Genomic DNA, 72,089 nt, shown 5'->3' on the forward strand with positions numbered 1-72,089 from the left:
TTATTGAACAATACAGAAGATACAGGTACTTCTGAGGGCCCGAACATAATTATAACATCCGTGGCCATGGGGTAAGCACTTTATATTTGAAATCTGATCGCTTATGTAGATGTACAGGCAATAAATTAATAAAGAGAAAACACCAGGTTGAAGTTCATCCATGACCATGACTGTCATGATAGGACAGTCATGTTTCAGGGCTAGGGGATGCTGCAAAACTAAAGTGCATGACCAAATCAGAACAGAATCCCACACAACGTGATTGCAGGCGGGGGCAAAGAGAAACAGGAGAACTTTTTTTAAAAAGCCTTTCTTCTTCAATTACTTTGATTTCGAGGTAAACTCTTATAAAGAGGTGTGAACATTTACACTTATTTCCATTACACTTTCTTCTACTGTCAACTTTGAAGGTCTACGTTGCGCAGCAGGCATCTGGCTACTATGTAACGTAATGGTATCCCTACAGTTAAGTGAAGGTCTATGAGCGTGTAGCCCGTTGCATCCTTCACTTTAAAACAATCCCTTCTTCAGTCAGTTCAGTCACAGTGTTGTTGGACTTGAGACGTAGACAGGCTACGTGGTGCGACCGCTTTATAGGATATCATGTGCTTTTCTCTGGCTCGGTTGCTGTTGTTGGCAGCGACCACCTGCAGTCTTCTAGGTGGTCTAGGTGGTGGCATCGGCGGCGCCCTGGGGTGCCAGCTGCCCCAGGACTGGAGACCCCAGACGGAAGCGTGTCGCGCGGAGCTGGCGGAGATCATCGTGTTCGCCCGGGTGCTGGCGCTGCACCAGGACTCGTACAGCGCCCTGCAGTACAACTACCTGCCCTGGCAGTACGACACCGACCTGTTCTTCTCCGCCGAGATCGAGCTGCTGTGCGACCAGGCGTGGGGCTCCATGCTGGAGGTGCCCGCCGGCTCCAGGTTCAACGTCACCGGCCTGGGGTACTTCCCCTGCTTCTCCTACAGCGTGCTGGAGAACAACTCCTATTACTTCTTTCTAAGGTAATTAATGGCTTTTATGAGCTTTGGACAATCCTGTAAAAAGTATCAATACCCATAATGTAGTTATTTACATGAGTAAAAGTACCAAAGTATTTGACATAACAATATACTTAAAGTACCAAAAGTAAAAGTACTCATTACGCAGAATACTCCTATTCACAAGTTTTCAAATGTATGAAATGTATAAAATAGAAATTGAAAAAATGAAAATAGCAGATCTACAAGCTCACATCGGGACGTGTTGTGAGCTTGTAGATCTGCTATTTTCAAATAGCTGACGTATCATATTGTACAGTACTGTAGCTACTTGAGTAGCCTACATGTAGTTGGTTATTTTCCACCACTGTATTTTTGAATAAAGTGCCCAAGTTTAAAACGTTATGCTATACCTGTGTAAAAGGTGTGAGGATAGGACTAGTCTAGGGCCGGCTATGTCAATTATGCTCTTGATTGATGCTCCCTAGTCCCCTAGGGTGGCTATACATGTTTTTGCAGGAAAGAAAGTAAGAAGGAAAAAAAAGAAGGAAGGATAGGATGCATTTGGGTGCATTTGATGGATGGATGGTCTTTGGGGGAAAAAAATGAAAATTATGATTTGTTTTCTTGGGAGATTATTGGAGATTCTCCTGAACTACTTTTGTGTGACACTCTTGAATGATGAAGTAGAAGTTGAATATGGAGGTACGTAGTTTCTGCCAGAGAGCAAACGATATTGGCCAGTGATGCTGCACAGCACAGCATGTGCATGCAGGAGAAAGAAAGAAAGAATAAAGTAAGAAAGGGGGGGGGGGGGGGAAAGCCCAATAACTACCTTGGTTGTGTATAAGATTGTAGAGTGATGCTGTATGTGCAACTGAATGAATTTTAAATAAAAGTGAGAGGTGGATTCAATTGTAGGAACTAAGTATTTGGTTCTAGAGCCAGGCAAGAGAAATGCACACATTAACTTCAAATCAAATATGTTTGAGCAATATTTGTTGTGTTCATATACTTCATAATTTTTGTGATGGACAGAAAGTGTTATTCAATCAGTACCGTAAGCCTCTGCGTTTCAACCAGCATGGTATACTGCATTTCAACCAGTAGCCTATATAAGGCTGCTGAACCAGACAGCAACAGAACAAAACTACACAGAAAAATACTCCCGAGACCCACTCTTTACATTAACACTAAAGATTTTACTGTGTTACAAAAATGTATATCATTGCTGTCGGGCGGGAACCTTGTATATCCAAAAATCATTCTGTTTTCAACGTTTAAAACATTTGAAACTATAGTGAAAATAGACAATCTACAAGCTCACAACACGTTGCATTGCGACGCATTGTGAGCTTGTAGATCTGCTATTTACACTACTTTTGTGTGACACTCTTGTCTGATGAAGTAGTAGGGCATTGATTTAGGGGGGGAAAATAAGTTGAAATATGGAGATACGTGGTTTCTGCCAGACAGCAAACGATGTTGGCCAGTGATGCAGCACAGCACAGCATGTCATACTTATCGTATTCCCCCTCCAAAACATGTTGATTTAATCATCTGTTTAGTAAAGTGGACATGTGCCTGCAGGTCAAGTCGTTGTTTCATGTTCCTCTATTCCTGTCAAACAGACATTTCAAAGCGGGGTCTTTCAAAGGCGTTCTGGACTTTTGAAGCTAAATGATGTGATAGCCCACATGGCTGTCTGCTGTGCTCTGCTCTGCACCAACAACACTGTCTCACTACCCAAAAGGCACATTGTGACTTCTTGACCAAAAGTCAAACAGTGACTTGAAGGGGAAAAGTCTCTTTCTTTGGTGTTTCGCCCAGGTGGACAGGGTTTTGAGGTTAGGTTTAGGCATAATTTCTGTGAGGTTAGGGTTAGGTTTAGGCATAGTTATAGTGAAGTTAAATGTTATGGTTTAGACGCAATCAAGGCGAGACACCAAAGAAAGAGGGAGTCCCGACTTGAAGGGGGTGCCCTTCCAGTCAAACAGTGCCTTCCCGGGCGGAATGGAGTTCTCAGACCCAAGACGGTCCGCCAAAAAAAAAAACAGTTAAAACGACGGAGGCGTGCCGTCCCAAGCGGACTTGAGCCGCGCTTTGGGCAATTGAGCCAACTTAGTCCGATTGAGCCGACTTTGGGCGCCGAGCTTTGCAAAGTCCGATTGAGCCAACTTTGCGCCGTTCGATAGGGACAGAATCTTAACTCATATTCCCTAAAGACCTTATTTGCCCCACCCCCTTTCAAGTCACCGTTTGTTTGGTCACAATATGCCTTTTGGGGCCAAGGACTGGAATAATATCACCAAGTTTAGATTAGTTTGATTGATTGATTGAATACTTTATTAACAGTCTGTTAACTCTCCGTCCGTTTCCGGTTCTCATTTTTTCCCCGCGGTCATTTACGGCCAGAATAGGGAAAGTCACGGTTTTTCACACGGTATAAAAAACGAACGGAGAGGTCCACGTCTACTCTCTTTGGTCTGGGTGACGATCAGTCATCGTAGTCGTGTATCACATCGTAATTTAGCCCGATCAACGATTGTCGAAAATGTCAACATCCGGTTATGACCGGATGTGACATGAGCCTGTTTGGGAGGGGGCGAGTGAGCCAGCGAGGTCATCAATGTGTCGATTTGTTGCTCTCTACTGGTAGAACTGTATTATGGGTTTAAAAACCCAATCAGATAATTTATTTGAATGAAAAATTACAAAATTAAAAATGTATAAAAAACGCAAATTGCTGGCACTGGGGGAGTACTTTATGAAAATACTCTTGGCAGTGAAAGAGTTAAGAGGATTTTAAACCCAAGAAAGCACTATGGCTTGTTTCCATTGGGGTCCTTTGTACTCAATTCATTGGAAAAAGTGAAAAAGCGAGCTGTTGTCGGACCCCTTAACTAATTGATATGCCACAGACCTGTGTGTGTGTGTGTGTGTGTGTGTGTGTGTGTGTGTGTGTGTGTGTGTGTGTGTGTGTGTGTGTGTGTGTGTGTGTGTGTGTGTGTGTGTGTGTGTGTGTGTGTGTGTGTGTGCACACGTGCGTGCGTGTCTGTGTCCGGAGCCAATCTGGGAGTGGGAACCTGTCTTGAGAGATTAGTCCGGAGCTAATCTAGCAAACTGCTGGACCGGTCAACTGGCCACAGATACACCCACCACTACATTTGTTTTTTTCACATAATTATGTTTTTAGATGTTTTGAAATATTGGAATGGAAGTCAATCAGGGGCTCTGATCCGGGGGCTGAAACCTTGGCAAAAGTTTGAGTCATAAATCCCAGATTATGTCATAGAAGACTGACAGCGTGGATGACTGATGATGTCACATTGGAGATTTACACTTCCCATGTGGATTCCAAGATCCAAATGATTTCGATTTTGTGATTTCTTCCCATGTTGTTTCCTCTCAAAGTTACATAAAAAGCCAGTGGCATATACTGTATTGTAACTTAACCCATTCAATCCGGGAACGCATCTGTGTCATTTTAAGATTTCTTTGGCTATTCAAAAATAGCAGATCTACAAGCTTGTAGGGTGGCACTTAGTGCTTGTAGATCTGCTATTTTCAACTACATTTTTAACTCAAATCTTTGCTTCTGGGGATTCTACAAATGTCTTCTAAATCCAACAGCTTTTTAGAAAAACTTATGTTTCTATATATATATATATCTATATGAGTGGTTCTCAAACTTTTTCATGTCAAGGACTGCCAAAATGATATGTATTTGGCCGTGGACCCCCATATCAAAATAGTTTGTCCCCCAGAAGCAAAGATTTGAGTCAAAAATGTTCCCTTTAAAAAATATATATTCAAATATTTGCAAAAAAAAAAAAAAAAAAAAAGAAGATATACAAGCTCGAGCTCGTATATCTGCTATTTTTGAATAGCCGAAGAAATCTAAAAATGACACACAGATGCATTCCCGGTCTTAATGGGTTAAGAGCCACACATTGAGATTGCGGAAGGTAAATTCACGCTACTAATCTCCCAGTCGTAAACTTAAAACAGATGAGTTGAGAATTTCAACGGTGTGCTGCAGACAGTGTTGCCATGTCTGCTTATTATAAGCGACTTTGGGCTTCTTTTTCTGCAAAGTTGCTTGTAAATAAGGCGTGCCGTCCCAAGCGGACTTGAGCCGCGCTTTGGGCAATTGAGCCAACTTAGTCCGATTGAGCCGACTTTGGGCGCCGAGCTTTGCAAAGTCCGATTGAGCCAACTTTGCGCCGTTCGATAGGGACAGAATCTTAACTCATATTCCCTAAAGACCTTATTTGCCCCACCCCCTTTCAAGTCACCGTTTGTTTGGTCACAATATGCCTTTTGGGGCCAAGGACTGGAATAATATCACCAAGTTTAGATTAGTTTGATTGATTGATTGAATACTTTATTAACAGTCTGTTAACTCTCCGTCCGTTTCCGGTTCTCATTTTTTCCCCGCGGTCATTTACGGCCAGAATAGGGAAAGTCACGGTTTTTCACACGGTATAAAAAACGAACGGAGAGGTCCACGTCTACTCTCTTTGGTCTGGGTGACAATCAGTCATCGTAGTCGTGTATCACATCGTAATTTAGCCCGATCAACGATTGTCGAAAATGTCAACATCCGGTTATGACCGGATGTGACATGAGCCTGTTTGGGAGGGGGCGAGTGAGCCAGCGAGGTCATCAATGTGTCGATTTGTTGCTCTCTACTGGTAGAACTGTATTATGGGTTTAAAAACCCAATCAGATAATTTATTTGAATGAAAAATTACAAAATTAAAAATGTATAAAAAACGCAAATTGCTGGCACTGGGGGAGTACTTTATGAAAATACTCTTGGCAGTGAAAGAGTTAAGAGGATTTTAAACCCAAGAAAGCACTATGGCTTGTTTCCATTGGGGTCCTTTGTACTCAATTCATTGGAAAAAGTGAAAAAGCGAGCTGTTGTCGGACCCCTTAACTAATTGATATGCCACAGACCTGTGTGTGTGTGTGTGTGTGTGTGTGTGTGTGTGTGTGTGTGTGTGTGTGTGTGTGTGTGTGTGTGTGTGTGTGTGTGTGTGTGTGTGTGTGTGTGTGTGTGTGTGTGTGTGTGTGTGCACACGTGCGTGCGTGTCTGTGTCCGGAGCCAATCTGGGAGTGGGAACCTGTCTTGAGAGATTAGTCCGGAGCTAATCTAGCAAACTGCTGGACCGGTCAACTGGCCACAGATACACCCACCACTACATTTGTTTTTTTCACATAATTATGTTTTTAGATGTTTTGAAATATTGGAATGGAAGTCAATCAGGGGCTCTGATCCGGGGGCTGAAACCTTGGCAAAAGTTTGAGTCATAAATCCCAGATTATGTCATAGAAGACTGACAGCGTGGATGACTGATGATGTCACATTGGAGATTTACACTTCCCATGTGGATTCCAAGATCCAAATGATTTCGATTTTGTGATTTCTTCCCATGTTGTTTCCTCTCAAAGTTACATAAAAAGCCAGTGGCATATACTGTATTGTAACTTAACCCATTCAATCCGGGAACGCATCTGTGTCATTTTAAGATTTCTTTGGCTATTCAAAAATAGCAGATCTACAAGCTTGTAGGGTGGCACTTAGTGCTTGTAGATCTGCTATTTTCAACTACATTTTTAACTCAAATCTTTGCTTCTGGGGATTCTACAAATGTCTTCTAAATCCAACAGCTTTTTAGAAAAACTTATGTTTCTATATATATATATATCTATATGAGTGGTTCTCAAACTTTTTCATGTCAAGGACTGCCAAAATGATATGTATTTGGCCGTGGACCCCCATATCAAAATAGTTTGTCCCCCAGAAGCAAAGATTTGAGTCAAAAATGTTCCCTTTAAAAAATATATATTCAAATATTTGCAAAAAAAAAAAAAAAAAAAAAGAAGATATACAAGCTCGAGCTCGTATATCTGCTATTTTTGAATAGCCGAAGAAATCTAAAAATGACACACAGATGCATTCCCGGTCTTAATGGGTTAAGAGCCACACATTGAGATTGCGGAAGGTAAATTCACGCTACTAATCTCCCAGTCGTAAACTTAAAACAGATGAGTTGAGAATTTCAACGGTGTGCTGCAGACAGTGTTGCCATGTCTGCTTATTATAAGCGACTTTGGGCTTCTTTTTCTGCAAAGTTGCTTGTAAATATCGGTAGTTGCGGGTTGCATTTATTTGGGCTTGTTTCTGAAGAGTAGTTGCTTATTTGGGCTGGTTTCCAGATTTGTATTATCATTATTTAAACCAGTGGTTCTCAAATATCATGGACCCCCAAATTAATATGTATTTGTCCCCTAAACCCTGTCTGAAAAGCTTTTGTGACAGGGAGCCCCGCTACACATTGTGAGCTTGTAGATCTGCTATTTTCAATAGACGATAGGTTTAAAGCAACTGCTATGCCCTATAGTCGCTTGTTTTTGGGCTTGTTTTCCCAGACCTGGTTGCTTATTTCTCTCTCACAATCTGGCAACGCCAGTGCGTTGCCATGGTGTTCTGGTGTGTTCTCTCTGCATCGCCGGCCCGTATCAGCAAAAAGCCCCTGGTGCTGAATAGTTCTCATCGCAGTCTCCAGTGGACTTTCCATTTCCTGTAATAAAAGGCCCAATAACATTGTCTCAGAGCCCAAAATAGTCTTCCCCAATCAATCATGAGTATGAGTTCCCAGGATGAAGAGCTTGGGGGAAGGAAAAAAGAGAAAATGCAACATGGGATCTCCCATAGGACGTTCTCTAAATGAGACAGAGTGTTCTGGCTGGCCGTACCATATGTCAGCCGATAAAACATTTCAACCCCATACTGTAGCACCTTCCTGGTCTGGACATGGACATAAACTCGCTGTACGGTTTCTGTAGTCTTAAAGAGATAGTTCACCCCCAAAGTGACTTCGATTACACACCGCATGGAGACTTGAATTCATGAAGATTTTTTTTGTTTTTGTCGCATTCCTAATCCAATAATCTGATGACCAGCGGCGGCTCAGCGGAGACATTAGCATCTTTCCGCAGGTCATCAAATTATTGGCTTAGGAATGGGACAAAAACTAACAAATCTTCATGAATTCAAGGCTCCTGGGGTGTGTAATTGATAGAAAATTAAAAAAAAAATTGGGTGAACTATCCCTTTAACAGCGTCACTAGGGAGTTGAGCTTCTGAAGAGAGATGAAGTTCATATTCTTAATAACTACTGATATTATTATAATATAGGGCATAGCAGAATCAAATGTTTTATGGTCATGATTCACCAGGAGTCTGGATGGCTTGATTTTCAGGCTTAAAATAATTAATATAAATATTTCCAGAAATCTCTATGGGAAAAATTGGGCGACACTCTTGTACGGGCATTAATTTACGTTAAAACAACAACAACTGTAAAAACATGTGGTGGATGCCAACCAAGCAAACTCCGTCTGGACCTGCAGGTCTTACTGAAGTCCCAGTCTGACATCTGACATCTTGTTGGAACAAAACCTCAATCACTTTCACTGAAAGATAAAACATGGATGCGTACACACACACACACACACACACACACACACACACACACACACACACACACACACACACACACACACACACACACACACACACACACACACACACACACACACACACACACACACACACACACACACACACACACACACACACACACACACACACACACACACACACACACACACACACACACACACACACACACACACGGTTTCTGATGGACAAGAACAGTCAAGTGTTTGATGTCCCTCAAGGGACAGAAGATTGAATCCAGATGCATGAGAGAAACATGCCGCTGCAAAATGTCCACGTTCTCACACTTCTTCACACACACAGCACAAGTGTTAACCATACATGAACCATACGGCGCGCCACACCTTGGCCTTGGCTCATTTCATGAATCCATAGAAAGCTTTAATATCTTACAAAAAGATGCTTGTGGTTTACATCTTATCATTGCATTTGTTCATTGATACATTTTAACTTTAGTCAAATCATATTTTAACATTTCCACAGTTCTCCACAAAAAAAATATATCAATATAAGATGAATTAACGTTCATAAATACACTGTACGGAATCACTTATTTTACACAGTTGGGTTGGCTACTGTCAACAAATGTTATCTTTGCCAGGAGAATGATAACCTAATCAAGAGTGTAATCAATGCCATAATCTGCAATAACTTTTTAAACTATCTAATTTATTCCAGTTTCTCATCTGTTTTTTAAACAGTATTATGATTCAGCCATGATTAAATTGTGTAAACTGCTATTTGTATCTATTACAGTATCTTTCAGTCAGTGTGACTTATTCTTCTGCAAACATGTTCTGCGTTGTAAACAACAAATCACTTTTTCAGAATTATGTCCAGCAGTTTGACTCATACACACACTTAAACCAAATTATCCAATAATCTCACTAGTTTTTGGAATAACTATGTAAGTCAACATGTCTAAATATAGAAGACGTTGTATGATATAAAACAGTGTGATTGCCCTTGGCTGCGATGTTTATTAGAGCCATTTGAACAGCAGCATGTGGCCTACATAAACAGCAGCGTTGCTTTGTTTTTAAGAGGGCCCTAGCCAAAGCCCTGAAGTATATATCTGCACTGCTCAGATATGAAGGGGAGCCCTAGCTGACATACAGTGGCATGCAGCTATCATAGCTGACAGACAGTGGGTGGAGGGGGAATATTTGGAGTAAGCAAGCACAAAGGCCATCTGCAGAAGAGGCCTTGCTTCGTCTAAATATAGTCGTAACAAATTTGTCTTCGTTCCAGCGGTGCAACTGTGCTATTTCACTTCTGTTGCCAACACATTCCTGGAAGATTGTTTGTGTAGGGAGCTAAATGGGTTATTTTTATGTTTGTATTAGTGCACTGGATTAGATAATTGGCATGTTCACATCATGTGTGATATAGATGTAGGAGGCACCGCATTGGCACTCTGATGGTGGGAGGGAGCGTCTCTGTGGGTGGGCCTCCAGCGGTTACAAAATGATGGTCCTCACCTGCTCAATTCAAGGCTGGTTTGACCGTGGGCAGTGGTGTAAAGTAAATAAGTATGTACTCAAGTACTGTACTTAAGTACACTTTTCAGGAATTTTTACTTTACTGGAGTGTTTCCAATTTTCAATACTTTTACTTCTACTCTCCCCTACATCTCAGAGGCAAATATTGTACTTTTACTCCACTGCAATTATTTGAAAACTTGATCTAGTTACTTTGTAGATTTTGATTATTATTACAAAGCCACTTCAGACCTAATAGCCTAAATATAGTATATACTTTGGCAATTTGAAAATAGCCGATCTATGAGCTCACAACGTGTTGCATCCCGAGTCACGACGCGTTGTGAGCTTGTAGATCTGCCATTTTCAAAAGATTTTTATACAATGGGACATTCTGCATAATGAGTACTTTTACTTTTGGTACTTTAAGTATATTTTTAATACCAAACTTCTACTTGTAACAGAGTATTTCTACATTGTGGTATTGATACTTTTACTCAAGTAAAACATTTGAGTACTTCTTCTACCACTGACCGTGGGGGTAAATATAGGGTGAGCTGGGAGGGATCATTTCTGTTGACCGCATTTTGGGGAATTGCTCATGTTTTCTTTATTCCTGCGCATATGTATGTTATTGGAACATTTGTAATATTTCTCGTGATATTGAAGTAAAGCATTAACACACTAGGTTTCTATCCCCTAGGCCTATTGCCGGCTGATCAGTTTATTGATTGCTATCAGCCACTATGGTTCGATATATTTCTTTTTAGCTCAGGAGGCACTAGTGATCTATCATACCATATAATGTACTGTTGGGTTCATTGTAATTTGTTGTTATACACAATAGTAGCTTTTAAGTGCCTAAAATGGTCCTGATGAAGACCATACTGTAGAAATGTGTGAGTTAAAGCTGTTTTTCTACAGCACTTCAAGTTTTGTTGAAACCCCCAGTAAATGGTCATGCATGGCACCAATGTGACACTCAGGATTCGAACCTGCGGGTCTCTTGCTTGATAAACCAATCATCTACCATTCAACCAAAGGGGAATCAAATCTCCCCTTGGCCAGGGGGGATATTAGAGGAACTCCTCCATGGTCAGAGGAGCTTATGAGCTCATGCCCTTCAGTATGAGCTCTGTTACATTCACCCCCCCCCCCATTGACCTTGGGCAGTGCTACTCCATTACATTCACATAAACATCATCTGCTTACCATATGGTTTAATATGCATATTTTGGCACTTAACTTGCAGAGACAAACTAAGTCAGCGCCACGTGTAATTCATCATTCCAACGTACCGTACAGCATTGTATATAAGAAATATTTCTATTAGCACTTTGATTTGTTTCTAATAGAGTGCCGAAGTCCTGACTCATTCACTCGTTCATCCCCTGGGTCACTCTCTATGTAATTTATCTATGGAGAATAACATTGGGTCATCTGGGAATCGTCTCGTATAAGAATTGTGGTCCAAAAATTAGGCCTGTCCCCGACTAAGGATTTCTATTGTCGAAACTGATTGGCCAAATGTTGCCTATAGTCGACTAATGCAACACCCAAATTATTTTTTCCATCTCTCAGTCGAATCATCCAAAAAAGATGTTATGCAATAGGAAGAACATTCCATTTGGGCTGTAGGGGTGCTTAATGTCTGATAAAGTATACTTGCTTGGTTTCTCCCAATAAATCATGATGTATATCCTATTTTTGGCAAACTATTAGTTAATTAATATAAAAAATTAGGCCAATCTCTCAGTTGAATAATTTGTTGAATAAAGAGATTGGCAGTCGACTCAGACTCCCCTCGACTGATTAGTCGACTATTCGAATAATCAAGGTCCGGCCTACCAAAAATAAACAAATATTTGTCCCTGCGATTTTGTCAGGGAGGTGGCTCTGTAACGTTTACGATAGTCAGTCACTCATATTTGATACAGTCTGTTTCTGGCGAAAATGAAATTAATTTGGCGGCGGTAACGTTAGCGTTTTCTCGCCGTCGGGTTGATGCTTCATATCCATATGAGTCAAACCGTCGTGCTCATTTGTTTATTTTTGGAACACAGTTCTTATATGACACGATATTATTAAGCACATCTATTGGAATTCAGAATGGGGAAGGAAAAAAATGTGACCCGGCTAGGATGCGTAAATTACGTCAGACTTCGGCGCGCTACTATAATCTGCCTGTTTATCTGTGTGTGTTTTTTTACACTTATTCATTCATGCCCTTTATCTACAGCTGTCAATGTCCAATCCAATCTGTAATCTTTCCTCCCATGTAGGATGGACGACAACTACAACATAATCCCTCACGGAGTGAACTTCCAGGACCCCATCTTCTCAGACACTCCAGAGAACCACCGCATGTTTTCCAGCCTCTTCCAGTTCTCCAACTGCACCCCTGGGACCACCGTCCACAGCTTCTCCCCGGAGTGGGAGGCTCAGGAGGACAGCAGGGTATGTACTGTGTAGACATGTCTATTCTAGGGCTGTGTTGCTGAGTAAGCTTTTTCATAGATTTCATAGATAGTTTGATTCATGCTAATGTGTATTTTCAGACAGTTCACCTTTTAAAGCCTCAATATTTAGTCAACGTGACTGCTGGCTCTGTACTTGGTCTGCTATTTGTCCCTCTACACCAACTCTCCGAAAATAGCAGATAGCAGACGCTTGTAGATCTGCTATTTTCGGCTATAATGTTCCCTATCACACAAAGATTTGGCGGACCCCCTGTAGTAACTCTGAGGACCCCCTAGGGGTCACGGACCCCCTGTCGATCCCGGGCACCCACCAACTCAGTGTATGAGTAGCATGGCTTGGGTGCGGCAAGTTGTGCGGTAAGTACTGAGAGCTGATGGAGAGTGTGGTCGCTCCACCTCAGCAAACCATCTCCCAGGCTATATGTGGAACTAGATGGGGGGAAACCCTGCCCGCAGGGCGGGGCTTCCCATCGCCACTGGGCGGGGCTTTCGCCGTATTGGACTTGAGAAGCCCCTTCGGTGGGGCTGTTGTCACATTCTTATACAGCCCGAAAACCCCAATCCAGCATGTGCCTCGCTAATCATTAGACTGCCTTTCCCAACCTCCTTGGATCGAATGGACATTTTTTTCCGCTATTTTTTTGACCATGACGGAGGCGCGCCGTCTCAAGCGAACTTGAGCCACGAGAGGCATCACCGAGTGAGCCGTGCCGAACGTTGCGAAGTTCGCTTGAGCCGACTCAACGCCGTCCGAGTTATGTACCGATAGGAACAGAATCGTAAATCATGTTTTGGGGTGAGCGTTTGACCCAACTGCCACTCAAAGTGACTACTGGCCAATCACAGCGTGTCTTTTCCGGGACTTTCCCAACTCCTGTGCACTCAAATAGCTTGCATCTCCCAGGGGTGTCTAGTTGTGCATTGAAACGGGGACAGACTCCCGCGTTCTCGGCTGATACCGACAATAAGCCTCTCCGACTTACTTACCTACTTAGTTAATATAACATAAAAATTAGTTTAACCACTTACACCCTATACACGTAGGCTATTTGAAAATAGCCAGACTATAAGCTCACAACCGACCAGAGTGATTCCCAACCTGTGGGCCGCGGGCCCCCACTGGTGGGCCAAGAGGGTATTGCAAGGTCAGGAACCACTGCTTAAGATATGACACTTCAATGCCACTAGTCTAGATGGCAATTAGACGAGCCATTATGTAATCAAATCAACATTACAATGTTCAGTCCACAACCTCATCAACCTGAAAAGGCTGATCTGTGCGTGATTGTATACATGTACAGTTCTGTTGATTAAATCAACTAATGCAGGGGTCTTCAACAGGGGGTCCTCAGAGTTACTACAGGGGGGTCGCCAAGTCTTTGCGTGATAGGATACTTTTTTTTGCATTAACCACTTGAACCCTAGCATCCCTATTCTGAGGAGAACTTTAGCCAAAAATAGCAGATCTACAACGCCTCGCAGCGCAAGGCATTGTGAGCCATTTTCGGCAAAGAGGTTTGGTGTAGAGGGAAGAAGGGACCAAGTACAGAGTGAAAGATTAAGTTTACTAAGTATTGATGGTTTAAGTGGTTACAAGTAAATGTCTGAAAATGTAACATGAATCCAACACAATCTATGTAAAGCTTTTTGGATAAAAGCGCTATATAAATGCACCAATTACCATTTATTTACCAACGTAACGCTTGATAGTGATGTCAAACAAGTCTAGGAAGCTATCTATGAAACCTAGGAAAAAGTTTAATCTGCAACACAATTTTATACAATATGTAGTGGGTGGTCCCTGCTTCATCTCTCTCTCAGCTAAGGGGGGTCCTTGGCCTGAAGACCCCTGAACCCCTGTCAACAAATTCCAATGACTGTTTAATCAACTAGGAATATATCTTTAGTTGAGGACAGCCATACAGAACCAAGACCATACGAACCCTCAGTAAAATCACATGAGGTGATGAAAACTTGGCCTCCTTTTCAAAGCCAGCTCCATGCAGCTCAGATGGACCTGAGAGTTTGATCAATCTCTTCCATTTCATTCATCTGCTGTACAGTACATCATGTGTGCGCGTCGGGAGCAATCATAGGCGCCTGGTTATGTCTGAACGTGGGGGAATAGATCAGATAATCTGGGAGTCTGGGAGTTCAGTATGTTTATCTGTTGCAGTTGCACAGCATGTGGTAATCTTTTGTTTTGGATTTGTTTACACACCACTAAAGGCTGTTTTCTTTTGCTATTTAAAGTTGGCCATGCAGTTGCTTCACACTTTAAACGTAAAAAAAAAGAAAAAAGAGAGAGAAATTGATTGGCCAAATGTTGCCTATAGTCGACTAATGCAACACCCAAATTATTTTTTCCATCTCTCAGTCGAATCATCCAAAAAAGATGTTATGCAATAGGAAGAACATTCCATTTGGGCTGTAGGGGTGCTTAATGTCTGATAAAGTATACTTGCTTGGTTTCTCCCAATAAATCATGATTTTTTGGCAAACTATTAGTTAATTAATATAAAAAATTAGGCCAATCTCTCAGTTGAATAATTTGTTGAATAAAGAGATTGGCAGTTGACTCAGACTCCCCTCGACTGATTAGTCGACTATTCGAATAATCAAGGTCCGGCCTACCAAAAATAAACAAATATTTGTCCCTGCGATTTTGTCAGGGAGGTGGCTCTGTAACGTTTACGATAGTCAGTCACTCATATTTGATACAGTCTGTTTCTGGCGAAAATGAAATTAATTTGGCGGCGGTAACGTTAGCGTTTTCTCGCCGTCGGGTTGATGCTTCATATCCATATGAGTCAAACCGTCGTGCTCATTTGTTTATTTTTGGAACACAGTTCTTATATGACACATGTAAAAAAAAAGAAAAAAGAGAGAGAAATTAAATGAAAAAATTAAAACATTACTGCATCAAAAGTAATAAAACTATACTATACAAACTGGTCACATATTGGAGACTATAGGAAAAGAGGCAAACATTTTTAAAATATTTACTGTATCTGTGGAACCGAGTCAAACTAAATGTAATGCCTCAACTCCTACATTCCAAGTGCTTGTCAGGGTGGGGGGTCCCCAGTTCAAATATCATTATTTTTGGGGGTCACGACCTGAAAGGTTTGAGAATCACTGCTGTAGATGGCCTTTAACAAGTGTTTCCCATCAGTCATAGTATTAGCAGTGTTTTTAGCAGTGTTTCCCACATAGTATTTGTGATACTAAGTGAATACTAGGTGGATACTAAGTGAATACTATGTTGATAATAAGTGAATACTATGTGGATACTATGTCAGTATCTGTCAGTCCTTGTCCCTTTTATGCCATTGCCCATATATGGAGATGCCTGATTTTATCAGTATACGCCCATCTATTGGCATGCCCATATATGGTCGTATTGGTTGACTCGGCAATTCTGGACAACCGCATATCCGAACGACTCGACCGCGGGTACCACAGGCCGATGTGACCCCAAAAATATGTCATCAGTTGGCCTAGAGGTCAGTCTAGTTTGTATGTATCCCTGTGGCTGGCAGTACTGATCCTGATTAAATTGATGAAAAATGTATACACTGATCACTATAGAGTTATTCCGATACCAATGTCAGTATCGGAAAAAAGCTGCTGATACTGCCTAAAATGCTGGTATCGGTATCGGTGAGTATGTCAGTCTATGCCATTTCGATACCACGTGATTTATCACAAGATGATATTGTAATATTTTGAATGTTTCAGTTGATGTTGCACTACTGTTGTGTACTCTTTATACTGTACTATTTACACTCTTATTTTACCAACTTGTAGCTGCACTTTAACAATTATTAATGGGATTTTCTATTTATTCCTAGATCAGGGGTTCTCAAACGTTTTAATTTCAAGGATCCCCATAACTCTGAGAGTGTACGGGTCCATTTGGTTCCATTTGTACACACTCAGAGTTACAGACCTGTAAGGGTCCATTTTGTTCCATTTGCACACTCTCAGAGTTACAGACCTGTAAGGGTCCATTTGGTTCCATTTGTACACACTCAGAGTTACAGACCTGTAAGGGTCCATTTGGTTCCATGTGTACACTCTCAGAGTTACAGACCTGTAAGGGTCCATTTGGAACCCCCTCAAGGAACCCAGAGAGTTCCTGGACCCCAATTTGAGAACCACTGTCCTAGATTATTTGTGTCTCACGAAAGTCACGAAAGTGCAAATTTTCTCCCTTAGCCTCTGTGAATTATGACAGATTTATATACTTGTTTTGCGCCCCGTGTCGTAGTGCACGGAACATTAACCGCAAGGTCACAACGCGTCGCATCACCATGCCTTTTATAGAGCTTAAGTACATCTGCTATACAGTATTTGGGTAGCGTGACACCACCAGCCCCCATAGCTAAGCATCTCAGAGAAGATGTGGGAGTATTTAAGATCAACAGCAGTCACCAAACACCCCCCCTCTCCCACCCCCCCTTCTTCCCGTTGAGAGAATGCAAAGAACATGATCCAAGTCTCTGTACTAATTCCCCCCCCCCCCCACCCCCTCTCTGTTTCCAGTCATTTGCTGACTATTCATAAAAAGCAGGATTTGTTATGGCAAAGGAACCAAAGCATGGTTCACGTTTTCATTAATGAGCTGCTCTTAGGTCAGCTCTGTAATCAGAGCTATCAGCATGGCCATGCAGTAATCCACCATGCTTTACTTACATCATCCTTATGATTAGGCTTTCGTCTTTGACAAAAAACACTATTTGTTTTCGTTGGCACCGCTCGGCCCATTTTGGCGGCGAAACTGATCTCGCGTCCACACGGAGCAGTTCCTACTCGACCGGGAGAGTGTTCACCTCATACAGGCAGAACATATAGTTCTATAAGCCATGAAAAAGAATAGTTTTTTTCTTTGTTCTGTTTCGTTCGTTTGCTGCTGTTTCAGGGCCTCACAGTCCAGTGTAAGCAGCAACTGATTCAAACTCACTTCAAACTCTGAACCGTTTCCAGCACGTTTGTGAAACAAATTACTTTGGAATAAAGTGAGTGACAGTGACCAGAATGGCTGGAACAGCGCGAGCTCCCACGAACTCGTAAAGCGCAGAGCTTGTCATACGCTGTCATTTGTAAGAAGACAGATTATAAATAGCTGTCATCCCGGGGCAGTAACAGACCTTGAAGCCTCCACAAGGTAATTGTCGCTCACATACTGTTGTGGTTAGGGGTTGTCAATTAACCCAGTCAGACTTAATTTGTCCTTAATGCGCGAGGGTATTCTGTGCCGAGACACCCCATCTGTTTTAACTTAAAAAAAAGTTCCTTGAAGATAGGAAAATGTCGAGTCTTGCACAAAAGGAGAGTGTCTAAATTTAATGTTTTGGTTTGGTTTCTATGGAGTTTGTATGTTAACCGGGCGTGATGAATGCGCTCATTAGGATGTGATCAAAGTAACTCATTACATACATACACTATCTGGCTTTGGATATGCCATAGGTTGCATTGGTATCGTTTTCTTTTGTATTGACTTTGGAAGTAGAATAGGCTCTGTAACACAACTGAAGTCCCTGTTTCCCGAAGGTTGCATACTGTACCCGTTTCCGGATTCCAGAGGGTCCCCAGCTAAAATGTATAGTTAGGAACCAAATTGACCCTTACATGTATGTAACTGAGAGTGTACAAATGGAACCAAATGGACCCGTTAGGGTCCATTTGGTTCCATTTGTACACTCTCAGAGTTCAATTAACACTGATGATGATACTACAGTGTAGATTGGGGGTCCCCGAGATCAAAATGGTATCAAATGGGGGTCCATGGCCTAATGCATATCAAACTTCCTTTATATTTAAATGGTTGAGTCCCTGGCATATCCTTTCAAATGGGGGTGCATGGGCTAATTATGTGTCAATTTGGGGGTCCTTGACGCGAAACAGTTTGATCCAAATCGGAATGAAAACTGTCCCAATACACTAAAGCAGTGGTTCTCAAACTTGGCTGTGTGAGTCTCTCTCAACAGTCTCTCTCAACTACCCTTTTGTTATTTTTTTCGAATCGGTCAAAGGTCAAGGTCAAGGTCACAGTGCAAGTTCAAAGTATATACGCTTATACATGGGTCATATTTAAAATGACCTTAAGAGAGCAGAGCGTGTGGCGCGGCTGGTTGAGTAGCCTCTCCCCGGAGTGCTTCCCTAGTTTCAATTCACTTCATTCCTTTATTGAGACGTACAGACAGACTATAGGCTTGCCTGCAGGCAGCATGCTGTAGGTTTCAGGCTCCAGACCTCCAGACTTTCTTCAAGGGTAATTACACCAAGTATTTGTCCACACAAGAGGCTTAGTGTAGAGAGACACGGTCCATGTGGAGAGATAGGAACCAAATATGGTGCACTTTGTGTGAAATGTATACCTTTTTCCTCTTAAAGCATATGAAGGATCATTTTACCACCTTTTCCTTTGCGCTATAACTTGAATCCTCTTATTTGGAGAATAGATGCTTTTGAAGTGCGGAGATATAATGCTATATCATATAGCATTACACACACATCTACAGTATTAAAAAAAAAAAGCCCCCAGGATATATAAGTAAGAACACATGGGAAAATGCGTGGCTAATGTTACTGCAAGTAATGTACTAACCAGAGATGTGGGACCGAGTCCAAGTAGCAAATTTCTTAACATTTCCTCAAAACCCTCAGTTGCGGTTATCGGGTGGTAGGGAATTTACATCAATGTTTCACTCTGGTCTATCGTGGTAGCGTTATGCCTGTCTTATACTTAGTTGCGTGCGTGTATCGCGAAACCGAAAATAGCCGACCTATAAGCTCACAACACGTCGCAGCACAAAGCGTCGTGAGCTCGCAGATCGGATATTTTTTGGTGCGCGACACCGTCCCGTGCACATATATAAGTACAACTGCAGGCTTTGGGAACCGCCGAGGAAATCCACACTCTGGGTTACAGACGCGAGCATCTGGGGCAAATCTTTCACTTAGGGAAAGTCAGAGTGGTGGGGATACTCATGATGGCTTTCACAGTGCCCTGTTCCAAAGCATGAATGACGGTGAAACCGTTCTCTTTTTAACCGAGATTTGTGTTAGCTACCACCTGTATACGCCTCAATATTGTCTCTCCTTTAAATCCATTACCGAAAGAACAGGGATTATTGTGTCCTTTTCACACTCAACGTGCCTTTATATGCTTTTACAAGGCTGTTTAGCAAGACCGCTGAGAGTAAAGAATCCCCATTTATGGGTACGTTGTGATTAATTACATGTTTTATATTTTCGCCTGGCCTCTCAGCTTTCCTGCACTCTCCCTCCACACCCCCCCCCTTTTCCCCCCTCTTACAGCTCTGTTGTGGCTAAACTTTTACTCAAACAATGGAATAATGCAACGAGACATGCAGGCTGTTGGCACTGCTGGCCCGCCCAAATAAAATTCCAGTGGTGTTCTCCCAATTTGCCTTAGTTCCTAGGAAGTCATGTTCCACGGTCTATTTACCAACTCATGATATAGTTTGGCAGACAGATGATGACGTCAGCAGAATCTGCCCTCAGTATTGTTGAAATGGAAGTGTGTGGCTGGCTGCGGTTAATGTAATGTGACACCAGTGGTGTGTTCTAGGTTTTTTCGGCGGGCATCGGATAATCATTCCCTGCGCGTGGTCGTAGTTAAAGGGCTACACTTTAAAAAAAAATCTGCTCGTCATACTACAAGGGAGAATCGTTTTTATCGTGATAATAAACGCTCACAATAATGGTAACGCGGAGATTTTAAGTTATCGTGAAATTGTCCTTCATCATACACTAGGATGAATGAGCTTTTGTTGAGCTGCAAATTCAGTACGACTTCCAAAAATAGCAGATCTACAAGCTGCAACGTGTTGTGAGCTTGTAGATCAGCTATTTTTGGTGAACATTCCCCCCAGAATAGAGATGCTGGGGGTTGAAGTGGTTAACAAAAGTGGCATTTTAAGTTTTAAGCATATTTTGATTATCGTGATAACATCGTTAATCGCAATAAATTCTGCCATAATAATCGTGACAATTTTCATATCGTCCCTTCCCTACATACTACTAATATAGCGTAACACGGTAGAACACACCATTGGTTCATGTACTGTAAAGGTCTGCTGTGTGTCAATCAGTGTTAATTTTGACAGCAAACTTTTGTTTAGTTTTAGTCACGTTCTAGTCATCTGAATTTTTTTACTTTGAGTCTAGCTTTAGTTGACTAAATATCATAAGATTGTCGTCTAAATCAACAGATTTAAGTCGACTAAAATGTATTTCGGCAGGTCGTAATGCCTGATTTATACTTAGCTGCGTGCCGAAAATAGCCGATCTACAAGCTTGTAGATCGGCTATTTTCGGAGCGTGACACCCACGTGCAGCCAAGCATAAAATGACTTGCCTTAGTTCTACTCGATCTCTTGTTCACTAGTCCTAACATTTTAGTCCAGTTTTTATGTGTTGACGAAATGTGTGGATGTTTTTCCCCTGGACCAAAGACCGAGTGTGCGCCGATTTGTGTGAGGTTTGGACAAAATCTGAATGAGTGCTTGCAAAATATGTGTTTTTAAGATCTTGAAGGAATCAGAAATGGGCGGGGCCTTTGTCATGATCCAAGGAATGCAGAGAAAAAAATATTTTTGATGGTATGACCTACAGTTCAAAAGTTATAGGCCAAAAAGTGAATAAGCCTGTTTTTCAATTAGATTTTTTTTTCATTTGATGGCCCCTAGGCTAGAATCCATCAGTCTTTTATCCGCTTCGTAACGCTAATGTTAAAAGATGGCCTTAAGCCACTGGACTATAAAGGTAACGAAAAGTGACCATTTGATTGGTCATGATTGAATCCACCTGCCACACACTGGCTAACAATAATATATTGAACCTAATCCATTCCATCTTGCCAAGCTGTGCCGTGGCTACATAGCCTTTCTCCTGTCCGGAAAATACCAATAGTCCACAAAACACCTCACCTGCCACCAGTGGTGTAAAGTAACTAAGTACATTTACTCATGTACTGTACTTAAGTACAATTTTGAGGTATTTCCAATTTTCTGTACTTTTACTTCTACTCCATTACATCTCAGAGGCAAATATAGTACTTTTACATAGTGGTATGACTGATATAAGGGTCAATTTGGTTCGTAACTATTAATTTGGCTGGGGACCCCCTCAAGGACCACTGGTGGTCCCCGGACCACTGGTTGAGAACCACTGTAGATGGTTTGGCCTTCAGCAGAGGTTTAAAAACAACAACATTATACTCTTTGGAAAATGGTTGGCAGTAATGTCAAGTATTACGGTAAGTTGTTGTCAATGGACTAAACATGCCAGACCACCGGGTATGGTCCTTTCATTTCATTAAATTAAACCTTTATTTAACCAGATAAAAATATAAAACCTCTTTTACAAGAGGGAACTGGCCAAGAGGCCAAAGACACATACAATACAAGATAAATTGAATAGTTAAAAGCAAACACAAATAAAAAACAGGATTTGGCTGCATGGCACAAATACTGAAAGTAAAAACAACACAGCTTCCTGCATTTTCAAGCTCCAAGTCCTTCAGGATTTTTACAAAAGCTTCATATGAGATTAAACTAATACTCACACTCCTCATCAAAAATAGCAGATGTACAAGCTCACGAGTCACTTCTGCTATTTTTGAAAAAAAACACAAAAATGTGTGCAAATCTTTGAATATATTTTTAAAGCTACAGTATAACTAAAATCGTTGCTTCTTGGGGTCCCTGGAACAAAATATTTTTGAGATGGGGGTCCGCGGCCATATGCATATAATTTTGGGTGATCCTTGACATGAAAAAGTTTGAGAACCACTGATATAATGTAGCCCCTTTTACCCCTTATGATTTATGGGCAGGGCCCCTAAGTTCTTTTAACTTAAAAGTACCTAGCCTTTTTAAACTTTTAATATAAGCTGATGAGTTCCCTTATTAACTAATTAACATAATGGTTTTTAACCTTTTTAGCTTAAACCTTTTTAAACCTTTTCAAATGTACACTTATTATGAAATCCTTAATTAAGCAAGTAAACAAGCAACCAGATGTCTTTTGTAATTTTACTTAAAAATGAATTAAAATGAAATGAAAGTTATCAATTCGTTTTTTTTTTTTAGCAAAACTGAATCAACACATTCAGGAAAATGCAATGTTCACATAATACAATAACCTGTTGTGTGAATACAAAATTATTGAAACCTTAAACCTTAGACATCCTATCTAAGCCGGCATATGACAATAAAACAACCAAAAGGAGTACTCAAACCCCCTGTTGCAGGCCTGATACCATAATGTCCAAAAAAATTCTTCACTCCTGTGAGCAAAAAAAGGGCAGACTTACAGGTCAGGTCAGGTGAATGGTGGTTGTTGTGTGAGGGCTCTGTGTGTGAATGATGCACGGGTGGTCCACACGTGCAGGTGGTCCGTGTACAAGTGGACAGAGTCTATATGATGAGAGGGGCAAATCCTGCCAGAGGAAGGTTGAGCGTTGCCTGGTAGCTCAACCCACGATCTTGGATGTCTTGTCTCTCGAAATTCACCGTACATCGACCAGTTCAACACTTCAGCAACTAACTGTACAGATTGCTTGGTCACCAATCTGCTAAAGACGTTATAAAATAATGTGTGTTACATTCACTTCATCAAATATTTCTCCTTCCTTCACTTCACTTCCATGACTCCTCTCTACCCCTTGATTACTCATCCCCCACACCTGTGTCCGCCTCACACACACACACACAAAGCTAGTCCTCGGTGTTGCCAGATTCTGTGAGAGAAACAAGCAACCAGCTCCATGTCGTTCTGCATGAACGGCAGCTCATAAGGGACATTCAGTGCATGTTTGAGTGTCAGTACACTGCATAATGAGGATTAGTGGGGGAAAAAAAAACTTTGGAGCTGCTAAAATAGGCGATTTTTGTTTATCCGCATTACTCCGTTATGCCAGTGGAAGGGGTCTCCACAATGGACAACAGGGGCTTCTCTGGAAAAATTCAACGGCCCTTTGTATGTTGGTGAGTGATTAGCGACACATCAAAGCAAACATCTAAAATGACTGGAATTCTCCTTTAAGTAAAATAAAACCCTTTACAGCAGGGGTCTTCAACCTTTTCAGGCCAGGGACCCCCAAACTGATGGGGAGATGGAGCAGGGACCCCCTACCTCGTAGGGTAGGGGGGGGCTACGACATATATTGTATATGTATGTATACAATTGTGTTTTATATTGCCTGCTCCTACGCACCTGCCCCAGTAGGTGTGCAAAATAAAAATTCTGTACAAAATATGTATAAACATACCATGTTATTGTGCCTCCATTTATCTGTTTGCTATGGATTCATGTTATGTTTAAAGACAATTTGACATTTTGGAAAAAAAAAAAAAAACTAAAATATTGTTTAATCAAACAACAATTTCGCGGACCCCCTGCAGTACCTCCGCGGACCCCCTAGGGGTCGCGGACCCCCTGTTGAAGACCTCTGCTTTACAGTAACAGGTAAAATAAAACATTGCAGATAAATAAAAGGTGAGTATACATTTATTTTTCTCCAACAGTAAACATGAAACCAAAACTTATATATACCCAACATAACAACATAGGGTTTTCAGAAAACTGTTAGGATTTAGAAGAAATGTGTAGAATCGGGTCCTCTCAGGTCTTATAATGGCTTAATGCCTGTTTCTGTTCCGTCTCCTTCCAGCTGCTGTGCTCCACCGTGCAGAAGGCTCTGTTTGAGGAGGAGGAGAAGGTGAAGACTCTCTCCGAGAAGGTGCGTTCTCTGGAGAAGGCCAACGGTCACCTGCGGGACAGGGTGAAGAACATGAAGCGCCTGCTGCGCCAGGCCAAGCGCAGCGACACCACCAAGGACCAGCAGACCCTGAGTCTCAAACAGCTCTACGAGTCGGACACGCCCCCCCAGGCCCCCCCGCAGCAGCACCCGGACCAGGACACCACCTTGAACCAGAAGAGCCCCCCTCTCAGAAAGGGCCTCGCCAGAAAGTTTTAAAGACTAAAAGAAAACCTTTCGCACCAATTCGTTCGCCTCGTCAATAATAACGTGAGTGGTCTTTTAATCAGATTAACGTTGGTCACTGCAAAAGGAACGTAGTAGTACAGTACACGCCTTTTCAAGAGGCATGATTCATGTTATTAGTTCTCTATGCGCAGTGGTTCTCAACCTTTTCAGGCCGCGACCCCCCAAAATAATCATATTCGAACTGGGTACCCCCCACCCTGACAAGCACTTGGAATTGTAGGAGTAGAGGCATTACATTTTGTTTGACTCGCTTCCAGAGATAAATATTGTGAAAATAGCCGATCTACAAACTCACCCTGGCAAAAAAATATTTTTAAAATGGTGGTCCGCGGCCAATTACATATCAATTTGGGGTCCTTGACATGAAAATGTTTGAGAACCGCTGCTCTATGGCTCTAATATGCTCTGTAGCTCCAGAAGAACGCTGCAGGGATATCTCATGATGATAATATTCAACCAGTGGGATTTGTAATCACAGAGTCTGAGACATTCATATCTTACTATTTCCCATGCCTTATTCTGAATGTTGGGAACTACGGTTCACTTTTGCTCTTCACCATTACAGTATGTGTTGCCAGTTGAACTGAACTGTTCACAGTAAAAAAAAAAAAATCCTCCATTTGTAAATTCAGGAATGTACAAATGTGGACCATTATAGGTCCATTTGGTTATATATGTATGCTCTCAGAGCTAAATTAACACTACAGATATTACTATGTAAACTCATGCACCTTGAACTCAAATGAAAGCACAGGGTATAAATATAAGCATATTGTTGTGGTATAATAATGTCTTTATCAGAGTGAAGTAAAGAGAGTGTGGCGACAAAAATATTGTTTTTACAGCAATGGTGGGTCATGGAGCCCCAATAGTTCCTGCACGCTCCTGAAACGGAATAGTTTCTGTATCTGCGCAGATACAGAAACAGTGCGTGCATGTGTGTGTGTAGAAATTACCGGATACAGTATACAGTAGTTGCAGCAGAATAGAGGTTGATTTCATAAGGTATGACCGACGTTTAAAGAATCAAATTGTATGTTGTATCATCACATCTGAATCAATGTAACATTTAAATGGAACTATATCTGAGGTCTACGGGAATCACGTGACACTCAAGCATTTTGGACTTCCTGTTGTCGCCACTCTCTCTTTCCATTGCTCTGCTCTGTATAAAGTCATGTCAGCTTTATTAAATAAGCACATCTCCACCCCTCAACCCTCCTCTCTTATAGCCTCTCATAGCCACCCCCATAGTGCCACCCCTACACTTTTACTACTTTTATCAACTCACACATTTATCACATTTTAGACATTGTGCTATCAATGAAAAAGAAAAGAAAAGCATAACTTATAAGCAAATAATGTACATTGTTGTCTTTGTTCTGTGCTGGGCACATTATGCATAAGTATTAGAATCTAGTTACATTTTGTATTTGAGAGATATCGTGTATTCACATACTGTATAACTCATGATTTGTAGCTACTCTATATTGTTTGATTACATCTCAAGCTGTCTGATTTCCCTTCTCTCTCCCTCTTTCTCTCTCTATCTCTCACTCACACTCACACACACACACACACACACACACACACACACACACACACACACACACACACACACACACACACACACACACACACACACACACACACACACACACACACCCACCCACCAATGTAATGCAAGGTTGATACTTGTTTGTACCAGTCAACATGTTTTGGTCTGATGATAGATTGATAAGTCTCTCACTCATTGCTGTTCGTTGTTCACGTCAACATGCAGAAACAGGTATATGCGTTATTGTTGAATAGTAATTTTACCACTGTTAACCACCACTGTCTGTGTGTGTATACTGTATGTAACCCATCACCGTTATAAAGCATTCTAAACATTGAAAAACAAAACTAAATTAATTCATACAGTACAGTACAATTTGCCACAAGTGCAAAGACTCTTATTGGGGTATGAATGTACGTAAAAAAAGAATCTGCTAATTATATTCACTTGAAATCATATTCACTTGAATGCAATCAAACATTATCATCACTGTCAGGTGGAAAACTTGTAAGTCCAAAACAGTGGAAATGGAAACAAAGGACCTGTGTTACAATGGATTGAAAGTAGTTATTATGGTTAGAAAACACTACATGAACACATGTCCGGGTTTAGCTCAGTTGGTAGTGCACTCTCCCACCGACCACAACGTCATGGGTTCGATCTCGGGTACCGCCACCTCAGCGTATGAGTAGCACGGCGTGGGTGTGGCAAAAATTACTGGTAGCTGATGGTAGGTGTTGCGCAGCGCTCCACCTCAGCAATCCATCTCCCAGAGGTCTAGCGCACTGCGAAATGGGTGCTGACTGATACCGACAATAACACTCTGCTGGGAACTGTGTATTCCCCATAGACTGTAGATAATTTCGCTACTCACCGAAAGAAAGGTGGTTTTATGATGTTGTAAGCCTATCCTATCAAAGGCATTTTCTACTGACCAGACCAGGTGAGTCACACTTGAAATAAAATAAACTTCGTCTGGTGGATATATTTTATTTCCTGGCCGAAAAGTGGATTTTACACAAAGGGTTGGCTTCCTGAGAGGCTTCCCACCGCGGAGAGTAGGCTTTCAACATCATTAAAAGCCTTTATTTGTAGTGGGTAGGGATATTATATTCTTTATTTTTAGACATACTCTACAGTGTGTGGGGAATACACAGTTCCTGGCAGAGCGTTAGAGAGAACTCACTAACGCTCTGGACCAGAGCTACACTCCTACCATTCCTGATCATTGCATAAAAGCAAGTGCCATTGTTAAGATCATTATTATACCCATGTTATAATAAGCATATTCCCATGATGGCTTTCAAACTGGAGCATTTGCTGGTTTCATATTGTCAACAGTATTCATAACGTCTTTGGAGACATGTTAAGTAACCAATTAACCAATTAAATACAATTATGTGAAATATAGTAATGTAGCACTTTAATTCATTCCAAATGACGCGTTTATCCTAATTGTCGGAGCTCAAAGTGAACTGGGAAATCCTTCAGATCATAAAATAGAGATGTATTTGGTATTAGTGCAGAATAATTGTTCTTATCGTTGCTGTCGGGCAGAAACCTCATATCTCCATATTTCAACTTGGTTTGTTTTTCGTAATTTGATGCCCTACTTTGTCACACAAAAGTAGCAAAAATAGCCGATCACAACGCACATGTTGTGAGCTTGTACATCTGCTATTTTTTCAAAAGGTTTCAAGTGAAAGTGGTTGTCTTTCTGTTCGTTTTATAAATATTGAACCAATGAAAAGTATTAACAAGTGCTTGTGGCTAAATAATAACTACATTGAATCAATTGTAATGGGTTACCGGAATGCTCACCCCAAAACACACTCGCCACCATTTTTTGAGCAGAACTCTGGCCCCCCAGCGGTTTTATTGAGGTAACGTTTAGGAATAACGTTAGGGGTAGGCATAGTTTTACTGAGGTTCAGTTTAGGAATTCCTGGTGTCGACCGTTCCAAGGCCGCCGGGGCGAGTGTGTTTTGGAGCGAGAGTTCTTGTATTGGAACACAGGTTATTTTTTCCATTACCTGATTAGTAACCGTTTTGGATATACAAGGACATTTTACACATGAACCTATATGGAAGAGGTTCCTCTGTGCTAAGGTGGGAGGCTGTAGGCTTGGGGGTTGAGGATGTGGATTGTCATATCTTGTAAGGGGCCCAGAATTCCTTGCTATACTTTCCTCAGTGAGGCAACTATGTCATATGCAGTCCAGCTGTTTGTAATTTACGTGTTTAATCTCTTTAAACCCAGGAAACTTTACCCCAAAAAGCAGTGTGATTATTTAAACCCAGGAAACGTAGCTCAAAAAAATGTAGTAGTATTATTTGAATAATAATTGTACTGATGGAAACTCAAATTGTTTTTGATGGTGTTTTTTATTTTATTTTTTATTCTCAAGTGTATACAAGTTGTACCAAATGAAAGTATACTTTCTGTATTTTTAAATAGGGTGCTGAGCACTCATTAAGTACAACCACTGGGCCTTGAGGCTGGGTTGGTACAATATCAGGCTTTTCTGTGTCAGAAATTAAAGTTTTCTGTTGCCATGAATATCAATCTTAGCTATCATTATTATTTTCTTTCTGTTCTTTCTGTTGTTGTTGTTGTTTTTTACCTTTGCATAATCATTTTTGTAATAATGTTTTGTAAAAGAAAATATATGAACATTTACATTTAACATTACACTGTGTGAACATTTTTTTTGGTATACATTTGAACACGTTTTTCATATTTGTTCGGCTCGTTTGCAAAACAGCTGCAAGGTAACATGATAACAGCCCAAACCAGGAAGCTCTCTGCACACTGATTAAGTAAAATGATCTCCATATTACACAGAGCAGAAAAAGACCACTCTTTGACACTTTGATTGTTTTGATGAATGAATTTGGTCGGCTTCCCCAGTCAAAATGGGGGGCTGCCCATTAGTCTGCGACATCTCAATAGCCCGACAACTGTTGGATTAAGGTTAGGTGTAGGCCTAGTTTTTGTGAGGTTAAGCTTAAGGTTAAGGTTAGGTATAGGCATTGTTTTGGTGAGGTTAAGGTTAGGGTTAAGGTTAGGTGTAGGCCTAGTTTTTGTGAGGTTAAGCTTAAGGTTAAGGTTAGGTATAGGCGTAGTTTTTGTGAGGTTAAGGTTAGGGTTAAGGTTAGGTTTTAGGCATAGTTTTTGTGAGGTTAAGGTCGTATTCTTTATTATTATTAACATTCACGGTTAGGTTTTGGAGGGCTGCTGAAGATTTTCGCTTCATCAGTGGGGTGAGGGGGGCTCCTGACGGGTTTTGGCACGGTTTAGCGCTATTTCAACAGCACCCAGGACAGTATTTCAGCGCCATTTCTAGTAAATGTCTGGTCTTTTTTTTCCCTTTTTGGCCAGGCGTTTGCCACCCCCCCCCCTCCCCTCCCCTCCCCGAGCTTGGTGCCCTGGGCTGCAGCCCCTAAAGCCTGTGCATGTGCATTAATACGAGCCTGTTAATGTCATATTATAAATACAATCTTAGGGTTTTTGCCAATTATCAGGGGCCCCACTTGCATTATTGGGAATTGCTGTTTCTATCTAGAAAGCAGGCATGCATGAAAACGTTCCCTCTCGTCTGCAGTTGAACGTCCATCTTTTGAACATTGATTGGCAGCCTGCGGTACGATGATCTCATGTTACATCCCTAAAACGTTGACACACACGCGCTTAAGGATCCAGGGATGTTACATGTCACCTAATGACTTAAAGTTAAACGAGGCTTTTCAACATCAGAATGATGGTGCACAGATGTGGTGAGATGGTTGCTTAATGTTAATGCGTCCTCAGGACAAGGATTACGCCAGACTGGTCCCATCAGTTCCAGATCTGGTTTGTTGTAGGCTATACAGTTAGCATTCAAAATCTTTGATCATTCTAACAAGGTTAAATGCTTTAAAGCATTGATTCACAAACGTTTTAATTGCAAGGACCCCAAGTTTTATAATTACCGGTATGCGTTAGGCCAGTGCTTCTCAAACGTTTTGAGTCCATTTGTACTCTCTCAGAGTTACAGACCGGTAAGGGTCCATTTGGAACACCCTCAATCTCTGGGACGTACCCCAGTACGTGTAAGTATGTAAGTAGGCTACTTACGAAGTACCCCAACACTGTAAAATCCTAACTCTGAAAATGTACACATGTCCACATGTTCCATGCAGCGTTGCCATGTCTGCTTATTAGAAGCGACTTTGGGCTTGTTTTTCTGTAAAGTTGCTTGTAAATATTGGCAGTTGCAGTTATTTTTTTTGGTGATTTCTTCTAAAGTGTAGTTGCTTATTTGGGCTTGTTTTTTAAACCAGTGGTTCATAAACATTTTCATGTCATTTTCAATTAATATGTATTTGTCCCTAACCCCCATCTGAAAATGTTTACTGCCAGGGAGCCCTGTACCAGATTTTTGTTGTTAGAATGTTAATTTTTTTTTCCAAATATTCCACATTTTAGATTTTTTGAAAATAGAACTGAACGTCCGGCAGAGCAGTTATTTTACAGAAGGAGAATGAATGCAATCTTTTCTTTTTCAGAATACAGACAAATCAAAGCACAAATCCGACGTTTCCCGCGGCCCACGTCGTCCGGTGCCTGTGATGATAGCAGATGATCGATAGCCTACTTCACGGTAACATCTTCGGTGTGATGCTTATTCTCATAAATCCACGTTTTTTATGACAAACGGTGATTTAGAGCTATAAATATTACGGCCCTTTTAACGGCTTCGTTCCTCCTTGAGCTTTTTGTTTGATTCCTTCATTGCCAGAAATGTGCACAGGACCCGGTTCACATTGAAAATAATGTTGGCAGAAATGTCTTCTATTATATTTTCAACACTATTTCCAGGAGAGCACTCAAGCCAAATGTCTTCCATATGGTGGCGTGTTTCATAAAACAAGAGAGAACGGGAGACATGGCATGGCATGCAGAGAAACTTAGAAAGAAAGACAGAAAAAAGAACACATTTTGAATGCATTTTACAACAGTCACTGTCACATTAGGGCAAGTGGTTCTCAAAGTTGGGGTCCGGGGACCCCCAGCCAGGGGTCCTTGAGGGGGTTCGAGTGGTTCCCCCAACTAAATGATTGATGGAATCATAGAATCAACTTTATTGTCACATCACAGCGTTTACAGGTGTAAACCAGTGGGTGACATTTTTGTGCAAGCTTCCATCATTTGATTGGTTCCATTTGTACATTCTCAGAGTTATGGGGGTTATGTGGCCTTAATCCATTAAGACCGGGAACGCATCTGCGTCATTTTAAGATTTCTTTGGCTATTAAAAAATAGCAGATATACAAGCTCATAGCGCGGTACCGAGTGCCGCGCTATGAGCTTGTAGATCTGCTATTTTTTTTTTAAATCGTGGAACATTTGTGCAAATCATTGAATATATATATATGTTTTGAAGCGAACATTTGTAACTCCGATCTGTGCTTCTTGGGGTCCCTGGAACAACATATTTTGAGATGGGGGTCCGTGGCCAAATACATATAATTTTTGGGGTCCTTGACATGGAAATCTTGGAGCACCACTCATATAGCAACATGTCTGTTAGGATTTAGAAAGCATTTTTAGATTATGTATTTGGCCGCGAACCCCCATCTCAAAATGTTTTGTTTCCAGGGACCCCCAGAAGCAAAGATTTGAGTTACTAATGTTCGCTTTAAAAAAATATACGTTCCAAGATTTGCAAAATTTTTCACGATTTTTCAAAAACAGCAGATCTACAAGCTCATATAGCGCGGCACGATGAGCTTGTAGATCTGCTATTTTTGAACAGCCAAAGAAATCTAAAATGACACAGATGCCTTCCCAGATTGAATGGGTTAATGCAAACCAAACTGGGGCTCCTTGAATTTGAAAAAAAAAAAAGTCTTGAGAACCACTGACTGACATAGTGGTATACATACAGCTAAGATAAGAGTACCCAGACAGGACGTTTACAAGCCCTCTCGCTGCGGGCCTCAGCTTTACCTCGTCAGTGGAGGATATAAGTGTTACAAAATATAGCTTTTAGCTTCTCCTCCTCCCTTTCTCCTCCTTCTCTTCTCCCCCCTGAAAGCCTCGCATCAGACGAGCATGCACGCCTGCAGCCATCTGTCAAAGTCCCACGGACCTGAGCCAACGATGATATACACACACACACGCACACACACACACGCACACACGCGCACACACACACACACACACACACACTGCTTTCTTAACATAAACCACTGGGTGTGCAGACTTGCCAAGCTGCAAAACAGATGTCAGACAATGTGACTGCACAGCGGTGGTCCTTTTTATACAGCGAGGTCGGGGCTAATTGTAGACACGGTTTATTTGTCTTGCTTTACGAAAGTTTACGTTACCTTTATGTGTCAATGGTGTGTGGTCACTGTTTGTACACGCCACAGGAAAATCTGATCGGTCAATCTATCCATCCATCGGTCTATCCATCCGATCCATCCATCCATCCAAGCATCAATATTTCATTAGCTACTCTATTAACCCATTAAGACCTGAGGCCGAATATTATACAAAATGTCTTCTAAATCCTAAGTTTTCTGAAAAACCTATGTTGCTATATCAAGTGGCTCTCAAACTTTTTCATGTCAAGGGCCCCCCAAAATGATGTATTTGACCGTCGACCCCCATCTGAAAATATTTTGTTCCAGGGACCCCCCCCCCCAGAAGCAAAGATTTGAGTTGAAAATGTTCACTTTGAAAATATATTCAGGCCCAGACTGCTGGCGTAGCGGTCCGGGCACCTAGGCTACAATGTAGCCTGACAGCGTGTCGCGGATTCGAGTCCCAGTCCCGACGGCCTTTGCTGTGTGTCACTCCCCATCTCTCTCTCCCCATTCCTGTCAGCCTGTCCTATAATAAGGGCATAAAAAGGCCAAAATAAATACTATATATATATATATATATATATTCACAGATTTGGACACATTTTCATTTTTTTTAAAAAATATATCTTTAATATCTTTTTAGAATAGCAGATATTCAAGCTCATAGCGCGTCACTTTGTGCCACGCTATGAACTTGTAGATCTGCTATTTTTGAATAGCCAACCAATGTGCTATATATATATATATATATATATATATATATATATAGCTAAAATATAAAATAACACAGATGCTTTCCCGGTTTTAATGGGTTAAGACAGTACACATTTCATGCAGATGTACTTGGGTTTGATTTTGGTTTGCCAGTTGCCGTTTGTCATTCAGTCCTCCCTTCAAATCCAACCATGGAAGCACACGCTTTCCTAAGCCACACTTGGTTCCATGGGCTTCTGTGGGTAATTAGTCAAAGCATTCATGTGGATAGCCGCTGTTTCCCTTTTAAGCACAGAAGCTTAGCTCTTCATGTTTTTAATTCATCGCAACTTGCAGTAAACAACAAAAAGATGCACTCTGTGAACCATGATGAACATAATAGGCTACAGACGACATTGCATCCATAAGATTATTCATAAAATGGCTTTGCTACAGTATTAGTTCAAAGATCTATTTGTACCAATAAAGTTTAATGTTGTATTCTTTTAATTCATCCTCTCTCATTGGAGTTCTCTGTGTGTTTTATGGAAGTTTTGTGTTGTGTTGTTATTGTCTGTATGTTTTGCAAAGCTGTGTAATAGCCAGCTCACACTTGAAAAAGAGACCTTTGGTCTCAATGTGATTTTTACTAGTTAAATCAAGGTTATAATCTAATATAATATAAAGGAACAAAACTTCAACATTATCTTCTAATTCAAATGTTGTCCTGACTTTCACCTCTGCAGGCTCTCTAAAACCTGTTCCCAATAAAAGCAATGCATTATTAATATCAGTGATGGAATGTAACTAAGTACATGTACTCAAAGTACATTTTAGGTATCTTTACTTTACTGAAGTATTTCCAATTTTCAATACTTTCTACTCCACTACATCTCAAAGGCAAATAATGTACTTTTACTCCACTATTTGAAAACTCTAGTTACTAGTTACTTTGTAGATTTGGATTACGAAACATACATTAACCACTTTAGCCTTATATATACTTTGGCTATTTGAAAATAGCCGATCTACAAGCTCACAACGCGTCGGGATGCGACGCATTGAGAGCTTGTAGATCTGCTATTTTCAAAAGATTTCTATACATATTGAACTTGTGAAATGGGCCATTCTGCATAATACGTACTTTCTACTTTTGGTAGTACATTTTGATACCAATACTTTTGTACTTTTACTCAAAATGTTTTGATTACCAGACCTTTACTTGTACTGTTTCTACATTGCGGTATTGATACTTTAACAAAAGTTTTAAAACAAATGTAGTACTTTTTCCACCACTGATTATTAATATTAACACCTTGATGAACAGGGCTTTATATTTTTTGGGGTGTTTCCTCATCGTCATGTCAGTGCAAGGCTCAAGATGTACGTCGCTGGTGAGGATGGAATGCGTGCTTTTTCATCGCCGCTCTCAATGTCAGCATCAATAAAGATGAGTGATGCGTGTCTTTTCCCTTCGGAGACTTCTGCTGTTCCAGTCTAAGGATAATTACAATACCATACCCTTGCTTTAAGCCCCTGTACTGTACGTAAGTTGAACCCTGAGACCTCAAAGAGGGAAGTAATATACTGCAATAGTTGTGTTGGGAAGTCAAGCTGCTTTGGAGCTGCAGCGCTGTTACCTCCCTTTCCTGGGGCGTGACACCAATGCTTTCTGGTGGCAGATGGGCGAGGTCGAGTTCCACCGTCCACTGGGATTCAATGAGGTTATATTATTATTATTGTCACTGTCGGGTGGAAAGCTTGTATGTCCGAAACCGTTACTTTTCAGGAAATGGAAGGGGAAAAAAAGGGATGGCCTTTCTGTGCGGAGCTTTGAATGTTCTCTCCGTGCGTTGGGTTTCCTCCGGGTACTCCTGTCTTTCCTCCCACACCAAAAGACACGGGCATGCTGGGTGTACTCCGGCCAGTGGCCTAGACCAAGGTACTGGCATTACAACTGTAGTTAGTCCCCGAGTGCTGCATAAGATGGGGTAGTAGTAGTAGTATTTTCAACCAATTAACACATTCCATGCCAGAGTTTAATCTCATAATGTACTCACCAGTGCCAGCGTTTTATTGTTGTTTTTTAGTTTTTTTCATGTCGCCACAGACCTCGCTAAATAAGTTAAAAGTGCGCGTTCATTTGGTTCTAAACACACAGCGGATCCGTGAGAAACAACCAGCGAAAACAGTTTCCAAATCCGTGCCGCCATCTTGAAGCTACAGCCGATACACGGTAAACAGTGATCAGCGAGGAGAAAAACAACAACCAGAGAAAATCGAGTTTTAAACAGGATCCCAGACAGGAAGCGGATACGATCGAAAAAACCGGAACCCGAATAATTCCGTTTCCGACCGAAAACCGGAAACGGAAATGGATCAAAAAAATTCGGAAAGTGCACCTGGGGCACTTAACATGGGAATCGGCGGTTCGCGTAGATCTACGCGACTGGCACGCTGCGGCTTTAAATAGGTTCGCGTAGATCTACGCGACTGGCATGCAATGTGTTAAAAGCATATCAATACAAAGCCTTCATTAGGTGTCATAGTAACATAGACCAAAAAGGTGTAGGCTGAAGCCTTAGCTTATTATGCCTACCCTTTTTACCTTTGAATAACTTTCAAGAGCTTTGTAAGAAAAACAAAACAACAAAAACAAACAACAGAGAACAACAGAGACAACAACGAACAAATATAACAGACTATATAAACGAGATACGGGTTAAAGAGGACAAATTTCCCCAGGGAAAACATTAAATAAAATAAACTGGTGAAGTCAACAGATGCCACAATCCATGGCAATACAAAGTTATCTATGTAGCGTCCCCATTCAGGGCATGTCATAATAGCCAACATTCTGTGAAAATAGGCAAACATTCAACAAAGGCACACTGCATATAGCAGGACTTTTACTTACAACGTACGTATTTCTACATTTTGGCATTTCTAAAAGATCTGAGTACTTCTTCCACCACTGTACAGTATTTTGCAGGCAGATCCTGACTACGGTATGTGTGTGAGGAATGTGTGCAAGTATTTTTAATTTAAAGTTGCTATATACAGTATGTGAGGTTTCTGTTAAAATAAGTGTTAAATGGCTCTATATTCTGCTAGTAATAACCATTGCTATTAGTGTTTGTTAACAGGTGTATTTCCGTCTCTCTAGCTCTTTGGGTACACAGAAAAACTATTTTCAGGTTGGGATAGCAATTTGATCCATTCAGGAGAGAGAACTAATACAGAAAACAGGACAAACAAGTGGCGAAAAAACTCCCAGCACCTGTCCTGTCAGCAGGGAGTGTTGGGGAGAGAGGAACACTACAAAATTGAAGCTGATAGATTATCTTTGTGATTATCTATGTAGGTTTTTCCATTGGCCGGCGATACAGTTCCCATAACCTGACAAGGACAATTACTTGATGGAGGTGTTGTAGAAGAGCCTGAGGATGCGGGGGGCCTGCTCCTAACTTCTTTAGATGACGAATCCAGTTGCCTACAACCGATTTTGAGCCCTTCTCACCATGTGCGTGGTGAGCGGGGTCCTCATCGATGTGTACACCGAGAAACTTGAACTCTGACCCTTTCCACAGCAACGCCGTCGACATTGACGATAGCTGCGTGCTCTCTCCTGCTGTCCTCGATCAACGCCATGGTCTTGTTGACAATGAGAGCGAGGTTGTTCTCCTGACACCAGAGTGCCAATGAAGTATCATGGTCAGTATCATGGTCATTATCATGGTCGGTATGTTGGTCAGTATCATGTCAGTATCATGTCAGTATCATGGTCAGTATCATGGTCAGTGTCATGGTCAGTATCATGGTCAGTATCATGTCATTATCATGGTCAGTATCATGGTCAGTGTCATGGTCAGTATCATGGTCAGTATCATGTCAGTATCATGGTCAGTGTCATGGTCAGTATCATGGTCAGTATCATGTCAGTATCATGGTCAGTGTCATGGTCAGTATCATGGTCAGTATCATGTCAGTATCATGGTCAGTATCATGGTCAGTGTCATGGTCAGTATCATGGTCAGTATCATGTCATTATCATGGTCAGTATCATGTCAGTATCATGGTCAGTGTCATGGTCAGTGTCATGGTCAGTATCATAGTCAGTATCATGGTCAGTGTCATGGTCAGTGTCATGGTCAGTATCATGGTCAGTATCATGGTCAGTATCATGTCAGTATCATGTTAGTATCATGGTCAGTGTCATGGTCAGTATCATGGTCAGTATCATAGTCAGTATCATGGTCAGTATCATGGTCAGAATCATGGTCAGTATCATTTCAGTATCATGGTCAGTGTCATGGTCAGTATCATGGTCAGTATCATGTCAGTAGTATGGTCAGTATCATGTCAGTATCATGGTCAGTATCATGGTCAGTATCATGTCAGTAGTATGGTCAGTATCATGTCAGTATCATGGTCAGTAACATGGTCAGTATCATGGTCAGTGTCATGGTCAGTATCATGGTCAGTATCATGTCAGTATCATGGTCAGTGTCATGGTCAGTATCAGCCCTAGCTGAGTGTTCCTAGCTTTCCCCCTCCATGGTTTTCCTCACCATCTCTCTGCTTTGTAATTGTTCTTTTCTTCATCTAGGTTACTGGCAAAGTCAGCAGTCGGAAAGCAAGGCAACAGGAACACGACTCCATGTGTTTGTTGTTAGCGGTGCGAAAACCCTTGCTTTGCTTCTTTCTTTTTTTCTATCGGTTGGACTTGGGAGAATTATGTTTACGTTCCCATATTTTCCACCCCAGATGTTTATAGTGGTCTTGAGTGATTGTTCAAGGGTTGAGGGTCCTCTGTGAACACTGTAACATAGTTTTTTTTGGGGGGAACAACCTCAAACTGTCTGCTGACTGCTGTTCTTTGCTAAAAACCACCACCAGTGGTGGAAAGAAACTAAATACATTTACTCAAGTACTCCACAGGTACTCCACTTATTATTATTTTTTACTTTACTTTACTTGAGTATTTCTATTTTCAATACATTGTACTTGTACTCCACTACATCTCAGAGGCAAGTATTGTACTTTTTACTCCAATAAGAAACTTTAGTTACATGTTACTTACCAATTAAGCCTTGTGTTATACTCTTTCTATTCGAAATTAGCAGATCTATAAACACATTTTAAAAACTTGGAACATTCTGAAACGGGACTTTCTGCATAATGAGTATTTTTTACTTTTGGTATACTTTAAGCCTATTTTCATGCCAGTATACCTTTGTACTTCAAGTCAAGTAAAACTTTGCATACAGGGCCCGGAGCGCTGGCATAGCGGTCCAGGCACCAAGGCTCAGTGTAGCCTGACAGCGTGTCGCTGGGTTCGAGTCCCGGTCCCGACGGCCTTTGCTGCATGTCATTGTCTCCGCCAGGCCGAAAGGCATGGCGAGAGAGTATGTTTTCGCCCCTGTCCGTCCGTCCGTGTGTGTGTCCGTCCGTGTGTCCGTCCTGTCTGTGTGTTAGCAGCTAATCTCGGGCACCGTTGGCCCGGTCGCTCCGAAACTGTGCACACACACTCCCTGGATGCCAATTCAGAACCTCTGCCCCAAATTTTTCACATGGGCCTATTATAGCGCCACCAGGAGGCCGATTTGTGCAAAACCATTTTTTTTACATTACTCCTACAGATTTTATCCAAACGTCATGCAAATCGGTACACAGTATCTCTATAGTCATGTGATCAATACTAATCTGTCCGATTTCCCATATTCCATCCTCAATGCCTATGGTTGGCTTCCAAAGTTTGCAGGATTGGTCCGTTTTGAACAAAAAGCCTCAAACTATGCACGCAGCTTGCGATTTCCGTGAATTTTCACACGCACATTCCCACTAGGCCGAGGAAGAAATGCCACCCTTTTCACATTGGCCTGTTATAGCGCCACCAGCAGGTCTAATTTAGCAAAACACATTTTTGGAACAAAATGCCTCAAATCATGAATGCAGTGTCTGATTGCCATGAAAGACCTAAGAATAATTGGCACCCTTTTCACATTGGCCTATTATAGCGCCACCATTAGGCCAGAATAACGTACCTGACCTGGCGGAGACCTGTGCTCCGAGGAGCACTTTTTCTAGTTCCCCATCTCTTTCCCCTGGAAACCTCCTATGTCCAAAACTGTTACTTTTCAGGATTCAAATTCAAAAGTAGCATCTTTTTGTGTGACGCTGTAGTATGATCATTTGTTTATTTACAAAACAAAAGACAAAACGTTAAAACATGGAGATCAGAGATTTCTGCCCGACGGCAACGATTTCTACATTGTGGTATTCCCACCCCCCCACTGCCCACCACCTACTCCTCTCCCCCTCCCAGCGCTGTTTTAACTGATGTCATTTTTCATGGTCAGGGGGGGGGATTGTTGAACTCAGGCAGCAGAGTGGCGGTCCTCAGGGACCAGCCTTCACATCGGTTGGAAGGTTGTAATCTTTGGTAGCTATGAGGTTGAGGTCGGCGTTGCCAGATTTTGCGAGAGAAATAAGCAACCAGGTGGTCTATGAAACCAAGCCCAAAATAAGCGACTATAGCCACATGAACACTTTAAACCTGTACGTAGATTGGTATTTTTCAAAAGAATGTGGCAATAAAATGTGGAATATGTGGGAGATTTTTTTGAAACATTCTAACAACACAAATCTCGTATACCTCCCTCCCTGCCATAAAAGATTTTCAAATGGGGGGTTAATAGGGACAAATACATATTAATGTGGGGGGTCCATGACATGAACACATTTGAGAACCACTGGTTTTTAAATAATAATTAAAAACTTTGGAAGCAAGCCCAAATAAGCAACTACAGAAAAACAAGCCCAAAGTCGCTTAAAATAAGCAGACATGGCAACACTGGCCTTCACATTGTTTGGAGGGTTGTAATCTTGGGGTAGCTGAGGGTTGAGGTTGGAATCTGTGTAGAGAGAGAGAGGCCAGGATAGGATGAGCAGCACTGGTAGGAAGAAGTATTGGTAGCAATACATACCACAAAATAAAAAATACTCTGTTTCAAGTCCCAGAAACCGCTTATCAAAAATTGTACTTAACAGTAAATCGTCTCTGTCGGTTGTCCGAAACTGTAACTTTTCAGGATTCAGGATTTTATGTTTTAAAAATGATCAAAAATAGCAGATCGACAAGCTCAAAAGCGTGTGGGTCTGCTATTTTTGATACTTTTGTGAGATGCTTTAGTATGATCAAGTAGGCTGTTCATTTACGGAGAAAAAAACAAAAACGTTAAAATATGGAGATATGGAGGTTTCTGCCTGACAGAAACTAAATGTATAGTTACTTTCCACCACTGCATGGTTGTAATCTTGGTAGCTGAGGTTTGAAGTTGGAATCTGTGCAGAAAGACCAGAATAGGATGAGCAGAGAATGGAAAAGACTGGTTGCACGGTTGGTTGGTTGGTTGCCGTTGCTGTCGGGCAGAAACCTTGTATCTCCATATTTCCAAGATTTTTTAATGTTTATTTACGTAAAATAATGCCCTACTTCATCATATGACACGACAGTATGACAGTAAAAGTACAGCATAAACAGACTAGCTACAAGCTCATGACGTGTCTCAATTGCGATTCCACTTGATTTTCAGTGGAACCGAAAGTTGTTGTCTGTGGGTTATGTAGCGCTATATTGGATCACTCCAATATGATACATCCCTCCGCTACGGGCAGAGGCATCCGAGGTACATTACCAGATTAATCAGTTTTTTTCTCCTCGACGCGGCTGTTCCACCTTATCCAACTGGACGGCCCCTCGTACCTTTGCTAGGTTCTACCTTATTAATGTGGTCCCTTCCAACTAAGTGGAACAAGCCGTTTTGGGGGTTGCCTCTAGCCTGGTAAACCCTCCCTCCGGAAAATCTCATTTCCATTTGATTTCAGGAGTGAGTCTGGCATGATCGCCCATTCTGCAATTTTGGCTGTGGGCTGGAGTTGGGCGGGAGTAATACCGTTGACTGACAACCCCTTCAGCCAATCAGCAGTATCCCACTTCAGCCAGTGCATTTTTACCACTTCCAGACTAATGTGACGCAACGGGACTTTTGAGACGGCCATGCCCAAAATAGGTTGCCTTATTCGGATACATGCGTGTCACTGCCCGCCCCTGCCGGTTCTCTAAGTTTTTATTTTTAAATAGGCTCTGTCATGATTAATTGACCACATATATGAAGTTAAACAACTAAATTCTATCCAAACGATATCTTATAAGTAAATTCCGTGCCTCAAAATAGAAGTTTGAGAGCTTTTTGAAGTTCTAAAACAGCGGAGAAAATAGCGCACAGAAAAGATGGCTGCCGTTCGTGTTTTGTCGGCTGCATTCAGGCTGCACTCGGTGCCATTCGGGCTCACTCGAACTCGTCACCTGAATGGCCAACTTTCGCTGTCAATCACAGAACGATGAGCGACGACGCTGATAGGCTCGGTTTCTTGGTACTGCGCTAGAAACGCCCATACAAGCCTTCAGGCCAGACTCCTTCCTGAAATAAAATGGAAATGAGATTTTCCGGAGGGAGGGTTTACCAGGCTAGGTTGCCTCTGCTTCTGTGGAACCGGACGACAGCCCACTGTTGTGAGGAGGACCTCAGCACAACCCCTTCTGTTAGGTGAGTTTGTGCGTTGCTTTGTTCCTTTTCCTAGCTCACCGAGTAATCTGGTATCATGATCAATATCATATTGGAGTGATCCAATAAAGCAGGTAGGTAGCCACGGTTATGTGAGCGATTGGATCACTCCAATCGTCATTCCGGTGTTCTAGGGTGCCTCGAGAAGGACACGAGGTGGAAAGGTGGGCCACGTATAGGGATATCAGGCAGTCGCAGAGGGCGACGCCCCCTAGGCGTGGCACACCCCGTACACAGATTAATCTGGTAATCTACCTCAAATACCTCCGCCCGCCGCAGAGGGATATATCATATTGGAGTGATCCAATCGCTCACATCGTTTTATACATGTTGAACCAATTAAAAGTATTTAACATGAGCTTGTGACTATAATAATAACTACATTGGATCCATGGAATACGGGTAATTTTTTTGGACATACAGTGCAGCAGTGGTTCTCAAAGTGGGGTCCGGGGTCTCCTTGGGGTCCTTGTAGGTAGGGGTATACCAGGGGGTCCCCAGCCTACAGATTCTGCCGTCATATAAGTAAGATATGTTTGCTGTATGTTTTTGTGAACACAACTGAACTGAGGTATATAAATGTCCGTTCAAACGTGGTTATGTTACATTTTGCAGCACGTGAAGCTTTTTAAATTGGTGTCACAAAGTTCAAGGACTTAAGTCGCTCGCTGTATTTGTTGGCATTAGCTTCAGACAGGAGAGAGCCCTGTGGAATCCCGGGCCTCATGACAGCTACATCACACTGAACTCTCCAATATTTATTCAGCAATAAAACCTATAAACCATGGCCTGTCATGAGCCCCGGTGAGCTATGGGGACCCTTGGAATCTCTCTACCCTTATGGGGTCCATTTTTAACACTTTATTGTATAATTTACTGTGGTGGAAGACGTACTCAGATATTTTACTTAAGTTAAAGTATCAATACCACAATATAAAAATATTCTGTTACAAGTAAAAGGCATGTGTTCAAAATGTTACTTGAGTAAAAGTACAAAAGTATTGCCATCAAAATATACTTAAAGAACCAAAAGTAAAAATACTAACATTTTGAAAATAGCAGATCTACAAGCTCACAATGTGTCGCGATGCGACACGTTGTGAGCTTGTAGATCGGCCATTTTCAAATAGTAAATAGTAAAGTAACTAGTAACTAAAGTTTTCAAATAATTGCACTGGAGTAAAAGTACAATATTTGCCTGCTCTGAGATGTAGTGGAGTAGAATTAAAAGTACTGTAAAAGTAAAAAATACCTAAAAATTCTGCTTAAGTACAGTACTTGAGTAAATGTACTTCGTTACTTTACACCACTGATAATTTATCCCTACTAGCAGTCGTTCTGAAACGTTTTAATTTCAAGGATTGCCAGTTTGGTATGTATGCATGCATTATTAGGCCACAGTCACCAGTAACTCCAGAGAGTGTACAAATGGAACCAAATGGACCCTCATATACCGGTCCATTTGGTTCCATTTGTACACTCTCTGAGTTACAGTTCTGTTAGGGTCTATATTTGGTTCCTCCTCACTATCAATCATTTATCTGGGGACCACCCGGACCACCCTATATAGCAGTGGTTCTCAAAGTGGAGTCCGGGGACCCCCAGGGGTCCTTGGGGGGCAGGGGGCGTCCCCAGCTAAATGATTGATAGTGAGGAGGAACCAAAAGGCTCTTAAAGGACTGTAACTCAGAGAGTGTACAAATGGAACACTCTCTGAGTTACAGGTAACCACTTTCCCCATGATACTTTGGCTATTCAAAAACAACAGATCTACAAGCTCAAGCTTGTACATCTGTTATTTTTGATTTTTTTAAAAGAAATATCGAAAATGTTTGAAAAACCTTTTTTTTCTTTTAACACAAATCCTCTCTTGTGGGGGTCCCTAGCACAAAACCTTTTCAGATGGGGGTCCGCGGCCAAATACATATCAATTTGGGGGTCCTTGACATGAAAAAGTTTGAGAACCACTGCTCTAATACTGCAGCAGTGATTCTCAACAAAAAAAAACATTGATGGAGCCAAACGCTTCCATTTGTACACTATAGACCTGAGGGTCCATTTGGTTCCTAATCAGTCATGAAGCCGAGGAACCCCCTGGAACCCTCTCAAGGTTCCATGGGTAGGGTTGCCACCTTTCAGAACTGGAAATAACGACCGTGCGCGCACGCGCGAACATTTTCGGGTTTTTGGAGTTTTTTTTTTTACTTTATTTCGGTTTTAGGGTTAGTGTTAGGTTAGGGTTATGTTATTTAATTATTTTGGGGAGCCAAAACCCCCCCAAACATCCTGAAATGCATAGAAATCTATGAAATCTCAATAAAAAAATCTATGAAATTTATATTAATTAGATTGAATTATTATATATGAATTATATTATTTATGTATTTATTAACTGTTAATCCATGAAGGATTTATGAAGAATTCCGTTTTCCTGATGAGCATAACAACATAAGAGTTATCCTTTAAATGGGCACACTATTTAATTATATTGATTAATATGTATATGTAAATACATGTTTATTTATTAGACTAAAAACTCAACATTAATAAACAATCAACCAAATTAGTCTACTGAAATAGCCTCTATGCCCACATTAGCAGCCAATATGTAGGCTGCCACTAGGGCAGGTAAATAGAAATACTGACTGACATCTTGTTAAAAACCACAACCAGATGAATAAGATGTAATATCCCATACCGAATCGATCTCAGGAGATGTGCTTGGGTCCTTTGGGTTCTTATATTTTTTGAATGTTGTTCTCCTGAGGCATGCTGTCTGATGTCAGCCAGTCCACCATGCGCCAGAGATTACATACGCTGACAATCATACTTTACAGTTTGCTTTGTAAACATCTCCACTGACGCTGTCAAGCCAATTGGGTTTGCCTCTTCCCACTCACGTCTGTACTTTTGGAAGCGTTTTCTCTTTTGAGGACGCGGTTGAGTGTCGGCTGTAGACATTTTGAAACAGCGCGGTGCCGCTGCACGAGCAGTAACTGACTGAGTAGAGGTAACTAGGCAACCATGACAGGCAGCGCAGGGCACAGAGGATCGGCACAGCGCTAACTCTCATTGGTCGTGTCATGAGTAATGAGCCAATGAGCTGCTGAGCACACTCCCAGACAATGGGATCGTAGCCAGCGTTAACTTGCCACGTCTGTTTATTTCCCGCAACTTTTGGACAAAATTTTGCTTGTTTTTGGCTTGTTTTTGTAGGTTGGCCGGCTCATTTCTATCACTTTACTTGGCAACACTGAATGACGGCCGCTCATCTGAGCTCTCACTCTCTCAGTCACACAGCGAAGAGACAGGGCTGCACATAAATCGCCCTGTCATTCATATTTATTCCCCGACCTTAAAATACGGGACAAAGTGCGTCCCTTATCAGTTCAATACGGAACGCGTCTTTTAATTTCCAATTACAGGACGATTCCGTATTTTACGGGACGGGTGGCAACCCTACCCATGGGAGTCCTTCCGGACTCCACTTTTTACAGATTTAGCAGGGGTCTTTTTTTTTCAGGCCAAACACAGCTTAGCTGAGAGAGAGATGAAGCAGGGACCCCCACTACATATTAGATTCATGTTAAATGTGTTTTCAGACATTTAACCACTTAAACCCTCTATATACTTTGTAAACTTGACCTTTTGCTCGGTACTTGGTCTGCTCTTTTTTCCCTGTACACCAAAAGTCTTCTCCAAAAATAGCCGATCTATTGTGAGCGTGTAGATCGGTTATTTTCGGCTAATGTTCCCCCCAGAGTAGGGATGCGAGGGTTCAAGTGGTTAAAGGGATAATTCACCCCCAATTTTTTTTTTTTTAAATTGATTAGTCACCCCATGGAGCCTTGAATTCATGGATATTGTTTTGTTTTGGTCACATTCCTAAGCCAATAATTTGATGACCGGCAGCGGTTCCGGTAGGAGACACAAAGAGTCTCCTTTGTGTCTCCTACCGAAACCGCTGCCTACCGGTCCGCTGGTCATCAAATTATTGGCTTAGGAATGCGACGAAAACAAAACAATATCCATGAATTCAAGGCTCCATGGGGTGACTAATCGATAGATTTTTTTTTTTGGGTGAACTATTCCTTTAATGTAATTTTTTTTTAAATAAAGTCCCTATCACACAAAGATTTGGCGGCCCCCCTGCAGTATCTCTGAGGACCGCATATAAGGGTCCCGGACCCCCTGGGGAAGACCCCTGCCCTACAGTATGGTGCCCCTGCCAGGGCACAGGTAAAAACAGCATCATCCTCCTCAGACAGACATCATTTCATGATCTTGCGAACAATTCTCCCCTCAGTGCAACCAGAACCAGGTGTCATCATGACATGATGAGAAGTGCATCTGTTCATCTGTTTATCTAATGTGCTCCTACTTGCTAATGGAGGGAATTTAACTAAGCCTGCTAAACACCTGTTCTTATAGAGAGGCCTGTGTAGCCAGTCCAACACCTTAAGGTTTCTGTCAACACCACATTCTACTAAAAGTCCAATACCAGCTATTGGATTATGGATATTTTAACCTTAAAACCCTTTCACTTCAATGATTGAAGTGAAAGCTCGCTACATGCGTAGCCAGTCTGTTCTTTTGTTCTAGTTCTACCATTGCTGTAAAGCTCAAAGTGGGATCCTTGAGGAACCATTAAAGTGTACACATTTGCACTCTCTCAGAGTTATGGGGGTCTTTTGGGCACCAAATGTTGGTGCCCAAATGCGAAAGTCTTGAGCACCGAGCACTGGCGCACTTGGCTTTCAAACGGTAGAAGCATGGCGTTTTAAATGCAGAACTATTGCATTCTCAGATTTGACCACCAGGCGACGGCCGCTTCACTGTTCTACCGTGTCTCGGGGGGCTTGGGTCTTTGAAACTAAGATGTTGACTCCAGTCCAAAGGGACCATTGGAGTCAACGGAGTTGACACGAGTCACGCGACTGTACTCTTCCCATGGCTCTGGTGGAGTAGGCAGGTAAGTGCTCGCATCTATTCTCGGCTTTCCTCGAAACCTGATGTAACCTTGCGTCTTTTCGCGGCTTTCCACCACGGAGGAAAGCCTGGTATTCATTCTAAAACTGAGCTGTGTGATGCAGTTTAGAAAAAAGTGGAAAGGTATTTCCCCAAAAAATCAGAAAACTTAAAAGGGTTTTGATCCCAGAATACTGCTGATGAGAGAAATGGGAGTTGATGGGGGGGGAAAGGAGGACGAGTCCCAGGGCATCTGCTGGATTAGTGACCAATAGAAAAGGCCTGGGAAAGTAGAACTATAACTGTGTTAGGAGAGGAGAGACAGAAGCAGAGTGTGACACATATTTGAATCCTTCCGAAGTGTTGTTTGAGACATGAGCCACTGTCTGGGCACGTTATACATATCGTTGTTGTCGGGGTAGAAACCTCTTATCTCCATATTTTTTTACTTGTTGTGTTTTTTTTCGCAAATTAACGCCCTACTTGATCATACTACAGCGTCACACGAAAGCATCAAAAGTTCGAAACGCAGCGCGAAGCGACGCGTTTTGAGCTTGTAGATCTGCTACTTTTGCTATTTTTGAATTCTGAAAAGTAACAGTTTTGGACATATGAGGTTTCCACCCGACAGAGACTAAATATAACTTTTTTTTGTTTTAAGGCATGCACACCACACAGATCCTGTGATAATGTAATAATGGATCAAAAATTGGTCTATTATTACATTCTCAGGGTTACATTAATACGGAGGATTATCTTTTGGTGTGTGCATGCATGCTGTGGGGAATAGATACTGAAGAAAAACAGATGTTGGAGGATGTTGTTTAAAGTCCATTATGAATGAAAAATAGTACACCGTTTACACATTATTCCAAAATAGACAACATATTAGGAGTTAAATAATCCCCCTGTGTTGCCCTGTGTGTGTGTGTGTGTGTGTGTGTGTGTGTGTGTGTGTGTGTGTGTGTGTGTGTGTGTGTGTGTGTGTGTGTGTGTGTGTGTTTGTGTGTGTGTGTGTGTGTGTGTGTGTGTGTGTGTGTGTGTGAGAGTGCGTGCGTGCGTGCGTGTGTGTGCGTGCTTTCGTTCGTGTTTTTTTTCTCACTGTATTTTTGCACATACATGAAATGTGTCCTCTGCATTTACCCATCCTATAACTCAGTGGTTCTCAACAGGTGGTCTGGGGACCACTAGTGGTCCTTGAGGGGGTCTAATTATTGTTAAACATCTGCATTACTTAATTAAAGAATTGTTGTTTTGATCAGCGTTTGCCTGTTATCTCTCCTATTGGTACCAACATCAATACAGCATGGAATTGTGGACAAAATCTTATCCAACGACAACAAAATATATGTCTTGGGTCTGAGAGTCTAAATCTCATCAAATGGTGGTCCGTGGCTCACATGGCGAATAAATAATGGACCTTGATATGAAAAGGGTTGAAAACCACTGGTATAACTACTAGGAGCAGTGAGCGCCATTCTACACGCTCGGGGAGCAATTAAGGGTTAAGAGTCTTGCTCAGGGACACACATCGCTGGTGACACATTGCTGGTGCCCTTTGATCCATGGTCCCACCAGAAGCCCTCAGTGCAAATTAAGAGCCACTATGTAGACACAGGCAAAGATTTGGAATTGCGTCCATAATTCCATCTCTTTCCATGTTCTGTTCATGGCACCAGCCTTGAATTCTTTCCATTTCATGTTGGCTTCGATCGATGCAGTCGTGGAAGGACTCCGATTTTCTACTTAAGTAAAACTATAGCAATACCACAACATAACAAGACTGACATTTAAATGTCATTTACAGGGTGGCTACCAATATAAAGAAAATGAGTGCATATGTGTCTGTCTGTCTTTGTGTGTGTGTGTGTGTGTGTGTGTGTGTGTGTGTGTGTGTGTGTGTGTGTGTGTGTGTGTGTGTGTGTGTGTGTGTGTGTGTGTGTGTGTGTACATACAGTACATACAGTACAGTACATTCATACGGTACATACAGTACTGTGCCTGTGAGAAAGAGAAGGCCGGAGCAGAAAGCCAGCAGCAGTTTACATAGTCTCTCCATTCTGGTTGAAAGATCCATTATCAAGTACACGACTAATTCAAACTGCATGTCTGTCAGGTTGCTGGCTGGACTTTACTGCAGCCAGAAACCAACCGAACCCAAAGTGGAAAATTAGTTCTCTCCTAATACTGTACTGTCTGTCTCTCTCTCTCTCTCTCAGACGCACACACACACACACACACACACACACACACACGCACACACACACACACACACACACGCACGCCAGTTTTGTATCCATTAACTTAAGTAATTGATTATTATCTTTGCATTAGAATGGCCAACGGAAACAAATGAGAATGCAGGCTTCAGCCCAGTTGCACTGACACACACATACGCACACGCACACGCGCGCGCACACACGCACGCACACACACACACACACACACACACATTAATAATTCCTCCTTTGTCTAGTCCTTCCTCTCTGTTCCTCTACGCTGTTCGTTTGTTTTGGACACAGTGTCAGACAAACCATTGTGTCTCGGCCAAATCCTTCCAAGTTGAGACCAACAGAAAAAAAGGGAAACAGACAAAAATCATTAATGACCAAGATTTTCCTATTGGGCCCCTGCCATCTTTCCTCTGGTACTTCTGGCACATCAGAGATCTCTGCATTGTGTTCCAGGAGTCAACCCAGGTTACTGTGAGCCCAGCTGTTATATGGTCTGGAACAGGAGAAGCAGGAAGGGGAGACTGGTAGACAATGTATGGTATCTATATAGTGTCATGCAATGATATTATGTGACAGTTATTAAACCATGGGCTTTTTATTGTTTATTACATAAAACAGTTCTATAGCTGCTAGAGATGATGTCTGTACATTATAACTGTGCATAAAGCAGGATTGGGGGTGTTTCATATGAGCTATAATGTCTGTCTGTCTGTCTGTCTGCCTGCCTGCCTGTCTGTCTGTCTGTCTGTCTGTCTGTCGATCAATTATTGATAGATCATCCTATCCAGCCAGGTTGGATAGTGACAGTCTCTCTGTCTGTCTGTCTGTCTGTCTGTCTGTCTGTCTGTCTGTCTGTCTGTCTGTCTGTCTGTCTGTCTGTCTGTCTGTCTGTCTGTCTGTCTGCCTGTGTGTTTCAGCTAATTCATTTTAATTGGCTTTTATTGGCATGAATTATGCAACAAGACGCATCAGCAACAAACAGATATGGCGCCACAGCGTGTGAGGTCCATCTTCGGACAGACACACAGACCAACAGTCTGACAATTTAGTCATTACAATACCCATAGCCTTGCTCAAAAGACAATGAGAAAATAGCCTTTGATCGACAGTTTAATTTAATAAACCGGTTCACATTACTGTCAACGTGGATTTGCTGCGGCAAAACAAAATGTTAGTCAGTCAGTCAGTCCCACTGGGATTTCCTGACAAGTGTGGGGAGGGAGTTGGCTGAGAACCAGGCAGGTGTTGCTGGCTGCAAGCCGCCTCGCCCTTGTTGGAGCGCAGCTATTCTGTGACTTGTCGACGGACACTCTTTTCTGCAGTGTGTTCTGATTCCTTTGTTCCAGGGTAAATTCCAATGTCTCCTCAGATGTGAGTCCTAACGTACCACACCATACACAGCGTCCATGTTGAGTCAGTCCCTTCCACAGCGAGTTCAGCCTGCGGTGGTATTTTAGCTATACAGCTCCTCACCGTCTTGCTAACTTTTATCACTTGCCTCATCAAGGGCATATAAAGTGCCACAGAATCCATGGAAAAAAAATATGTTGATTGTATGACCTACAGATCAAGAGTTATAGGCCAAAACGTGAATCTGCCTGTTATAGCGCCACCATGAGGCTGATTAAAAAAATTGGGTGGCATTCCTTGGCCTAGTGGGGATGTGCGTACCAAGTTTCACGGCAATCAATTCAATTCAATTTCAATTCAATTTTATTAAAGTGTCAAATCACAACAAGTTGTCTCAAGACACTTTACATGTAGAGAAGAGACCCGACAGTCCCACCCTGAGCAAGCGCTGCGTTCATGATTTGAGGCATTTTGTAAAAACGGTCCACTCCTGCACACTTTGGAAGCCAATCTTAGCCAAGAGGATGGAATATGAAAATTCTGACAGATCCGTCTTGATCACATGACTATAGAGGCCTTGTGGTTAGTGTGTCCGCCCTGAGACTGGGAGGTCAGGGTTTGATCCCCGGCCGGGTCATATCGACGACTATAAAAATGGGACACAGCGCCTTCCTGCTTGGCACTCAGCATCAAGGGTTGGATTGGGGGTAATTAAGTCCCTGTGACATACTGGCGTCATGTCCAGGGGGTGTACTTGTACATCAAGGTGCCTCACGCTACAGAAACAGGAGATAGGCTCCTTCCCTTTGTGCCACGTGGCTCGGCAAGGCTTACTTACTGAAATTGCATTTTTACCAATTACCCGAATGCCCCCACCCCCCATTTTAAAATCTCGGAAACAATAGAAAGTAATAAATTAATACATTTTAACACTCATCTTTTAATGTTAATAAAACATCTATTGATGCAGAAACTTGGACACATCATCAGTGTTGTTTCCTGGTAGCCTCGCGTGGCCAGACAATATCACACGACACACTGTGTGGATATTAGTCTGGTCCCTATCAACGATAGATTTTTTTCCAAGGGGCGGTTACAAAAAGATCCAAACGGACTCTATTGGTTAGACCTAAACCAATCAGAGCAGTGCTTCCTTGTATACGAACCAATCAGAGCAGTGCTTCCTTGTACGTCATTGCTCCAAATAAGGTGATAAGCCCGCCCACATTTGGATACTGGGCCCTGGTTGGTCCCGCACAACCTCGGCGGGAGAGAAATGAGATCTCTATGGAGGGGGGCCAGACCTAATCTGCCGAGGGCTAAAGTGCGATGCGATTTTGCAAAGGCAGATTCGTCTGGAACCAGGCTAGTTTCCTGGAGTCACTGGGTGTTTCGGGTCTTGCAACAGACGAAAGGCGACCCGACCGAGGCTGATCAGACCCCGGCCTTGTGTCCAAGTGCATTGCTACTGCCCCGACTGTCTCTTGGGGGCTTAGGGTGGCAGGTGAGATGTTAGCAGCAGGTGTTGGCGAATGGCGACACTAGGAGGCTGTGGGTTGCCTCCGGGCCTGGCTCCTCCTTCGTCTGACCAGAAGTGAGCGTTCTTCTGGGTGTTACGTCTCCGTTGCTGCTGGGCACAAACATCTCATTCTGCCTTGATGGATTTTTAAACCCTCCTTGCAGGTTTCACCGCAGTCTGTAGCTTTTGGTTCTTCCTCACAGAAGAAGTGGTTTGGGCTGCCAACCCTCTCCACCCCGGGTCGCCATGTAGTCTCTGGCCGTCCTCTGTCTCTTCAGATGTCACCACACTCTTCGTGGTCGTCACCCTGTCTGTTCCTGGTTGTCACTGTACTCCCACTCCCAGAGTTGTCAGTTAATAAAGCATTCACTGATGCACAAACTTGGACACATCATCAGTGTTGTTTCCTGGAGTCACTGCGTGTTCTTTTATTATCATTGCAGACTAATAAAAGAATGCTTGTAAAAAAACAGTTGTCCTTGTGTGCGGGGGGGTGGGGGGAGGGGGGGGGTGGTCTCAGCTTGTGTCAGATGTAAGGAGGTGGGGCCTCCCATGAAAAAAGGTTGGGAACATCTGGCCTATACTATAATATGTTCAAAGAGGAGATTGTGTGCACATCTTGTATACCTGTATTTAGGCCAGGTGCCAGGACATCAGTGTTGATTTTGTGGACTAAAACTATGACGAAAAATGTTTGTCGACTACCTTTTTTCACTGACGAAAACTACACAAAAACTAAATAAAAACAACAAAAACAAAACAAAATAATTAGACTAGACTGAAATGTTAGTGAGGTACTAGTGGAGAAGACATCCAGTAGAACTAAAAGACAAGTCATTTTATGTTTGACTTGGTTGTTGCGCTCTGAAAATAGGAGATCTACAAGCTCACAACGCGTCGCAGCGCGACGCGTTGTGAGCTTGTAGATCGGCTATTTTCAGTCAATCAGCCATTACGTCAATCAGCCATTACGACACCATAAAGGCACTGCCAAAATATGTTTTAGTCGACTAAATCAACTGTAGATTTAGTCGACTATAATCTTATGATATTTAGTCGACTAAAACTACAGTAGACAAAAACTAAAACATTTCAGATGACTAAAATATGACTAAAACTAAATGGAATTTGATTCAAAACACTATGACTAAAACTGAATCAAAATTAGCTGTCAAAATCAACACTACAGGACATCAAGGCAAGAATCAAATAGAAGTTTAAAACATAATGGTTTTAAGCTCCAAGCAATTTGATTAATGGCGCAAAGTTTTGACCTTACCTTCATCAGGCAAATGATTTCATTTATTTCATTTCATTTGCCTGATGAAGACCTTTAAGGTCAAAACGTTGAGCTATTAAAAACATTGCCTGGGAGCTTATAACCAGTGTGTGGATGTTTTAACCTTCTACTTAATAATATATACAATAACAACCCATGCTCCTTGTCTGTTTAGGGAGTTTGAGTTTACAAATTGTGAATCATTTATGCATGCTATGACTATAGGGTCAGATTTTGCATGTATGAATTATGCAAAATACACATTTGGAAAATCTTTATTATGCAGAGTAGGAGAGTCTTCTGTGAAAGAATTTTTCCACCAAAGCACAAAGTCACATCGGTTTCTTACTTACTCATGTCTATTGCCATGCCAAGCAGTCAAGTTCTACAGGATCACTGCCCTGCCATGTCAGCACTTTTCTAAATCAGTGAGAGCATTTTGTTTTTTCCGTGGAAATGAAGTCCAAACTGCCAATTCCTCATGAAAGAAAAAAGATATTGGCTGGCAGATAGATAGATAGAGTGGACGGACAGACAGACAGACAGACAAACGCACACGCTCCCCCCCCCCACACACACACACACAGTCCAGTTCCCAGAATGCCACTCAACATCCTGAGCCAGCGGCAAAACATTGCACAGTAATTTGTTTCAGACCCTCAGAATTGAATTAACACTTCATTGTGTAGCTCAGTGAAAACAAACAAGACTTTGTTGGCAGGTCATTGAGCGTGTAACTACAGACCTCTCAAGGTCAATAAATTACAGCTCCAGCCTCTCACTCTGGGTATGTATTTCATATCTTCATAAGTAGACCTAGGCCAGCTTTATTTGTGCCATTTATAGAAGGAAAAATCAGTTCAGTTTGAGCTATGCAGGTGATGAATGGGGGTCAAAATCTGGAGTGTTAACTTTCAACATTTTAAAAAAATCTTGAAAGTATTACACATTTTGTAACACAAATCTTCTCTTCTGGGGGTCCCTGGCTCAAAAAACCTTTACAGATCGGGTTCCGCGGCAAAATACATATCAATTTGGGGGACCTTGACATGAAAATGTTTGAGAACCACTGTTCTGGAGACCAAACTTCTGCACTTCCAAGAGGGAATCCCCACTCGTCCAGGGAATGCTCATGAGCTTCTCTCTCTCTATAGGTCGTCCTCAGACGAGCCCTCCATCGTCGCTTCCAGCCGTCCCGGTTCTCCATACATCTGGCCAGCTCGTTGGTGCTTTGCGCTCCTGCATCTTTCTTGAGTACGTGACGTCCACGTATGTTAGTGTGGGACGTCCTCGTGACCAGTGCCCGTGTGTTGGTTCCCACGGCACCAATTTGCTGGCTGGCAGCTCTTGATGTCTTTGGCAGTGTCCTGCTAGTCTCATTCTATTATGCTATTATGCTATTTTCTCGCTCACCCTTGGTATTCCCGTATACAGATTTTTGTTGGTAACATGTACACTCTTGCTGATGTTAAGTGCTGCACGCAACATTCTGGTGTGGCACCCGTCTAGAGACTTATGCAGGGTTGGTTTCAGTGTCCAGCATTCACTGCCATTGAGTAGAACAGGCTCTACTGTTGCACATAGAAGAAGCTGCGTTTGATTTGTCGGGGAAGGTTGGATTTCCATACACTGGTCATGCCGTTCAGGGCCCTCCGTGCAAGTGCCTTCCTCACTTTAAAGGGATATTTCACTTTCAAAAAAACTTTTGCTCATTTTATCGTCTACTCAGGCTTTTGTGAGCCCCCCAGACCGTTTTTAAGTTGCTTGATTCAGTATTTAGATATTTCATATTCATTTTATCAGACACGCCCCCTTCCTATACAAACCCATTATAACTTCAAACTCCATTTTTAACCCGTCCTTGGTTCTGGTGACTCACCCTGCCCTCCTAATACGTGAGGGGGCCGTGTTTTTTCGATTACTTTTTTCATTTATTTTTAATATTTTTTTTGGAAAATGAAAAAAAATTAAATACATTAACACATTGAATGCCAATCGCGTAGATCTACGCGAACCTATTTAAAGCCGCAGCGTGCCAGTCGCGTAGATCTACGCGAACCGCCGATTCCCATTGTAATCGCCCAAGGTGCACTTTCCGAATTTTTTTGATCCATTTCCGTTTCCGGTCGGAAACGGAATTATTCGGGTTCCGGTTTTTTCGATCGTATCCGCTTCCTGTCTGGGATCCTGTTTAAAACTCGATTTTCTCGGTTGTTGTTTTTCTCCTCGCTGATCACTGTTTAGCGTGTATCGGCTGTAGCTTCAAGATGGCGGCTCGCATTTGGAAACTGTTTTCGCTGGACGTTTCTCACGGATCCGCTGTGTGTTTAGAACCAAATGAACGCGCACTTTTAACTTATTTAGCGAGGTCTGTGGCGACATGATAAAAACTAAAAAACAACAATAAAACGCTGGCACTGGTGAGTACATTATGAGATTAAACTCTGGCATGGAATGTGTTAAAAAATAAAATAAAATAAATGAAAAAAGTTATAGAAAAAACACAGCCCCCTCACGCATTAGGAGGGCAGGGTGAGTCAGCAGAACCAAGGACGGGTGTTTTTGATGAATCTAACGGGTTAAAATGGAGTTTGAAGTTATAATGGGTTTGTATAGGAAGGGGGCGTGTCTGATAAAATGAATATCAAATATCTAAATACTGAATCTAGCAACTTAAAAACTGATTGGGGGGCTCACAAAAGCCTGAATAGACGATAAAATGACCACAAGTTTTTTTTAAAGTGAAATATCCCTTTAAGATCTTGCTCGGTTGGGTTGACTCATGAGCCCAGGTACTTGACTTCCTTCAGGGCAGTGCCTCCCTGTTGTTGTCGGTGGATGTTCCGGGTGATAACCTTCATTTTCTTGGCATTTAGCCGAACGCCAACCTTAGCACACTCTGACACCACTCTGTTCAGGAACTTACCAACCGTTAGGTGTCCTACCTGCACCAGAAGGTCCAAATGTCTCAGAGGAAGAAGGAGACCACCTCCAAACACTGTTATATTGTATTAAAGCGGCACTATGTAACTTATTTTTAATGAATAATATGTAATTTTGTCCAATCTGTATGGTAGAGTATGTTAATACGATATAACTTATACAATTGGGGTGGTTGTATTTTGTCTCCCTGCTCTTCTATTGAGACATTTAGATCGTGTCAAAGGTCTCACATGTCTCACCTAGACACAGGATCTGACACGAATTTTGACCTGATGGTCAAGATTCCATTTATCTCCTGAGCAGGCAGGCAGGCTCTATCAGCTCAATGGTAAAAATGTAAGACCTTACGCAGGAACAGATTGCTGAGAATAACATTTAAATGAGGTCCGGATTGCAGCTTTGAATGAACACGCTGGATTTTTTTTTATGTGTACAGATTTTCATGATAACCTTTGGATAGCAGCGGGTGCAGAAAAAGGGGATGAAAGTTCATCAAAGCTGTGAAAGCTCTCTTTGACTTTGTACCAGTTTGGTTGGCACACATGTTGACGGACGTGCTGGGCACCGTGGCCACCTGAGACCGCAGATGGCATCGACAGATAAAATGCAATAAATCCCTGGTGACAGACATAATAGACAGTGTGTGTGCGCGTGCTCTTTTAATGTACACACACACACACACACACACACACACACACACACACACACACACACACACACACACACACACACACACACACACACACACACACACACACACACACACACACACACGCACACGCACACGCACACAGACATTTCATTTTCTCCTACTGTAAGTACTCCTGAAATCTTAAATCAGCACTTTGACATAAAGTGAACCAGATAACCTTGAATGATGAAGGTTTATGACATCTTTTTGTGTGCACGCCATGTTTTCCCATCATACTGTAATAGGGGCTGGGCAATGAATCAAGAACATATCGAAACCGATATTTAGAACCAATTAATCGACTTAATCTTGTTCATGTAATGTAGGTTAATCAAGAAGCACGTATTTTTTTATGTTATAGACTTTTAAAATGTCTGATATATCAACGAACCCACAAGAAAAAATTCAAACAGATTTTTTTTAATAATCTACCAAATCAATTAGTCTAATTAACACTGAAATTAATAGATTGGCTATTTTCACTGTTTAAAAGAAGAAAAAATCGTTTAATCGCCCAGGCCTAATTCTGTACACTCACTAAAACCATCAGTTGGTCATTATATGTAAGAATCTGCTTTATAATTCATCCTCATATTTACGGCGATACAACATCTTGCCAAGCAGTGTCAAACACTTCAGGTTCTGCTGAGGAGCAGACACTTAATCAATTAAGAATGTTAATTTATCAAATTGTACAGGAACCAAATGGACTTTCACAGGTCGATCTACTTATAAATGCATGAAATCTGTATGTGTGTGTGTCTTCCTCGCCCATATAACTCGAGGACCGTCTGACCGTCTGACTTCAAACCTGGCATATAAACCTGGCAAACCTTGTGTAATCTCCACGGACATGAGGGTGTGTTGCGCCGATTGGGAACTTTGTCAGACTGGCGGTTGTCTAGAACTGTCTATAAATCTGCATATGTGTCCCTTTATATCCATATTATGGAGATCTCTGCGTCTGTCTGTCTGTCTTTGTCTGTCTGTGTCCCTTTTATGCACATATACAAGGAGATTCCTGGTGTCGAAGTGAGAAAAAGACGAACGTAGCGAATCAAAAAGTCACTGATAATTTCACAGTGAGTGTTTTTGGTCTGCCATAAATGACCAGTTGAGCATTGGTCGGCACTATATCTGTATTCTTGTCACAATATGAGTCATCTCTGTGCTGTAATTATGGAAGCCTTGTTATGCGGGGAGTTAGGGACATGCAGTGGTGTAAAGTAACTAAGTACAATTATGGGGTACTTTTTTTTTTTACTTTACTAGATAGAGTATTTCCCATTTTAAATACTTTCACTTCTACTCCATTACATTACATTTATTTGAAAACAGACTTGTACTACTTAAATGAGTATTTCGGCATTGTACTGTAACATTGATACTTTTACTTAAGTAAAAAAATGTGAGTACTTTTTCCACCACTGATGTTATGCAAGCAGTGAGGGACATGCAGCTTCCTCCAGCCAGAAGCAGCAGACCTCGGTGAACTCCTTCAAAACATTCTCAAGTTTGGTGCAACCACTCAGGACATTACTCATGCCTGTTTCCCTTCGGAGGCGTTCTGTTATTTAAAATGTTCTTTTGTTTGTGAAACCACACAGTTTGCTAGGAGGTCACCAAAGCGTGAACTATCCTTTGGTACAGACACTCGCACACAACTAAAGTATGAATCGGGTTCAATAAATCAGGCCCAAAGGTTGGCATTTAAATGACAAAGTCAGTGTCTGTGGTCAATGACAAATCAACCACTTTTAAGCTTATTTCATGTCGCGTGTAAGCATTGTACAGCTTCATGTTCAGCAAAATCATGCAAGAATGTGGGTGTGTGGAGCAAGACATTGTTAGCGAAACAAAAATGTTTGTGTTTTGAACATTAACATCGTGCTCCATGGGGAGCCTGTCTATGTTCCCTCAGCCCTATGTCAACCACTTGACCACTAGAAGTACAGACGCCAGGGGTCTGTACTTGGCACCCTCCTTTTTCCCTCTACACACCAACCGCAAATAGCTCGGTTGATCAAGCTCACTTGTGAGCTTAGATCTGCTATTTTCACTGAATGTTCTTCACCTATTATGACTAATAGGAATAGGAAAGGCTAAAGGCTGCTCTCCACAGCACAGATTTTGGGCCGACTCAGCGTTGGAAAGCGTCTGCTGCCGACAACCTGTTGTCGGATAGCTCGTTCCGTCGGGTCGGACCTCTACTGACCGGACGATGAGAAACAGAGCATGATCTGTTTCTTTGGGCCGACTGGTAGAGCCGTGGGGTAGTGAAGAGGGGGGGTAAAGGTTAGGTCCGAGCTGGCTGCGGTGTTGCCAGATTCTGTGAGTGAAACAAGCGACCAGGTCTATGAAAACAAGCCCAAAAGAAGCGACCGGTTTCACCACTTGAGCCCTATTATATCAGCTATTTTCAAAAATAATCTTGAAAGCAAGCCCAAACAAGCAACTACACTTCAGAAACAAGCCCAAACAAAAGCAACCAGCAACGAATTATGAATATTTACAAGAGACTTTACAGGAAAACAAGCCCAAAGTCGCTTATAATAAGCAGACCTGGCAACACTGGCAGACCAGCCCACCAGCTCTACACGCATTAGCACAACAATGAGCACATCGGCCGACAGAACTAAATGCCAACCTTTGCCAACAGACTACCAGTCTGTTGCAGTCTGTTGTAGTCTGAAGTAGTCTGTTTGGGAGAGTCACCTTTAGACCCGAGTTATAAACCCCTAACCCCAACCGTAAGCTGAGAGGGAACATACAGTAGGATGCCCCCCGCCTCAACCTTTAGAACACCAGGTCTTCCCACAAATCACAAAGTGTTCCTTCGTCTTTTCCACTTTTTCCCATCTAAACACGGCTTACATCTTTCACTGAATATTTTCCGCTATTTTCACTGAATGTTCACCTATTATGAAAGAATAGGAAGGCTAAGACCCGACTTATAAACCCCAACCGTAAACTGAGAGGGAACATATACAGTAGGATGCCCTCCCCACCTCAACCCTTAGAACACCAGTGTCTTCCCACAAATGACAAAGTGTTCCTTCCTCTTTTCCACTTATGCCCATTTAAACACCGCTTACATCTTTCAGCACTCTCTACGGCTTTGTGATCCAACACAACTTCCACTGCCGTTATATTCTGAAGCGGTCCCTTGTTCCCCGAGTCGGCGACCACATAATTTCTCCTCTGTCGGGCTACAGTCTTCTGGGTGAGGTTGACCGCCATGGCTCCTGCTGCCTCGCTCTGTGTCGTTTAGTGGCCCTCCGCCACTATACATGCCGACCGCAGGGCCCCCGTCTGCCCCAGCATTCCTCACGGAGGAGAAGAAGAGAGAGAGAGGCAGAAGAGGGGCCTCACGTAACAGGCTATGAAATTAACATTCGTGACAAGCTTCTGAACCCACACAACTATGTTATGGGATCGACCGGTGCCAAACTCTCTACTTGAGAAAACTTCTGTTCTGTTCTGTTCTAGTACAGCGATTCCCAACCTGTGGGCTGGAGTCCACTGGTGAGCCGTGAGCATATTGAAAGTGGGGCCCCGAAATAATTGTCAAAACCCTACGATATTATTGATAATAGAACATTAATAAAGAAAAATAATTAAATTCAAGTAAATAAAAGTGATGCTATTTTTTTCTTCAGAAGCTTGAAAAATGAGTTTTCATTGTGATACCGATAAGTAGGAACTTAGTAGTATTCTACACATAACGCTCCATTGATCCACATTTGACCACGTGATCCACCCATCTGACCGCAACATGGCTGCGTGCCGTGTTGTGGTCAAAATGGGAGGATCGCAAACTATTTAAAGATTTTTAGAAGTTACGGCCTTGATCCAGAAAAGGATTCTTGTAACTGAGACGAGCCATGATTAAAGAACCAGGTGTGTAATAGATACCTGGACAGGACAGTGTGCTTCAGCTACATGACGGATATCAATCAAATTCAAATTCAAAGATTCTAAGGGGTTGATTTGTCAATCTCTCCTAGTAGAAGCAGCGAAATGAGTGACAAAGAAAGTTTCTTTCTTTAAGAAACCCCTTTGAATCCGTTTGATTTCAATTGATGAGTCAATCAATAGAATCTGTTATGCACTTCTATTCTCTTTGTGACGATAACTACGAGGAGTTTATCTAAGCAATATTAGCACAAAAGCCTGGTTAAAGATGTGTTGCTTTCTGTATTGAACTTTTGATAAATCAAGATTCGAAAAGGAGATTTTCTCAAGCAAGCCTATTCATTGTTATGGATAATCAACTAAGCAGTGGTTCTCAAACTTTTTCATGTCAAGGACCCCCAAAATGATATGTATTTGGCCGTGGACCCCCATCTCAAAATATTTTGTTCCAGGGACCCCAGAAGCAAAGATTTGAGTTACAAATGTTCGCCTCAGATTTGTACAAATTTCCATGATTAAAAAAATAGCCCAAAGAATTAAATATGGATTTAGGGGCTTGATATGATTGTGACGCTTTATTAACTAATTTTGCTGGGGACCCCCTGGTACCACCCCCAAGGACCCCTGGGGGTCCCCGGACCCCACCTTGAGAACCAATGAACTAAGCGACTGATCATTCATAACATAGGGCTACATTAGGCAACAACATAAGCAGGTGCACTTTGGATTCTATGCTGTTAATGTATCCGTTTGTAAACTGTAGTGTTGCAAATGTCACCCCAAATGGACCCTTAAATGCCCACTCAGGATTTTACTGTGTAGCAGAGCTTGAGCCTCATCATGCCTTGAGGCTGTTGTGGTGGTTGCTGGGCAACAGCATCAAACAAACAAGCTCAGTGGACCGTGTGGGACGGTCTCATCTAAATCAACATGTCAACATGGTGTCATCCTATCAGCTGATCCTGTGCAGAACCATTTTATTTCCCCAACCGCAGCTTCACCCCAAAATATCGTCGCTGTCGGGCAGAAACCTCGTATCTCCATATTTCAGCGAGTGTATCACACAAAGTAGCAGAAATAGCAGATCTACAAAGCTCACAACGTGTCGCGGTGAGAGCTTGTGATGCTATAGATCTGCTATTCCCACAATTATTTTTTTAAATCTTGAAAGTGAAAGTGTGTCCGTGGGTTTTAAATATTTCACTCGTGAAAATAATTAAAAATAATAACTAAATGACTAAATAATAACTACATTGGATCCATTGGAGATGCAGGTTCTTTGTTCCATTTTCTGAAAAGTAACGGTTTTGCAATGGTGTAAAGTAACTAAGTCCATTTACTCAAGTCTTGTGCTTAAGTGCAATTTTGAGGTATTCTTACTTTACTGGAGTTTTTCCAATTTTCAGTACTTTTACTTCTACTCCATTACATCTCAGAGGCAAATATTGTACTTTTACTTCACTACAATTATTTATTTATAGTTACTAGTTACTTTGTAGATTTTTACTATTATTACAAAACATTAACCACTTCAGCATTTATATATATTATATAAATATATTATATTATATTATATATATTATAGACCATTTGAAAATAGCCGATCTACAAGCTCACAATGCGTCGCATCGCGACGCATTGTGAGCTTGTAGATCTGCTATTTTCAAAAGATTTATATACATTTGAAAAGTTGTGAAATGGGACTTTCTGTATAATGAGTACTTTCTACTTTTGGTACTTTAAGTACATTTTGATGCCAATACTTTTGTACTTTTAATCAAGTAAATTTTGAATTCCGGACTTTTGCGAGTATTTCTACATTGCCGTATTGATACTTTTACTTAAGTAAAACATGTGAGTATGCCAATTTTTTTCGACCACAGTGGTTTTGGACATACAAGGTTTCCACCCGACAGCAACGTGAAGAATACATGATGTTTATCCATCGGTCACACACACAATGCATAGACAGGAATTTTAATGGACACTTCACTTACAAAATCTGCTCCAAGCACAAATTATTGCCTTTTGGGCAATAGTCAATATTCAGCATTTACAAAATAATCACACCCAGTGTGAAGTGGGCGGTGTGGTCACAGTGGTCATCACAGTGATGGAAGTTCACTTAAAGAAAAGTAATATTTCTGAAGTGGGTGGTGCTATTTATTAACAATAAATAAACAATAAATAAATAATGGGTGATTCACTTAAAAAAAAACATAAATGTTTTTTTTTAAAGTGCATGGTCCTATTTATAGGGCTATGCACATGTGTCATGTGTTTCACTAGCCAATCACAGTCCTGAATAGAGTCAGCCAATAAAGTCAGCCAATCATATTACAGCTAGCATTGAATGTGTAGGGGTTAGGGGTGTACAATGGTGGCCAATCACGGTGCAGGGTTAGGGGGGTACAATGGTGGCCAGTGATTTGCATTGAATGTGTAGGGGTTAGGGGTGTAGGGGGGTACAATGGTGGCCAATCACAGTGCAGCGAATGTCGATGTGGCGAAAGGTGGCGAGCATTCGGTGAAAAAATAACAGATCTACAAGCTTGTTGATCTGCTATTTTTGCCAAAGAGATTTGTTGTGTAGAGAGGGGGGGGGGGGACGACGACGACCAAGTACAGACCTCTGGGAGACTCCGGTCAACTATAAGTATATAGGGTCCAAGAAGTGGATAAGGCCATGTGGTAAAATGCTCCAAAAATATAAATCATATATTAGTATTATCATTCTTGGAATAAGGAGAAGAATATTGAATCTGCACTGAAGATCTAACACTTTATAGTACTGTATACAGTAAAATATTTAAGTTACATTCTGTTGTTTGTTTACTAAGATTGCAGGGTAGCGATGTAGCAGGATTCTGTCAATATAATGACTTTTAGTTAATATATTACAGCTGCACTTATTTCAGTTACTGGAATGTGGCAAATATTTTTTTGAAAGGTCATAAATGATTTGCTGCGCATCTAATTATAGTCCTTCATTTGTCACAATTAAGAGCATACCTTATGGTAATCATTTGTGCTTCATTTAACTTTCAGATGAAATCCTCATCAGGCTTTTGTGGGAAATTGTTTATTTTTGCCAATAAGGTTTTTAAATTCCACTGTGACCACGACGGGAACCCTGGTGTTCCTATTCTGGGGCGAACATTCAGTGAAAACAGCAGTTCTTCTGTACAAGCTGAGCTTGTAGATCGGCTTCGGTAAGATATTTGGTGTAGGTGGGGAAAAAGGAGGGGGCCTAGTACTGTATAGCAGTGGTTCTCGAACTTTTTCGAGACAGCCAGCAATTTGTTTTTTTATGTTGAAAGTGAAAGTTAAAGTGGTTGTCTATCTGTGCGGGTTTTATAAAACACTTAACCAATGAAAAGTATCCTAAGAAAGGGATAGTTCACCCCCAAAGTGACTTTTTTTTCTATCGATCAGTCACCCAATGGAGACGTGAATTCATGGAGCATTTTTTTTGTTTTTGACGCATTCCTAATAAGCCAATCATTTGATGACCGGCAGCGGTTCCGGTAGGAGACACAGATGAGTCTCCTTTGTCTCTCCTACCGGAACCGCTGCCTACCGGTCCGCTGGTCATCAAATTATTGGCAAAAAATTATCCTTGAATTCAAATCTCCGATAGTGAAAAAAAATGTTTTTTAGGTGAACTATCCCTTTAACAAGAGCTTGTGACTAAATCATAACTACATGGGTTGTTTTTTTCGCCCCCACATTTCCTGAGAAGTAACGGTTTTGGACATCGCCTATATATATTATCTTCACAGAATGACATATTACATGATCACACCGCTGACTGCTCAGCCCTGCTGGTAAGAAAAGCACAGCTGTTTAATCAAACCACAGGAATGACTTATGAAATGACAAAACACAAGCAAAGGATCATAGTCAGTCTGCCATAATGAGAATGTTGTCTCTTTCATCAATGTATAAGGCCGTGAAGCTCTGGACAGTTTTTCCTCCCCCTGTTCTTGTGTGGGCATGCCTTATTTCACTGTCACAATAATTCATTGAGTACAGAAGTATCCACAGAGAAAGTCCCTGACAAGTAACTGGGCATTTTAACTGTATAGTTTTTATGTTAAACATTACATCACATAAATAAACACAGCAGCAATGCCCGTCCAATGTGAATAATGCATAATAAAAGCTCAGAATACATTTTGAAAACGTAACTTTTTTCACTTCGCTTCAACATTTGAAGATGTTATTGCCTTTTCAATCAGCTAAAGTTTAGCTCATTGAAACGGCACTAAAATCTTGCAATGCACTTCGTCTATGTGTGACAAACGTTTCAAGTAAAATGATCGACATAAATCTTTCAGGTCTCACCAGAATTTATGGAGAGTTTTTAGTGTTTTGTTCTATTATCTGTATAGGCTACAGTACAAACTCTTCATCATTACTAAATCACAGACAGGGTTCAACTTCACACACATTTCAAGCCACGACGTCATGCAAACGCACACTCACACAACCAGGACCAAGCTATTATGGTTTTTATGAGAAAGCCAAATAAAAACGAAACACACACAAATTGCTTAAAAGGATCAGTGATTGTTTCAAGGCGGTTGGAGGAGCGTGGTTATAACCCCTCGCTGAGATGATCTAATCCACAATCTGGATGAATGACCACAACATTCACTCTATCTTATGTCATTTTATATGATGGAGTCATTGTTGTTGTTGTTGTTGTTGGGTAAAAGACATCATGTTTGGTTGGGTGGGCAGTGTGGGAGATGGCAGATTTGATCACTTAAACCCTATATGGTTGACCGGAGTCCCTCAGGGCTCTACACTAGTGTATTTTCTGTTTTCTGTTAACCCATTCAATCCGGGAACGCATGTCATTTTAGATTTCTTTGACTATTCAAAAATAGCAGATCTACAAGCTCATATAGCGCAGCACCGAGTGCCACGAGCGCTATGAGCTTGTAGAGCTGCTATATATTTTTTTATCGTGACATTTTTGCACATTTTTGAATATATATATATTTTAAAGCAAACATTTGTAATTCAAATATTTGCTTCTCGGGGTCCCTGGAACTAAACATTTTGAGATGGGGGTCGGCGGCCAAATACATATAGTTTTCGTGGTCCTTGACATGAAAAAGCTTGAGCACCACTGATAAAGCTATATGTTTTTCAGAAACCAGTTAGGATTTAGAAGACATTTGTAGATCCCTTCCAGGATTTAATGGATTAAAAGGTTAAAAGCTACAGAAGTAAAGGTAAAAAAGGGGTGACGACGTGTTATGAGCTTGTCGATCTGCTATTTTCCTGCGAAAGCTTTCCTCACAATGAATACGGATGCTGGGGTTGAAGTAGTTAAGCAGCAGTCACACCTGTGCCTGACTCCAAACTAATTGGACACTAAAGGCCGTTCACCTGCATCGATGTAATCTAATGGATGCCCTCTCTCTTCAATAAATGTGTTTATAGTATCAGTTTAGTTGCCAACCTGGGCCCACTGGATCAGGGCCCACTTGATTATCTCAAAAGCATTGGCGGGCGCCCCACCCATCTGAACCACTTAACATGGCAGCCAAGAGCAAGTTTTTTTCTTTTTTTAAACAATGCAACAAATCAATGGTGGTTAGAAACGGCTGGTTTCTACCCATCTACAGTACCTGACCTGTGTGTCCCTGTTTAGGAGGAACTCCAGTGAGACTCTGCTACAGGCAGAGTAGTGAATCCATTGTCAGACTAGGCTCTTGCTAGCATTTCATAGTCCATATTCACACGGTGGCCATTTTGGAATTTAACATTGCGTTGCTGTGGCAACTGGGGTGGCAACTGGGGTGGCATTTCATTGACTTAATGGCAATATGGCCGCCGTGTGAATATGGTCTATTAGGGCTGCAACCAGGCCTGGAATTTCATCTTTTTAGGGGCAAGGCCACTTGGCCTTTGGTATTGTAAATGTTTTGAGGGCACAAAGGCCAAATGCAAGGACCACAAGACCATGACATAAAACATTGATATTAAGTCCACTGAAATAATTAATTTAATTTACTGGTTAATAATTAATTTGTATATGAAGTATGACTATCAGTGAAATAAATACATGTTTGTACAAACTCCTGAAAAGTTCATACTCAGAGTCACTGGACTGGTTTGAAGATGGGGATGAGGACTGAGTAAGGGTTAAGAATTCAGAATCTTGACAGTGAAATTGATTTAACTGTTATTCTGTACTCTGTCTGATGACCTTTTGTCCTGTAACTGTTGGCCCAAACAGCGTGTGCATGATTAGTGCATGTGAGTGCATGTTCTGTTTGTCACGTAGTATACGTGGTGTCTCAGAAGTCACATAGACGTCTGAGTTCTCTTTGCACATGGAAGAGGACCTTGATGTAACTATTTTTGATCATCCTTTTTGTCACCTTTTCGGCAATCTACGCTCTTGCAAGGGTATATTTCAGTTGCATATGTCCTTCTCTGACCACAAACGGCTCATGTCTGTGAAGACTACAGGAAAGAGACAGAGAACAAAACATCAGCTGGGGGCATTGTGGATGGGGCATCAAGTCCACTGTGGCCACTGTGGCCTCAGGGCAGATCATTTTTTGAAGGGCAGAATGCCAAACTGTGGGAAAACGGCGCAGTTTCTTTAATTTTTTTAAACTTTTTGACACTTTTCTCCTTTAATGACATGCCTAAAATAAGGATCAATTACTAATCGATTATTTTATTAAATTATCAATTATCAACATTTATTTTTAATAATCAATTACATTGATTAGTTTGAGAAACATCTGCACCCCTAGATCGAAAGGAGAATACACACTTGGCCTAATATAGTTTTTCTCATGATACTGACCATTATATAATGTCAGTATCATGGTCAGTGTCATGGTCAGTATGATGGCCAGTATTATGTCAGTATCATGGTCAGTATCATGGCCAGTATTATGTCAGTATCATGGTCAGTATCATGGCCAGTATTATGTCAGTATCATGGTCAGTATCATGGCCAGTATCATGGCCAGTATTATGTCAGTATCATGGCCAGTATTATGTCAGTATCATGGTCAGTATCATGGCCAGTATTATGTCAGTATCATGGTCAGTATTATGTCAGTATCATGGTCTGTATCATGGCCAGTATTATGTCAGTATCATGGTCAGTATCATGGCCAGTATTATGTCAGTATCATGGTCAGTATCATGGCCAGTATTATGTCAGTATCATGGTCAGTATCATGGCCAGTATTATGTCAGTATCATGGTCAGTATTATGTCAGTATCATGGCCAGTATTATGTCAGTATCATGGTCAGTATCATGGCCAGTATTATGTCAGTATCATGGTCAGTATCATGGCCAGTATTATGTCAGTATCATGGCCAGTATTATGTCAGTATCATGGTCAGTATCATGGCCAGTATTATGTCAGTATCATGGCCAGTATTATGTCAGTATCATGTCAGTATCATGGTCAGTATCATGGCCAGTATTATGGTCAGTATCATGGCCAGTATTATGTCAGTATCATGGTCAGTATTATGTCAGTATCATTTAAAAAAAACATGTCTTCCAACACAAGCCTAATAGTACCACTACAATAAATACTACAAACCTGCATGTACTGTCTGTAACCCATCTAAATGTAGAAGTTTAAAACCTTCTCTAGGTAAAGATTTACAATATTTTCATCCATCCATCTCCAACCGATTATCCGGAATCGGGTCGTGGGGGTAACAGTTCCAACAGAACTGAGAAAACTCATTTCGGTCGCTTGTATCCGCAATCTTATTCTTTCGGTCATGAACCACACTTTATGACAATATTTTCAATCTCCATTAAATTAACCAGCCCTGATAATTGTCCTTTCAGTATGTGTGTGTAGCTAGAGTATGTACTTTGCATCGCGGTTTCATTAAAATAAAATTGTAATGATGAAGTGAGACAATGGGATGTGTACATTCATATCCTTTAATCCAGTTTCTCTCTGTACAGACTGGATTTGATGACAACATAAAAATAGACATGCCTATGAAAAAAAGAAAAAAAAACGTATAAAGAGGAGGATGGCAATGAAAGTGCATTGACTGTACATGGTGACAGGCTGCATGTAAAGTTTTGGTTACAATTCCAGACATCCTCACAACCTGTACAAGAATGACCACATTTACACTAAGTATGGTTTAGCAGGTCTAAGTTTTTTTTTTTGTGGGTCAATGTTTAATACATCCCAAATGATCAGGAGCATCATCAATAAAAAAAAACATACAACTTCCATTTATTCCTAAAGGAGACCTAAAAGCTATTAAGGATATAAACAACATAAAATACAATAAAAATCCCTTTTTGTGTATAACTGTAAAGAGTAAAGCTGCTCCAATGCCTACAGTACCATCTATAAATGAGTGGCCCCATGACTTGGAGCCAGAATGACCATGCTCTGCTCCGCTTCCCTGCACTATGAATTAATATATCATCATCATCATCATCATCGCTGTTGGGGGAAAACCTTGTATGTCCAAAACCATGACTTTTCAGGAAATGGAAAAAATAATCTGTGTGTTCTGAAATCCAATATAGTTATTAGCATCTCGCTAATACTTCATTGGATCAACATTTCAGAACCCACAGACACACTTATCCACTTACTTTAACTTTCAAATTTGTAGCTAAAATAGCCGATCTACAAGCTTGGCTATTTTTTGCTACTTTTGTGTGACATTGTTGTACGATGAAGTAGGGCAGTGGTTCTCAACCTTTAAAGGCCGTAATCATATTTGAACTGGGGACCCCCCACCCTGACAAGCACTTGGAATTGTAGGAGTTGAGGCATTACATTTAGTTTGATTTGGTTCCACAGATAAAAATGAAACTAGCAGATCTACAAGCTCACAACGCCTCGTGTTGTGAGGCGTTGTGAGCTTGTAGATTGGCTATTTTCACAATTTTTTAAGTATAGTTTGTTGATTACTTTTGACACAGTAATGGTCAAAAAACCTACAGTTTCAAATATGGAGATACAAGGATTCCTCCCGACAGCAAAGACATAACGTTTTTTTGCAATTAGGCTGCATGCATGTTTTTCTTTACATAACATATATGATCACCACTGATCTAGGCAAGCATTTTGGTTTAATCAAGCTCTATTATTAAAGCCTCACTATGTAACTTTCTTTTTAATGAATAAAATGTAATTGTGTCCAATCTGTAATACAATATAACTTATACAATTGGGGTGGTTGTTTATTCCCCCGAGCAAGCAGGCCGGCTCTATTAGCTCAATGGTAAACATTTCAGCACTTACAGCGCAGGAAACCGGGTTAAAATCCGGGGGTAGAAGAGGAAAGTTACATAGTGCTGCTTTAAGTGAAGGTATAGGGATGGCAGTGAGTATACTGTATGTCTCTCTCATGAGATTACAGGACCTAACTGGGAGATGAAATTAAAAAAAAGGAAATGCATTTTCAATTCATAATAATAGCATCAATGCAATACAGTATTATGTACAACACATGAAATGACAGAAATAGTGTAGATGCATCTTTTTTCAAAAGCTACCGGAAAATAAACCCTTCACACATCGTACAGTACATACAAAGGCACCGTTTTACAAAGATATATCCCTGTACTGAATTAGTTTAAAGAGGTTTGGGGAGAAGAGTGAAGCTGTATCTGGTTTAAAGACCCAAACCACTAAACCCAGGAACACCATACACATTAAAATAATGGACCCCAAATTGTCCATTTTTTACACTCTGCAGTTAAATTGACACTCCGTATCTTACTGTGTACCGCCACAAGAAAGGCTACATGCATGCAGTAATAGGGCATAGAAGTGGCGGCCATTTTATGCTGCCACCGATAGAAAACCCATGAATTTTTCCCACAGATATTTCCGAAAATATTTGTATACCATTAATTGAAGCTTTTCAGTGTCAAAAAATATTTGCAAAACAAAGGGTATTTATTAAATATAGTATATAATATAATACAATTAAATATTCACTCTTTTTTGACACAGAATCAAATGTTTTATGGTCATGATTCACCAGGAGCCTGGGTGGCTTGGTTCCAGGCTTAAAATAATTTATATAAATACTTTCGGAAATCTCTATGGGGAAAATTAATGTTTTTTTTAATCTGTGGCACCACAAAATGGCCACCACTGCTATGCCCTATTGAATGGGAACTCACTGATTGTCTAAAAGCACAACCTGCTTATTGTACTAGAATGGATCCACGTTGACACAATGGTAAATTATGATGTCAAATTACATCAAATAAAATTGGAACATCAGTTAAAATTGGAACATCAGTTGTCATTTTCAAGAAGCCCTTCACATCAAGTTTATCAATATAAAACGAAGAGGCTTACTGTTGTGTCAAAGTCATACTGTGTAACATTCATTATTCTAGTCTTTTTTGTGTGTGTCATTATTACAGCATTTGTCTATACAGAGGGAGTGCTCGAAAATGAATGCTAGCTAGCGCCTGAGAATATTCTGGAATGCAACAGCACGTCGTCAGAAACGGCATTTATTAACGGTAAAATACATAAATACGCGCATTTCCGGTGCCCAAGTAATTTTGGCGCGACTGTTCAGTGTTTAGAGAGATTTATGTGGAATGGTTATTGTGAGAAATATACCAGTGAAAGATTATATAGAAAATAACATTTAATTGAAAAAGTTACACAGTATAACTTTAAACATACTATCTGTTGGAAAAGATGTTCCTTGTTGTATTATTCTAAATTCTAACAGGGAGAAAAACAATAAAATTAAATAAAACAAGTGTTGCCCTACTCCCTTTAAGCAATACACTTGATACACTCCCCCTCCTCTCTCTCTTGCTCTCTCTATCTTATTTCACTCCCCCTCCTCTCTCTCTTGCTCTCTCTCTCTTATTTCACTCCCCCTCTCAACCAATCCATCACCATCAGTCTGTGAAAGTGACCCCGCCTCCCATAAAGCATCACCAGCGTCGGTCTCTCTCCTCCGTCCACAGACTGGACGCGTTGAACCCCCCAGCCATGCCCACCACCACTATCACCACCACCTCCACCACCACCCCCACCTCCCCATGTACACGTACAGGCAAGGGGGGGGCTTGGAATGACGCTGTGGTCCCAAACCAGGTGGAAGGAGGGAGCAGCAGCAGATGCCTCTGGTCCTCCATGACACCCAGGGGGATTAAAAATGTTAAAGTCACTGGTGGGGAGGAGGGGAGGGAGGGGCTGCATGGTGGGGCAGGGGGGGGGGGGGTGGTGGGTCAGGAATCAGACCTGGCTGGCAGGGTGGCAGTGGTACGAGCAGCTGTTGTTGGACAGAGGGTCTGCAGCGCTGCTGTCAGCGCTGTGGGTGCAGCCACCCCCCTCACACTGGGACTCTGGTTGAGAGAGAGAGAGAGAGAGAGAGAGAGAGAGAGAGAGAGAGAGAGAGAGAGAGTGAGTGAGT

General features: G+C 41.5%; 2 protein-coding genes across 3 annotated transcripts in view; one reads left to right on the top strand and one right to left on the bottom strand.

The window, feature by feature from the left end:
• The first annotated feature begins 259 nt into the window (after positions 1-259).
• Positions 260-26,187, top strand: ccdc3b (coiled-coil domain containing 3b). Its single transcript, XM_080423788.1, has 3 exons — positions 260-1,004; positions 12,278-12,452; positions 24,183-26,187. The coding sequence occupies exons 1-3, from the start codon at positions 604-606 to the stop codon at positions 24,486-24,488; spliced, it is 882 nt and encodes a 293-aa protein (XP_080279914.1). The 5' UTR covers positions 260-603; the 3' UTR covers positions 24,489-26,187.
• A 42,396-nt stretch (positions 26,188-68,583) lies between these two features.
• Positions 68,584-72,089, bottom strand: part of camk1b (calcium/calmodulin-dependent protein kinase Ib) — a 78,362-nt gene continuing 74,856 nt past the window's right edge. Inside the window, exons 12-13 of one of the 2 annotated variants that reach the window (XR_013932968.1) lie at positions 71,546-72,021; positions 68,584-71,495 (exon numbers count right to left, since the gene is read on the bottom strand). Coding sequence is in view for 1 of the 2 variants with exons in the window: in XM_080425213.1 (XP_080281339.1) it covers positions 71,912-72,021 (110 nt within the window). In the remaining variant the exon portion in view is untranslated. Of the gene's footprint in view, positions 72,022-72,089 lie in introns of both variants that reach the window. The other variant, XM_080425213.1, reaches the window with a different exon arrangement.

The sequence above is a fragment of the Gymnoscopelus braueri genome, assembly GCF_963280865.1.
Source record: "Gymnoscopelus braueri genome assembly, chromosome: 3".
Lineage (NCBI taxonomy): Eukaryota > Metazoa > Chordata > Actinopteri > Myctophiformes > Myctophidae > Gymnoscopelus > Gymnoscopelus braueri.

Excerpts from the sequence above, each read along its gene's own strand:
- ccdc3b (XM_080423788.1), top strand. The coding sequence starts at position 604 with ATGTGCTTTTCTCTGGCTCGGTTGCTGTTGTTGGCAGCGACCACCTGC. Across the intron at positions 1,005-12,277 it reads TCCTATTACTTCTTTCTAAG|GATGGACGACAACTACAACA; the intron begins GTAATTAATGGC and ends CCTCCCATGTAG. Across the intron at positions 12,453-24,182 it reads AGGCTCAGGAGGACAGCAGG|CTGCTGTGCTCCACCGTGCA; the intron begins GTATGTACTGTG and ends GTCTCCTTCCAG.